This window comes from Thamnophis elegans, chromosome 13, assembly GCF_009769535.1.
Source record: "Thamnophis elegans isolate rThaEle1 chromosome 13, rThaEle1.pri, whole genome shotgun sequence".
Lineage (NCBI taxonomy): Eukaryota > Metazoa > Chordata > Lepidosauria > Squamata > Colubridae > Thamnophis > Thamnophis elegans.
In genome coordinates this window covers 47,401,578-47,472,013 of record NC_045553.1, presented here as the reverse complement: position 1 = coordinate 47,472,013, position 70,436 = coordinate 47,401,578, and the positions used below count along the sequence as shown (strand labels likewise).

Sequence of the window (70,436 nt, the reverse complement as noted above, 5' to 3'; positions counted from 1 at the left end):
TCAGCATTTTATCTTTCTGAAGCCCCTAAAAGCAAGCTCTTTTTTCTCTTACGCTGCTGTTTTTAATCTCTTTGGTGAATTTTAGAACTAGAAAAGGAGAGAAGCAGAAAATAGCTTTTGATTTACCATCCCTCTCTCCCCCTCTCATCTCTCTCTCTCTCTCTTTCATATCTCTCTCTCTCTAAATTTCATTTCTCTCTCTCTCAAAATCTTTCTTTTTTCTTTCTTTCTTTTTCTTTCTTTCTTTTTCTTTCTTTCTTTTCTTTCTTTCTTTTCTTTCTTTTTCTTTTCTTTCTTTCTTTTTTCTTTCTCTTTCTTTCTTTCCTTCCTTCATTTCTTTCTTTCTTTCTTTTTCTTCTTTCCCTCTCTCTCTTTCTCTCTCTTTCTCTCTAAATTTCATCTCTCTCTCTCTCAAAATCTTTCTTTCTTTTTCTTTCTTTCTTTCTTTTCTTTCTTTCCTTCCTTCCTTTGTTTCTCTCTTTCTTTTTCTTTTTCCCTCTCTTTCTCTCTAAATTTCATCTCTCTCAAAATCTTTCTTCTCCTTTCTCTTTCTTTCTTCCCTTCTCTCTCTCTTTCTCTGTCTAAATTTCATCTCTCTTAAAATCTCTTTTTTCTTTCTTTCTCTTTCTTCTTTTTTCTTTCTTTCCTTCTCTCTCTCTCTCTCTCTATTTCATCTCTCTCTTACTCTCTGGGCAATGAAGTAATAAAATGGCAATTAATAAATCCTGATTGCATTGATTGCCCTCAATGGAAAAGGCAGAAGGGGGACAGAAGCTTTATAAGAAATCTCTAAGATATGTATGTATGAAACCTGAAGGCTTCAGGAAATAGGGCAGCATCAGATAGAATCAGAGCCTGAGGAACGGAGTCTGTGCATTTGTAAGCCTGTAGTTTGCTTGCTGGAGGATAGTTATATAAATGAAATAATCCCTTCTGGGACTTTTGCCACCCACGTCATAGACATCAAGTTGAACCTGAGATGTTCCAGCTTCCGTATATAGAGCAGTATTTCTCAACCTCAACAACTTTCAGATGGGGTGGACTTCAACTCCCAGAATTCCCCAGCCAACCAGGTCCAGAATTCCCCAGCCCAACCATCACAATTCTGGTCTGTGTCCACAATAAAAGATGGTAGAACTTCATCCTTCTGCTCGGGATGGTCCAAGTCTTCTCCTGACCCAACAAAGGGAAAGTGATGTTGATGCTTTGGCTCCCTCTAGTGGTGGTACCCTAGAATTGCTTCAAGGGGCCAATTTGACCATTTATTCAGGATGGGATTGATTTATGGAGGGCGCGCCTGCTTGAAATCCTTGAGTGACGACAGACAGAAATCTGGCATTTGCTGTCCAGAATTCCATCAAAGCCAGACATGCATTAGCTTGAAGTGGCCACATTCCCACAATTCTTCACGTGGGAGGAGAACCACTGTGGTGGCTCGTGACAACTTGAGAAGGGACCACGGAGGAATTGGGCATCCACCTGAAAGGCAGAGAAAACACAAGGGCCAAAAAATGTCCCTCTTCCTTTCCATCACTTCTAGTGCAGCAAAAACCCATTAACCAAACCCGGGCAGCAAGAAAAATATGGATTTCCCATTTCTTGAGTTCGTGCAGTTGGGTTTCCGCAAATGCCCCTTTTGGCGTGGAGAAGAGCAATATCGATTGACTAAGCACTCGGGTGCGGTAGGAGAATCCTGTGCTCTTCAGTGAATGTTCTGGATCACGTCTGCCTTATATGCCTCCCCCCCTCCCCCAAGTCACTCGCGGTGATTCTAGGTCGCTTACAGAAACCGATGATGATAACGTTATCTGTTTCAGTCGTGTCTGACTTGGTGGTTCTATGGGCCAGGTCTCTCCAGGGAAATAAACCCCCAATACAAACCCCAATTAACCCCCAACCCAGTGGTGAAATTCAATTTTTTTTTACTACCGGTTCTGTGGGTGTGGCTTGGTGGGTGTGGCAGGGGAAGGATACTGCAAAATCTCCATTCCCTCCCCACTCCAGGGGAAGGATACCGCAAAATCCCCATTCCCACCTCACTCCAGGGGAAGGATACCGCAAAATCTCCATTCCCACCTCACTCCAGGGGAAGGATACTGCAAAATCCCCATTCCCTCCCCACTCCAGGGGAAGGATACTGCAAAATCCCCATTCCCTCCCCACTCCAGGGGAAGGATACCGCAAAATCTCCATTCCCACCTCACTCCAGGGGAAGGATACTGCAAAATCTCCATTCCCACCTCACTCCAGGGGAAGGATACTGCAAAATCCCCATTCCCTCCCCACTCCAGGGGAAGGATACTGCAAAATCCCCATTCCCTCCCCACTCCAGGGGAAGGATACCGCAAAATCTCCATTCCCACCTCACTCCAGGGGAAGGATACTGCAAAATCTCCATTCCCACCTCACTCCAGGGGAAGGATACTGCAAAATCCCCATTCCCACCTCACTCCAGGGGAAGGATACTGCAAAATCTCCATTCCCTCCCCACTCCAGAGGAAGGATACTGCAAAATCCCCATTCCCTCCCCACTCCAGGGGAAGGATACCGCAAAATTTCCATTCCCACCTCACTCCAGGGGAAGGATACTGCAAAATCTCCATTCCCTCCCCACTCCAGGGGAAGGATACCGCAAAATTTCCATTCCCACCTCACTCCAGGGGAAGGATACTGCAAAATCCCCATTCCCACCTCACTCCAGGGGAAAGATACCGCAAAATCTTCATTCCCTCCCCACTCCAGGGGAAGATACTTCAAAATCTCCATTCCCTCCCCACTCCAGGGGAAGGATACTGCAAAATCTCCATTCCCTCCCCACTCCAGGGGAAGGATACTGCAAAATCTCCATTCCCTCCCCACTCCAGGGGAAGGATACTGCAAAATCTCCATTCCCTCCCCACTCCAGGGGAAGATACTATAAAATCTCCATTCCCTCTCCGCTCCAAGGGAAGGATACCGCAAAATCTCCATTCCCTCCCCACTCCAGGGGAAGGATACTGCAAAATCTCCATTCCCACCCCACTCTGGGGCCAGCCAGAGGTGGCATTTGCTGGTTCTCCGAACTACTCAAAATTTCCGCTACCGGTTCTCCAGAACCTGCTCAATTTCACCTCTGCCCCAACCCTTTGGAGGCAATAATGTAAGTCACCACTTGATGGGTTCCGTATCATTCTGATGTCCCCAGTTCCACCAGCAAATCATGTCTTTAGGGCCTTTTGAAAGAGCATCAAAGTGGGGGGCCAATCTTATGCCCACAGGGATGCTGCTGCACAGGGATGGGGCCACTATGGAGAAGGCCCTTCTCCGTCCCACCAGGTGGACTTCCTTAAGAGAGAAGACTTATAGAGAATAAAATAGAATTCTTGGCCAAGCGTGATTGGACACACAAGGAATTTGTCTTTGGTGCAAGTGCTCTCAGTGTAACTAAGGAGAATAAAATAGAATACATTCATCAAGAATCATAAGATACAACACTTAGTGATAGTCTCAAAAGAGAACCAGGTTGGCCTCAGCAGAGGAAAATATGTAAATGCAACAAAGGTTAGAGTGGAGGGAGGGGGGACAGTAGGGAAGTCAGGATGGAGAGGAGAAAGGAGAGGAATAGGAAAGGCAGAGGAAGGGGGGGAGGATAAAAAGGAGGAAGAGTAAGGAGAGAAGGGAAAGGAGAGGTGGGAAGAAAGAAGGAGAGAAGAAAGAGAAGAAACTAGGGGAGGCAGGAGGGAGGGAAGAGGAGAGGATAGTAAGGAGGGGGAAGAGGGAGGGAAAGAAGGAGAGAAGGAGAGTAGAAGGGAAGGAAGGAAGGAGGGAAGAAGGGAGGGAAATTAAGAGAAAAGGAAGGAGGGAGGGAAGGAGGAAAGGAAGGAAGAAAGGTATGTGAGAAGGAGGGTGGGATTGAGAGAGGAAAAGGACGGGGAAGGAAAGGAGAAAAAGAGGAAAGAAAGGAGGGAAGGAAGGAGAGAAGGAGGCAAGGGGGGAGGGATGAAAGGGGTATGGAAAAAAGAAACGAGGGAAGGAAAGAGGGAGGGAGGGAATAAGATACCTAATCTTTGATGTTTATAATGATTTGATATTATGGGAATATCTCGAAATGTAGTCAAATGTAAAGCAAAACAGTAGTGGATGTTGTATTGTCTTTTACAAATTATGGATGTTGTATTTTTTTACTAATAATTTTTTTTTTAAATTAAAAAAAAAAGAATACATTCATCAAGAATCATAAGATACAACACTTTGTGATAGTCATAGGTTACTAATAAGCAATCAAACCATACTAGGAAACAAATAAAACAATATAAATTGTAAAGATACAAGCAACATGGTTATAATCATAACTAGCTAATATATAGTCATAACTAATTAAGATGGTTATAGTCATAACTAACTAATATATAGTCATTAACTAACATAGTTATAGTCATAACTAACTGTAGTCATGACTAATTAAGATAGTTATAGTCATAACTAACAAATATATAGTCATAACCAACTAATTGGAATAATCATAACTGGAATTAACATCTTAGTTCCAATCTTATTCCCATAGGGATGGTGTTGCACAGCGATGGGGCCACCATGGAGAAGGCCCTTCTTCATCCCACCAGATGGACTTCCTTATTTATTTATTTATTTTATTTATTAGACTTATATACCGCTTTATAGGGCTTTCAGTCCTCTCTAAGCGGTTTACAATTTTTTTTTTTAGCAAATTGAGTCAGCAACTTGCCCCCACAGTCTGGGTCCTCATTTCACCCACCTCGGAAGGATGGAAGGCTGGGTCAACCTTGAGCCGGTGAGATTTGAACCACTGAACTGCAGATCACAGTCAGCTAAAGTGGCCTGCAGTACTGCACCCTAACCACTGCACCACCTCGGCTCTTAGGAGACCTATAACATTTTATTTCCAATCTTCCTTCTGCAGGGATGATCTTCCACAGGGAGAGAAGGTCCTTCTTCTTGGTCCCACTAGCTGGCTGGAAGAGATGACCAATGAATGAAAAAAGTCCACCCCCTTTGCTCACCAAGACTACTCGAGAACCTTTATCTTCCCATCTTTCTTCCAGGATACAAGACTCTGCTGAAATGCCTCTCTGGAAAATTTTGCCGTCGGGAACTGATTGGTATTATGGGACCTTCTGGAGCTGGGAAATCTACCTTGATGAACCTCTTGGCTGGATACCGGTGAGAAAAATACTTCCTTTGTATGAAAAAGCTTGGATTTTTTTAAATGGGAAGATTTAGTCCTGTACCCAGACAAATGCCCAGATAACCTTCTTCAACATCTTCGGGTTGATGTGGTACAATCCTTGAATGCCTCATTTCCCACAACAACAGTGAAATAAACTGGAGAATCTCTCGACTCAAGTTTTGAGTTTAAAACTTCCAGATATTAGCGGAGGGGGAGACCCCTCATCTCCCTGCTCAGCAACCTCTCCAGTGGTGGGTTTCAAAAATTGTTCAAACCTACTCTGATTAATACTTGGCATGTATTAATGATACAACCTCATTAATACATGCCAAGTATCTGAATTTTGATCATGTGACTCAGTGGTAGGTTTCAAAAATTGTTTAGAACCTACTCTGTGGGTGTGGCCGCCTTTGTGGGAGTGGCTTGCCACCCATGTGACCGGATGGGAGTGGCTTGCCGCCCATGTGACCGGATATGAAGATGTCAACGACACTTGTCAGAACCACCTTAAATTACCTCCCACACAGCACTGGGATGCATAAGAATATGGTGTAAACTTGTTTTTTTAAAGGCATCTTTGGTTTGCCTTAAAACAACTTCAACACACGCAATGTTCTGATTGCACCACAAACGCAGTAGTCATCCTTACCTTTCACAGAGGCACTGAGTTTTATAAATATGAGCATGAGAGTGTAGAATAATCATATCCAAGGACCAGTGGTGGGTTTCAAAAAAGTTTGGAACCTCTTCCGTAGGTGTGGCCTGCTTTCCGGGTCCACTGGTGGAACCTCTTCTAACCGGTTCGGTAGATTTGACGAACCGGTTCTACCGAATAGCTGCGAACTGGTAGGAACCCACCTCTGATCCTCTCTCTAAAAATAAATTCTCGTCAATGAGTGAAGAATGAGCGAAAAGTTTAGGCTCTCTTAAAAAAAGCAGTGTTCAGTCCCAGAATTCTCAGTAATAAATGTACCGGTTGTGGAAATCTGGGAGTTGAAGTCCATATAGTTGGAAATGGCCAAAGTTAGGAAATCCACATCAAAGGCAGATAAGTTTAAGAACTTTCTAAGACAGAGGTGTCCAACCTTGGCAATCTTAAGACTTGTGGATTTCAACTTCCAGGTTGGCTGGGCTTGGGAATTCTGGGAGTTGAAGTCCACAAGGCTTAAGGTTGCCCAATTCTAAGAAGCATTAGATCTTCAACCTTCACTATGTCTTACTTTCAGGGAAACAGGCATGAAAGGCCAAATTTTTGTGAACGGACATCCGAGGGAGCTGCGCACGTTCCGTAAGATGTCGTGCTACATTATGCAGGACGATATGCTGATGCCCCATCTCACCGTGAGGGAGGCCATGATGGTGAGTTGTGGCCCGCCAGTGGCCAGCAGAGCTGGCAGCAGATTCGGACAGTGAGGAGGTTGGGGAGGAACCTGGGCGAGTCCTGGAGTCTGAGGAAGGCTCTGAGGAGGGCTCTGTGTCAGAGGCAGAGAGGGGGCCAGGGCTGTATGCCAGTTATCAGCTGCCTTCAAAGTCAGACATCAGCGAGGCAGATGAACAGCTGGAGCCTGTTCCCAGTGTGCGCATGAGCAGGGTTGCCAGACGAAGGGAAGAGCTAAAGAATAGAGGTTGACTTGGACGATGAATGGCCCCTCCCAGAGGAAATGAAAGAGGAGCAAAAGGAGAGTGGAGTTTGCAGGAGACAATTAGTTCGCTTAATTAGTTCGTGACTCTCTGAGACTCCTTGCCAAGTTCTGCAGATATTGGCCTGGCAGCTCTCCAAGCCAGATAAGGTCTGTGACCGTAAATCCTCCCTTGAAAGACTTTGCTGGATGTGAATGAGGAGAATTCACGGTGAATTAATAAAAGGGGTTTTTGTCAGGACCAGGAGTTTGCTTCATGCTCTCGGGAAGCCTCGGTCAGAACAGGAGAAAAGCTTGCAACCCTGGAAAGGGAATTAAATAGGGACCTTCAACTGATGGGATGAAGCATCTGGGAGACCCATCAGGACACAGCTCACCTCCGGAAAAAAAGGGTGCTGAACCCAGAGCTTTCCAAACCAATTGCCCCAATAATTCTGGAAGCAAAGCGAAAAAAATGAGATCCTTTCCTTTTTCTCCACTCAGGCTTCAGCCAACCTGAAACTGAACGAGAAGCAAGAAGTGAAGAAGGAGCTGGTAAGTTGGCATTTCTCGGTTGTCTTTGAAAGCTCAAGAAGCAGAGGTGGGGACATTCAGGGAAGCCCTTTCTGGCTGGTTTGGATTCCTAGCAAATGGACGGATGGATGTTCTCCCATCTCTTCCGCTTCCTTATCTGAGGAGGCTGCTCAGTTTGCAGCTGATAAGTTTAAGCTAAGACCATTGTTGACAGCCTGGAATCTTCCCAAAGTGGTAAATGTAGCATCTGCTCAGGGGGGCTTGGCAGAATCAGGAGTCTTCCATGGCTTTCTGTTGTGGCCCGGCAGGAGTCGTTAGAGCTGTCGCCAGACTCCGACAGCAAGGGGGCTGATGAGGTGGCCTTGGAGGAGGTGGAGGACCCTGGACAGGGTGTTGACGCCGAGCAGGGCGAGGAGAGACTGGATGGCCACCAGGTGGCGGGGGAGCATTGGATCAAAGGAATGTTTTTATCAGTCCCGGCTCTTGCTGGCTGCGAGCCCAAAATAAACTCAGATAAATGCTCTGGCAAAAGTAAACTACCGCAAAACAGGATTATATAAATCAAATCACTTATCCAAGTGCTTTTTCTCGATGGTTGCAAACAAACGAAGAACTTGACTAGAACAGAAACAGAACGTTGACTTCTGCAACCAGGGCGTGGCACCATCAATCCTTTATCCGCAGGAGGAGATCCTAACGAGCCACAGCTGCTCGTTATCATCTCCTGTGAGTCCTCAATTGTTCCTTACAGTGGTCAGCCCTTCTCCTGTGTGCATCCTGAAACCACTCACAGGAGGTTTCTGTGTCAGAGTCTGATAGCAGCTCCAAAGGCTCCTACCAAGCCACAACAGCTTTCTGTCTAAGAGAGGGAATAAGGAGAGGCAAGAGGCTGAAATCATAGCCATTCAGTACGTGTCCCAACCGTCTGGGGTTTGATCTGAATTGGTCTGCCTCTGTTGAGATGCATTTCATGACGCTCTGTTTCTTAAATTTAGCATATTCAGGATGAGTGGACATCAACTCTCAGAAGTCCACAAATCCAGTGGACCAGTGTCTTTAAGATGGGTGGGCTTCAGCTCCAGAAATCCACAGATCCAATGAACTGATGACCTTAAGATGGGTGGACTTCCTCACGCTGGCGGAGGAATTCCGGGAGTTGAAGTCTACAGTTCTTAAACTAGACACAAGGACAGTTTTTCCCCCGAGCCCCATCCCTCCGCTAAACAAATAATTCCCTCACCACTGCCAAACCATTCACTCAAGCTGCATTACTATTACTATTAGTCTTCTCATCGTTTCTATCACACATCTCCTCCCGCTTATGACTGCAGCAGGATTCTAACCTTGTTGCTTCTATCCTTACGATTTATATTGATATTGATTGTTTCCTGATGCTTATTTTTACCCTATAACTATCATTAAGTGTTGTCCCTTATGATTCTTGATGAATGTATCTTGTCTTTTATGTACACTTGAGAGCATCTGCACCAAAGACAAATTCCTTGTGTGTCCAATCACACTTGACCAATAAAGAATTCTATTCTATTCTGTTCTGTTCTGTTCTGTTCTGTTCTGTTCTACTCTACTCTACTCTACTCTACTCTACTCTACTCTACTCTACTCTACTCTACTCTACTTCAGTTACTGAGAAACATTGGCCTAAAGGAAGGCTCATGGGCCTTTCTCATGGGAATTCTTTTTCTGCCATCAGGTGAACGAGATCTTGACAGCCTTGGGACTCCTGGAGTGTGCCCACACCCGCACCTCCTCTCTCTCCGGAGGACAACGTAAGCGACTTGCCATTGCCCTTGAGTTGGTCAACAATCCTCCAGTTATGTTTTTTGATGAGCCCACTAGGTAAGTGACAGACCCCCACCTCTGGTCCCTGCCTATATCTAGGGGAGGACTGAGACCAGTGGTGGGATTCAATTTTTTTTACTACCAGTTCTGTGGGCGTGGTTTGGTGGGCGTGGCTTGGTGGGCACGGCAGGGGAAGGATACTGTAAAATCTCCATTCCCTCCCAATCAGCTGGATCTCAGGACGCAGAGAATAGATTGGGGGGGGGGGGCAGAACCAGTCATGAGGTAGTATTTGCTGGTTCTCCAAACTACTCAAAATTTCCGCTGCCGGTTCTCCAGAACTGGTCAGAACCTGCTGAATCCCACCTCTGACTGAGACTCTTTCCTCTCGTCCCTGGGCCTGGTTTGATCTTGCAGAACATTGGCGAGAATCCTCCAAGAAATTGGTGGGATCTTGAGGTACGACCAGAACTTGTAGAAGAAATCAAGGACGCTTTGGGTTTGGAGTCAAAAGCTTAAAAAAAACAACAACTCCGCTTTCCCAAGGGAAAAAGAAACAGGACTGTTATAGAAATGTGTAATGGAAACACAAAGGTTGTGGCCCCAGTCTAGAGTTCCACCTCACCCCCAAAGGAGAAGGCCACCTCTGTCCTTGTGCCCCATTGCCCATAGTGGCTTTATCTGTGAAGTAACCATCCTCTGCTACCAAATGTGATGTTCCCGTGGTTCGTCCATGAGGCCAATGTGGAGAAAAGACACGGACACGAGCTTTCTCGGGATGGAGCGACTCAGATTGGGGGTCTGGAAGCCCCTTTTATTGAGATAGGACAAAGGCAGGAGGAGCGATAGCATGTGCTTAAAAACAGCCTGTAAAAGTACAATTTCTAATCTACTGGTCAAATCCTGGAGTCATTGGTAAGGCACATCTAGAGTAAACCTTATGGAGCACTATCAGGATGTATGTTATAGCAATAGCAATAGCAGTTAGACTTGTATACCGCTTCATAGGGCTTTCATCCCTCTCTAAGCGGTTTACAGAGTCAGCATATTGCCCCACAGTCTGGGTCCTCATTTCACCCACCTCGGAAGGATGGAAGGCTGAGTCAACCGCCGAACTGCAGATAACAGTCAGCTGAAGTGGCCTGCAGTACTGCACCCTAACCACTGCGCCACCTCGGCTTATGTAGGAGTTTGTTTTTTCCTATGTGGTTCAGTGTGGCCGCGCATGCCCCGTTATGCACTGGGCCATGGGTGACCACTACGCCTATGCAAGGAATTATATTACAACATTTATCCTCTCTTTTTCTGCCTCTCCAGCGGACTGGATAGCATGTCCTGCTCCAGGTGGTTTCCCTCCTGAAATCCTGGCCCAGGGCGGCCCGAACCATCATCTGCACCATCCACCAGCCCAGCGCTAAGCTCTTTGAAAAGTTTGACAAGGTGAGGCCTTCTGCGGGGCTCCGGAATGCCCGGGGAGCCAGGACGGTGCCCGAATGGCAGAAGGATGCCTGAAGGGCTTAGAACCTGTGGGGCAGGAGTTCACCATTGTAGAACTCCTTGATTTGAGGCTCCTGTGTGAACACCTCCCTTATTGCACTCAGGATTCGCACTTTCCCTTCTTCTTTCTTTCCAGCTCTACATCCTCAGCCAAGGCCAATGTATCTTCAAGGGAGGTGTGTCCAACCTCATCCCGTATCTAAAGGGGCTTGGCTTGCATTGCCCCACCTACCATAACCCGGCTGATTTCAGTAAGTCATGTTGGCCATAGATGGCTTTTGCGTCTGCCAGAGTTAAGAGATCCATGGCATGGTCCTTTCTTAGCAGGGGTGGGTTGCTGCCGGCGTTACCGTTGGTTTGCTTCGCGCACGTGGTGCTTGTGCATGCGCAGTTGCCTGCAAATTGTTCTGCGCATGCGCGGAACATTGTAAAATGACAAAAAATGCTGGCAATGGCAGGGGCGACCAGGGAACCGGTTAGGGGGCATGGCCAGCCTGTCATCCCTACCAGTTCGGCAACCCAGTCCCAATTGCCACTACCGGTTCTCCTGAACTGGTGTGAACTGGTAGCAACCCACCTGTGTTTCTCAGAATCTTGTAGTAGTAGTAGTAGGTAGTAGTAGTAGTAGTAGTAGGTAGTAGTAGTAGTAGTAGTAGTAGTAGCAGCAGCAGCAGCAGCAGCAGCAGCAGCACTTTGTTCCATCTGAGCTAGACAGTCACCCCCTAACGGGAGAGATCTCTCTTGGGTTTCAGGCCGATGTTCACCAACCTTATCTGGACATGCTGAGTACTTTTTTGAGGATCTCCTGAACATCTGGCCGTTTAGTGATGGCTTGATCTGAAGTTGTCCACCAGATGGGAATTGAGGGCCAGAGCCTTGGATCTAAGAATGACTTTCAGGAACTTCTTTGTGGGTTCCCTATTAGGACTCCTGAGTGGTCCTTGACAGAAGACATGAAACAATATTGGATTAGGAAGCTATTTTGATCCAACCCATCATAGAACAGAATATATAATGGAATGGAGTGGAGTGGAGGAGTGGAGTGGAAGGGAAGGGAAGAGAAGAGAAGATATGGAATGGAATAATGGAATGGAAGGGAAGGGAAGGGAAGGGAAGAAAGGAGAGGAGGAGAAGAGAAGATATGTTATGGAATAATGGAATGGAATGGAAGGGAAGGGAAGGGAAGAGAGGAGAGAAGAGAAAATGGAATAGAATAGAATAGAATAATGGAATGGAAGAGAAGAGAAGATGGAATGGCAGGGAAAAGAGGAGAGGAGAGGAGAGAAGAGAAGAGAAAATGGAATGGAATGGAAGGGAAGAGAGGAGAGGAGAGAAGAGATGGAATGGAATAATGGAATGGAATGGAATGGAAGGGAAGGGAAGGGAAGGGAAGGGAAGAAAGGAGAGGAGAGGAGGAGAAGAGAAGAGAAGATATGGAATGGAATAATGGAAGGGAAGGGAAGGGAAGAGAGGAGAGGAGAGGAGGAGAAGAGAAGAGAAGATATGGAATGGAATAATGGCATGGAATGGGATAGAATAGAGTAGAGTAGAGTAGAATAGAATAGAATAGAATAGAATAGAATAGAATAGAATAGAATAGAATTAGTCCATTTCTGGAAGCCACCAGAGAAGGCTAAAATTTGCATCCCTTTCTTAGGACCTTCCATTCAATGATGTCTTGCAATGGGAAATTAATCCGCCCTGTGGGAAATAGGCCCCAATACCAAAGCAGCAGCTCAGAAGCTCAGGGTTCAAATGTCACCTTGGCCACCCTTATTTTAAGTTGTTTCTAATGATCCAAGAGCCTTGTGTTCTCACATGTCTACATATACAAAAGCCAAGTACCACTCACTCATCACGAAATCTCCAGAACCGTAAAGCTTACAAACTTGAAATTTGGCACGTATGTTCCTCTCGGCTTCTAGGTGCTTGCTAAGTAAGGATTTTTTTAAAATGACCATTAGATCATTAGTTTCTCATACAGTAATTAACATGCTCTGATGCTAAGGAGTTCTACTCCCCCTCCCCACCTGAAAAGAACTCTGTTCCAACTGCCAGTTGCCTCACATTCCATTACCTCAGTTCAAACTGGCAGACGTTCCTCTCCTTCACTCCGGAGCGGTCTGGGGCTCCTTACAGTATTAAATGTCGATACCTCACCAAAATGTCTATGCCTTCCACTTATGGAACTGCTTCCGGACTCAAGGCGGCGGGGAGCGATATTCCCTTATGTGTTTCAATCACCAACCACCACTGAGCCAACAGATTGAACCGGAAGTGAACTAGATTTCTCTTGGTGGGGGTGTGTGGAGTGCTGAACCTTATCGCTGATTCATGAAAAAAAATAATGATTCTTAGCATGGAAAGGGTGAGGAGAGATGAGCGTCTCTTGGCAGAGGCATGAGCCTCCCTCTGTCTTCCCCACTGCAGTCATTGAGGTGGCCTCAGGGGAGTATGGCGATCTCAACCCACTTCTCTTCCAAGCCGTCCAGAATGGGCTGTGCACCATGGAGGAGAAGAAGAGCAGTCCAGAAAAGATGGATTCCTTGGTGCCAGAACCCTGCGTGGCGGTGAGTGATCTACAGAGGGCGGGGGGGGGGAGGTTCTTTGACAGCTGGAGGCCCCCAAGACACCAGCGCCATGTTAGGCTAGGCGAGGGCAGCTGTGCTACTCCAAGATGGTTCTGTTTCCATTCGCCCTCTCTTTTTTTTAACCAGTTGAGATGCACCATCTTGTGTATGGCTTGGAAAGGTGTCATAAATCTGGGGCCCCCAAACCCCAGTCCATAGACTGGAACCGATCTGTGGCATGCCAGAAACTGGGCCACGCCAACAAGCAAAGCCCCATCCATGGGATGCAGGCAGCATGTGAAACACGCAACCCTGCGGTCTGCAGAAAACCTCTCTCCACGGAACCGGTCCCTGGGCCCCCAAAAGTTGGGCCTCTGTCATTAAGTTTCCCTTGGAGATCACTAGAATTGTTGTAGTTTTTATTAACCTCCAATTTCTCTCTGTCTCTCTCTCTCTCCCTCCCTCCCTCTCTCTCTCATCCTTTACTCAGCCCCAGGATTTGGATCATATTGAGAGTCACACCTTTGCTACTAGTACGCTGACTCAATTTTGCATCCTCTTCCACAGGAGCTATATTTCCATCCTAAGAGACACGGTAAGGGGCCAGGGATGAAGAAACTAGATGGATGGATGGATGGATGGATGGATGGATGGATGGATGGATGGATGGATGGAGGAAAGAAGATGGGAATGAGATGGAGGAAGGGGGGGGAGGGAGGGAGGGAGAGGAAGATGAGTATAAAAAGGAAGGAAGGAGGAAGGGAGAGAGAGAGAGGAAGATGGGAATGAGATGGAGGGAAGGAAGGGAAGGAGGGAGGAATATGGGAATGAGAAGGAAGGAAGGAAGGAAATAGTAGAAGGAAGGCAGTCAGGGAAGGAAGGAAGGAAGGAAGGAAGGAAGGAAGGAAGGAAGGAAGGAAGGAAGGGAGACATGTCTCTGTGTTTTGCATCACATACCTTCTGACTTCAGTTGCTGTGACAACATCTGGAATATCTTTGGAGCTTTTAGGATGCAGAGCTAGGAGGGTCTCCTGGAGGGTCAAAAACGGTCAGGCTGGTGGCCATAAAAACCATAGAATCCCACCCATGGTTTATATGTGTTGTGGCCAGCAACTTGACTTTTGTTAACATCCGTGCATTCACACACGCACACATTGCGATGAACACTTCTAAGATAAAGCTGCTATTTGGGTCTCCAACCAGGCAGATTCCCCTTGCAGAGACTCAAGATCCAGGACTGGATCATCGTGTTTTTTTTTTTTTAAAAAAATTCCTTCCCAGCCTATTTATTGTTGTTTTTTTTTAAACAATGGCGCCATTTTCTTGGTCCTGGTCCAGCCCAAGATTCTGGCTGGCTTTCATCTGAGATGAATGTTTGATAGGTTACTTGCATTTTTACCAGTAATAATAAGGAGTATTTTGCGCCGGGTGCGGTGAAGGGAGGCTGGGATCATACGGCACAAATCCTCTTATCCTTCATCTTGTTCAGAGGTTTTTAATGAGCTCCTTGAGCAGCCCTGGGCAGCCTGCCAAATGCGATTCCCTCGCCACCATCAAGAGCAGGAAAATGAAAACGTTGCATCCATCAGCTTCTGAAAACGGGAGGATACCCTAGAGATTGGGGTGCTTCTCACCCATCGCCACACTGGGATAACTGGGTGACTGGCTTTTCAACCCAACCTGTTGTGGGGAGCCAGCCCTTGTAGTTGCCCAATCAGTGCTGTGGCTTTCCTCATGTTGTGGCCCGCCAGTGGAGAGTCGGACAGTGAGGAGGTTGGGGAGGAACATGGGCCAGTCCTGGAGTGTGGAGAAGGTTCAGACGAGGGCTCCGCGTCAGAGGCAGAGAGGGGGCTGAGGCCATCTGGCAGTGATGAGGTGCCTTCAGAGCAGAGGTGATTTTCCTACCGGTTCGGCCCAGTCGGATGAGTAGGTAGTAACTCGGCCTGCCACACCCATGAACGGTTCTCGCTGTGCTGCCACCATTTTGTTTTTTGCTTCTGCACATGCACAGAAGCATTTTTAGTACGGCGCATGTGTGCATAATGCGCATCAAGCGCACACGCGAAGCACGTACCTGAGCAAACTGGCAATAGTAGCAGCGGAATCCACTCCTGCTTCGGAGCTCGGCAGCAGTGAGGCAGAGGAACAGCTGGAGCCTGTTCCCAGTGGGCGCATGCGCAGAGCTGCCAGAAGACAAGGGCAACTAAGAAATCAGGATCGACTTGGGAGTAAAGCCACACCTTGGAGGCGATTGGGTCCCTCCCCATAGGAATAAAAGAGGAGCGAACGGGGGATTTGCAGGAAACAAATCATTTGTTCGGTCGTTTGGTCGTTAGATTCGTTTCAGGAGTGTGAAGACCTGTCCCTGAATCTCAGGGACTCTGTGCCCAGTCTTTCCTTGCAAAGCACCTCCATTGGAAACTATTGACATGGCAGCTTTCCAAGGTTGATAAGGTCTGTGGTCATAAATACTCCTTTGAAAGACTATTTGCCAGGCCTTTGCTGAAGGTGAATGAGAGGAATCCACATTTGTTTAATAAAAGGGGTTTGTCAGGACCAGGATTCTGCCTCCTGCTTTTTGGGGAAGCCTCATTCAGAACAAGATGTTCCGATGCTTTGCCAAAGGAGATAAAAGTATCTTTCGCAGGAAAATCCTTCCCTAGCTGACTTACAGGTCTTCTTGTTCTGCACAGCTGCTCACCCACCTGCGGTTCATGTCACACATCTGCACGGGGGTGTTGATCGGCCTGCTCTACCTACACATCGGCAACGATGCCACCAAGGTCTTCAACAACACCGGCTTCCTGTTCTTCTCCATGCTGTTCCTCATGTTTGCTGCTCTGATGCCCACAATTTTGACATGTGAGTTGGGGGGGGGGGTCTCTTTGTAGAAGAACAGCCTGGCATCTTTAGGGCTCTTCTGGGTGAGACACGTGGGTGACACCAGGAAGAAGGAAAATCTGGAGCTTTCCAGGTGTTGACCTAGAGAGGATGGGAGAGTTTCTGCAGAAGAAGAATTAGATCTTCGCGACTTAGTTTATTTTCAGGAGGACATGACGTCTTCTAGTTGGGGCCCCCACATTTTTTAAACCTATTTTTGGGCCTCCAAGCCTTGCTGGTGAGATAGTGATATACCATGTTTTTTCAGAGTATAAGACTCACTTTTCCCCCCTTAAAAGAGGGTGAACATTTGGGTGCGTCTATACACCAAATGTAGCTCTGCCCACTGCTGTCCCCCACTCTTCGGCTTCTGCCTTCCAGCAATTTGCCTCCTTGCAGCAAACAGCCTGTTTCAGTTTCCGCTTCAGCACAGACTGATTAGTACAAGCAGCTGATTGTCTCTTGGATTGGCCTCCCAACGATCAGCAGTTTCAGGCTGTAGGGATTGTCATTGCCTATTGCCACCTCCGTGCATCCCATTTTCAGCCTCCGCATCCCATTTTTGGTCTCTATGTACCCCATTTTCCGCCCATTCCAATCTCCGCTACCTGGACATGGGTAGAAAATGGGGCACATGGAGGCCAAAAATGGGGCATGCGGAGGCTGAAAACAGGATGCAGAGGGCGAAAATGGGGCACGGAGGCGGCAATCGGCTATGGCAATCCCTGCCGTCTGAAACAGCTGATGGTTGGGAAGCTGATCCAACCGACAATCAGCTGCGTGTGCTAATCAGGCTGTGCTGAAATGAAAAGGGCCGTGGGCTGTTTGCTTGCGAGGAGGCAAATTACTGCGAGGCAGATTTCTTTTTTCTTGTTTTCCTCCCCAAAAGCTAGGTGCATCTTATACTCCAAAAATACGATAACTGGGGAGTGGTGAGGGCTAGCGGTTCTGGAGTTCTTGATCAATGAGAGGAATGGGAGGGCTGAATAAATCCTGTTAATCCAACTTTTCTTTTTCCTCGCAAAGCAATCAAACAGATGCACTAAGCTCCTGAAAAGCTTAACATATAAACAAACATTGAATCGCGGAGTGGGGGAGGGCTGGGAATTGTATCGCTGCGAAACTGGGGAATAGATGGGGGTTATCGAAGGCCGAATATGGCATTTTCAGGATCCTGCCTTGGCGTGCATATTTTCCAGGGAGACAAGCCAAGCCAAGACAGGAGGATCATTTATTACAATTTATCAGAATACTAGCTGGATACCCGTGCTTCACAACGAAACTATACGATTGGGCAATGCAGGAGAAAGCCGGTTCACTCCGGTTCAATCCTTTGGCTCGTTGGTGGTCGGTGATTGAACCACATAAGGGAATATTGCTCCTGCTGCCTTCCTCCCCTGGGTGGATATACACTGTTCTTTTCAACTCCCTCCCCCATCTCCCTCCCTCTCCTTCCCACCCTCCTTCTCTCTCTCTCTCTCTTTCTCTTTCTCTTTCTCTCTCTCTCTCCCTCTTCCTCTCCCTCTTTCTCTCTCTGCAGTCCCCCTCGAGATGTCCGTCTTCCTGCGGGAACATCTCAACTACTGGTACAGCCTAAAAGCCTATTTTCTGGCCAAAACTGTAGCAGATATTCCTTTTCAGGTAAGCACTCCTCCTGACCCCCAGGGGTCCACTGCTTTTTACAGCTTGATAGAAGGCCAAGTTTCAACAGGTGCCGCTGAACGTAGAGGTAATCCTTTATTTACAATTACAATTAGAATAGCAGAGTTGGAAGGGACCTTGGAAGTCTTCTAGTCCAACCCTCTGCTTAGGCAGGAAACCCTACGCCACTTCAGACAAATGGATATCAACATCTGCTTAAAGACTTCCAGTGTTGGGGCATTCACAACTTCTGGAGGCAAGTTGTTCCACTGATTCATTGTTCTCAGTGTCAGGAAATTTCCCCCTTAGTTCTAGGTTGCTTCTGTCTTTAATTAGTTTCAACCCACGGCTTCTTGTCTTACCCTCAGGTGCTTTGGGGAATAGTTGACTCCCTCTTCTTTGTGGCAGCCCCTGAGATACTGGAAACACACCTTCATGTCTCCCCTAGTCCTTCTTTCCATTAAACTAGACCTACCCAGTTCCCTGCAACCGTTCTTCAAACATTTTAGCTGCCACTTAGGCACTTCCATCACTAAGTGATGCGATTGTTAAGTCAACCGTGCCTGATTTTATGACCTTTCTTTGCCATGGTCATTAAGCAAATTTAGTTTTCTCTCCTCACGTTGCTTATTGGGAAAGTCACCAAATGGCCATCACAAGACCCCGGGATGATACAACCTCATCAATACATACCAAGTATCTGAATTTTGATCATGTGACTCAGTGTTGGGTTTCAAAAATTGTTTGAACCTACTCTGTGGGTGTGGCCCGCCTTTGTGGGAGTGGCTTTCCGCCTATGTGACCAGATGGAGTGGCTTGCCGCCCATGTGACCGGATATGAAGATGCCGACGACACCTGTCAGAACCACCTTAAATTACCTCCCACACAGCACTGGCCTGCATAAGAATAGGATGTAAACTTGTTTTTTAAAAGGCATCTTTGGTTTGCGTTGAAACAACACACGCAATGTTCTGATTGCACCACAATCGCAGTAGTCATCCTTACCTTTCACAGAGGCCCTGAGTTTTATAAATATGAGCATGATAGTGTAGAATAATCATATCCAAGGACCAGTGGTGGGTTTCAAAAAATTTTTGGAACCTCTTCTGTAGGTGTGGCCTGCTTTCAGGGTCACTGGTGGAACCTCTTCTAACCGGTTCGGTAGATTTGACGAACCGGTTCTACGAATAGGTGCAAACTGGTAGGAACCCACCTCTGATGTGACTGCAGGACACTGTGATGGTCATGAGAGAGCTGGTGAAAAGTCCTAACTTTGGCTATTAAACAAATGGTCATACGTTGAGGACCATCCGTGGTGGTGGAGCCAAGGGTTGGTTGCTCCCTTGGTGGAGGACGTGGCCTCCCCTTAACTGAGAGACATTTCAACCAATACTTTATTCTGAAGGACAGATCCTTATTCATTGGTCCCCCCCCACTTCTTCTGCAGATCATCTGTCCCTCACCTACTGTAGCATTGTTTACTGGATGACCGGCCAGCCTCCTGAAGCGATCCGCTTCCTACTCTTCTCAGCGTTGTCCACCCTCACCGCCTTGGTGGCCAATCTGTGGGTCTTAATGGAGCAGCGTCCAGCTCCCACAAGTAAGGTCTACAGCACCATGGTCCCGAGTGGTTCGGGAGCTCTCTTGATGGGGAGGAGAACTCAACGTTGTTATCCCGGAGTTCTAATGGGATCACACCCAAAAAGAACTAAGGAATCACAAAGCGAGAGCCAAGTTGTAAGATCTAATCAAAGTCCTTCTTTAAATATATATGGATGGCTAGATGGATAGATGGATAGATGGATAGTGGATAGATGGATAGATGATAGATGGATAGATGGATAGATGGATAGATGGATAGATGGATGATGATAGATGGCTAGAGATAGATATGTTGCATTTGTGCTGACAATAAATAAAGGGAGACTAGTATAGATCTATTTCAAGCTATTTAGCTCTCATCAGCTAGCCATACCCTTACTGGGATTTGAACCTGGGCTGTATTACATATCAGGCAGTTATATTAGCCACCTAAAACCACAGGCTCTCTTCCTTTATCAGCTAGGCCAGGGAAATAGTATGTATTATGTGGCTAGCTTGAAATAGATCTATACTAGTCTCCTTATTTATTTATCAGCACAAATGCGACACAAATGTAACAAAGGCAACAGTAAAAATAATGGCTTTCTGTCGTGATGGTCTCTTGTGACGAGCCGATAGACAGAGAAAGGAAGCAGTCTGCTTCCTCCCATATTTGGGCATACCAGGGTTGTGACACTAAAATACATACCTATTTCCCTGGCTCAGCTGATAAAGGAGGAGAACCTTGTGGCTTAGTGGTTAACACAACTGCTTAATATGTAATACAGCACAGGTTCAAATCCCAGTAAGGGTATGGCTAGTGATGAGAGCTAAATAGCTTGAAATAGATCTATACTAGTCTCCCTTTATTTATTTATCAGCACAAATGCAACACAAATGTAACAAAGGCAACAGTTAAAAATACTGGCTTTCTGTCGTGATGGTCTCTTGTGATGAGCCGATAGACAGAGAAAGGAAGCAGTATGCTTCCTCCATATTGGGCATACCAAGGGGTTGTGAATACATACATACATCACATACATCAATACATAGCTACATACATACATACATACCATTAAACGCAAGGGCTTCGCACACAATCACACAGACACACAACACAAAAACACCCTTTGCAGGGATTGTCATTGCCTAATTGCGCCTCTGCGCATCCATTTCAGCCTGCCACATGCCGCAGTTTTCAGCTCCGTGCGCCGCATTTTCTGCCCGTTCCAGGCGGCGGGGATTGGAACGGCAGAAAATGGGGTGCGCAGGGACCGAAAATGGGATGCACGGAGGCAGCAATAGGCAATGGCAATCCCTGCAGTCTGAAACAGCTGATGGTCAGGAGGCCGATCCAACCAACAATCAGCTGCTTGTGCTAATCAGGCTGTGCAGAAGCTGAAACAGAAAGCGGCTGTTTGCTGTTTGCTGCAAGGAGGCAAATTGCTGGGAGGAAGAGGCCAAAGGATGGGGGCCGGTGGGTGGGAGGGGCTACATTTGGTGTATAAGGCGCACCCAAATTTCCACCCTCTTTCATGGTTCTCTTCCAACCATCTTACCCATCTCTTTTCTCCCACCATGTTCCTCCCAGGTGGCCACTTTCGTAGGTCCGGTTTCAGCCATTCCAGTCCTTCTCCTCTCCGGCTTCTTTGTCAGTTTCAAGACCATCCCTACCTACCTGCGGTGGAGCACCTACGTCTCTTACGTCAGGTAAGGGCTTTGGCAAAGAGAAGCACCTGGAGCTCCCTTCAGCTCAGGCTGAGCTCCCGACAGCTTCAGACTACGGTCACAGACATCCAGTGATAGACAGCATTTTCACTCTCTCTCTCTCTCTCTCTCTCTCTCTCTCTCTCTCTCGTCTGTCTATCTATCTGTCTACCTATCTATCATCTATCCTCTCTCTCTCTCATCCTATCCTATTCTATCCTATCAATCTATTATCTCCCGGTATCTACCAATCCATCCATCCATCCATCCATCCTTCCATCCATCCATCCATCCATCCATCCATCCATCATCCATCCATCTACAGTATCTATCATCTCCCGGTATCTACCAATCCGTCCGTCCGTCCATCCATCCATCCATCCATCCATCTATCTATCTACAGTATCTATCATCTCCCGGTATCTACCAATCCATACGTCCATCCGTCCTTCCATCCATCCATCCATCTAACTACAGTATCTATCATCTCCCGGTATCTACCAATCCATACGTCCATCCGTCCGTCCATCCAACCATCCATCCATCCATCCATCCATCCATCCATCCATCCATCCGTCTTTCCATCCATCCGTCCATCCATCCATCCATCCATCCATCCATCCATCCATCCATCCATCCGTCCATCTATCTATCTATCTACAGTATCTATCATCTCCCGGTATCTACCAATCCATCCATCCATCCATCCATCCATCCATCCTGTCCGTCCATCCTGTCTGTCTGTCTGTCTGTCTGTCTCTATCTATCCATCCATCCATCCATCCATCCAGCCAGCCACCCAGCCACCCATTATTCTATTTATCTGTCTGTCTGTCTGTCTATCTATCTATCGATTTATCCATCCATCCATCCATCCATCCATCCATCCATCCATCCATCCATCTACAGTATCTATCATCTCCCGGTATCTACCAATCCGTACGTCCATGTCCGTCCATCCAACCATCCATCCATCCATCCATCTATCTATCTATCATCTATCTACAGTATCTATCATCTCCCGGTATCTACCAATCCATCCGTCCGTCCATCCATCCTGTCCGTCCATCCTGTCTGTCTGTCTGTCTGTCTGTCTGTCATCTCTCCCTCCCCGCATCTCTGCCATACTGAATTATGCGAGATGCTCCAGTCCCTTTTCGGAAGGACCCGTATTCCACTTCCTCTGTAGCTCCCTTTACACTCTCTGCTCTGCTCTGCCTCAGGTACGGCTTTGAAGGCATCATCCTCACCATCTACTCCATGGACCGTGGAAATCTGGACTGCACAGAAAGCGATTGCCCCTTCCAGGACCCAGCCAAGATCCTGAAGGAGTTGGATGTGGAAGAAGCCAAACTGTACCTCGACTTTGCAATCTTAGGCGTTTTCTTTTTCATCATCCGCCTCCTGGCTTACCTCACCCTCAAGTACAAGGTGAAGGCAGAAAGATAAGAGGGGAGACGGACCCAGTTCCTGATGCTGTGGGACAGACACAGCCAGCCAGGCAACGCCCTTCCTACCACTGCCCTCCTGCCCCGAATGGAACCTCTGCAGGCTTCAGGTCAAAGAGGGAGACGCTGGAGAGCTGGTGACCCCTTCAGCTTGGCCAAAGACGGATGAAATATCTCAGAACTGTTTTAACCTACATTCTTCATGACAAATAAGGCTTCCTCCCTCCTTTCTTCCCCCTTTCCTTCCTTCCCTTCCTCCTTCCCCTCCTCTATTTCCTTCTTTCTCATCATTCCTCCCTTCCTATTACCATCCTTCCTCTCCTCCCTCCCATTTTCCTTCCTCTTCTTTCTATTTCCTTCCTCTCCTTCCCATTTTCCTTCCTTCTCACCTTATTTCTTCCCTTCCTTCGTTCTCTCCTTCCTTCCTATTACCTTCCTTCCTCTCCTCCCTCTCCCCATTCTCCTTCCTCTCCCTATTTCCCTCCCTCCCTTCCCATTTTCCTTCCTTCCTCACCTTCCTTCCTTCCCTTCCTTCATTCTTCTCCTCCTATTACCTTCCTTCCTCTCCTCCCTCTCCCCATTTTCCTTCCTCTTCTTTCTATTTCCTTCCTCTCCTTCCCATTTTCCTTCCTTCTCACCTTATTTCCTTCCCTTCCTTCGTTCTCTCCTTCCTTCCTATTTACCTTCCTCCCTCTCCCCATTCTCTTTCCTTCCCCCTTTCTATTTCCTTCCTCTCCTTCCCATTTTCCTTCCTTCTCACCTTATTTCCTTCCCTTCCTTCGTTCTCTCCTTCCTTCTTATTACCTTCCTTCCTCTCCTCCCACTACCCATTCTCTTTCCTTCCCCCTTTCTATTTTTCCTCTCCTTCCCATTTCCCTTCCTTCTCATCTTCCTTCCTTCCCTTCCCCGTTCTCTCCTTCCTTCCTTTCCTCCCTCCCTCCCTCCCTCCCTTGCATCTCTTCCTCCCTCCCTCTCGCATATACATTTCTGGACCGTATCATCCAAATTCTCTTCCCAAAGCTGAATATCCAACCAAGGAAACTTCTTGGCTCTACGAATGGAGACAAGGCGGAGGGAGCCCCAGACGTGGGGGGGAGGGAGGGGGGCAGTTGGGGGGAGCAGATGCTAGAACCTGTTTGGGCAGGGCCCCAGGGGAAATGCTGGGCTGGAGGGAGGGGGAAAGCTGCGTAGGGAGGGGGAGGGAGGGGGGTTTCCTCTGACAAGCACACTTCTTAGCGCCATCGCTTAATAGCCTTGTTTCTTTTTACTGGCTTTGCTTGCGGGAACTGTAGCATGTGGGTGCGTATTAAGACTTTGGAAGGCTGAAAAAGAGGGGTGGGCTGCATAGGGCTGCACCCACCAACCCTACATGTAGCAATGGGGGGTGGTGGTTTTCATCTCTTCCCTTCCTCCCAGCCTCCCTCTTCTTGGCCTCTTTTCCCATATGCCTTTTTTCCCGAGCCCTTTAGAAGAAGCAGAAGAACAAAGGAAAAAGCCCACATACCTATCCAGCTTCTTTTGCAAGGACCCAGACACCCGAAGGAGATTCGGCCGGTGGGAAATGGGGCTTTCGAACTTTGAGTGGCATCTTGAAAACTGGCTCCTTCTGTGGGGGGCCAGAGCTGGTGGGGAAGGAGGGCTGAGAGATTCTGGGGGAAACGAAGCAGAGAGGTGGGTTGCTACCGGTTCGTATCGGTTGAGGCAAACCTCTAGCACCGGGATGGCAAACTTATGGCAGAGCCCTCTCTGTGGACACGCGCACGATCGCCAGCTGGTGTTTGCGGGCAGCGGAGCTCAGGAAAATGGCCTGAATAACAACCAAAAACAGAACATTTGGGGGGCTGTTTTCCATGCAGTTTTCCAGGTGGTTTTTGGGACCCTTTTCAAGCTGTTTTGGGGACATTTACAGGACCATTTTGGGGCTGTTTTTAGGCCATTATTAGCCCAAAAATGGTCCAAAAACAGTCTGAAAAGTGACTTGAAAATGGCTTAAAAACAGGCATGCGCGGGCTGGCCAGCTGGTCTTTGGGTTCCAGCCCTCTAGTGCAATGTTTCTCAACCTTGGCAACTTGAAGATGTCTGGACTTCAACTCCCAGAATTCCCCAGCCAGCATTCGCTGGCTGGGGAATTCTGGGACTTGAAGTCCGGACATCTTCAAGTTGCCAAGGTTGAGAAACACTGCTCTAGTGCATACACGCATGCACATGTGTTCCAGTTTGGGTATTCGGTGCCGAAAAGGTTCGCCATTGCTGCTCTAGTGAAAATTGCGACTGGGTCTCCGAACCAGTACGGACAGCAGGCTGGCCACGCCCCTGAACCGGTTCCCCGGTGGCTGCAGCATGTTTCTTTTGACATTTTTAATGTTCTGTGCATGCGGAGACCTATTGACAGGCAACTGCGCACGCAAATCGCCCGTGCGAGGAACTGGCAGAAATGCAGACAGAAACACACACCCCTCCTTTGAAACCAAGACAAAGCTGTAGCACAAAACCTTGTGTGTCTCAACTGAAGACAGCAGATACAGCGGTAGCCCTCGACGTACAACTGTTCATAGTTACGGCAACATCGAACAAAGGGACTTTTGACTGTTTTTCACACCTTTCCGGCATCCCAATGATCAAAACCCAGATGTTTGGCCACTGGCTCATAGTTACGATGGTCGCAGCGTCCAAGAAGTCCAGTGATTCAAATTCAGACTGCTGGCAACCGACTCACATTTGTGCCGGTCGCGATCCCCTTCTGATATAAGCAAAGTCGAGGGGGGGAAGCTGGATTCACTTAACAACTGAGTTACTAAGTCACGGCAGTGATTCACTTAACAGCGGTGGCTGGAAAAGTTGTAGAAGGGGGCAAAAGTGACTTAACACAAGTCTCGCTTAACCACGGAACGTGTGGGCTCGATCGGGGGTCGTACGTCGAGGACTAGCTGGGGTTGGAATTCACGTTGGAGTCATAGAGGCGGTGAACAGCCCTGGGGAATCAAGCGTGGCCGGTTTATGAAGCCATAATTCGAAACGGTTCAGCCTGATGAACCAGAAGAAATTACAGGAGATTATAATTAAGTTGAGGTTGTCTGGAATGTGAATTTCTCCAGCTAGACGCTTTCAGTCTGCTGGGAAAATACTTTGCCTACACATCTATCTGCAGCCGTAGAGGAAAAAAATGCCATTTCAGACTTCTGGAGGTCTTCTCAACCTTCTCGGATCTCCATCTCTGGTCCTAGAACATCTGAGGGTCCTTCAGTATTTCTTTCTGGGCGTCGCAATCATATTTCTTTTAATTCTGAGACAATCAAGGATGTGTGTTCATCAAAACCTCTTCCTAGCTTTCTCTCCGTGCTGCTCATTTAACAATGGGTGGAAGCTAATCCAGGAGAGAAGCAACTTAGAACTAAGGAGAAATTTCCTGACAGTGAGGACAATTAACCAGAGGAACGACTTGCCTCCAGAAGTTGTGGGCGCTTCATTACTGGAAGCTTTGAAGAAGAGATTGGACAACCATTTGTCTGATGTGGTGTAGGGTTTCCTGCCTAGGCAGGGCGTTGGACTAGAAGACCTCCAAGGTCCCTTCCAACTCTGTTATTCTATTGTATTCTATTCTATTCTTATTTCTGTTCTGTTCTATTCTTATTTCTATATATTCTATTGTTTTATTCTATTCTTATGTCTATTCTTTATTCTTATTTCTGTTCTATTCTGTTCTATTATTTCTGTTCTATTCTATTCTTATGTCTATTCTTAATTCTATCCTATTTTTCTATTTTTTTTTTTTTTTTCCTTTCTATTCTATTCTTTATTCTATTCTTCATTCTATTCTATTCTATGTTCTATTATATTCTATATTCTTTATTCTATTCTTCATTCTATTCTATTCTATGTTCTATTCTATATATTCTTTATTCTATTCTTCATTCTATTCTATTCTATTCTATTCTATATTTTTTCATTCTTCATTCTATCTATTCTATGTTCTATTCTTTCTATTCTTTATTCTATTCTTCATTCTATTCTATGTTATTCTATTCTATATTCTTTATTCTATTCTTATTCTATCTATTCTATTCTATTCTATATTCTTTATTCTATCTTCATTCTATTCTATTCTATGTTCAATTCTATTCTATATCTTTATTCTATTCTGTTCTGTTCTGTTCTATTCTCTCTCCAGCATTTGAGAGTGTTAAGAAGCACCAGATCTTCTGGAGAGGACAATCTTTTGGAGAAGAAGCAGATTCTCCCCATCTTCCACACCAGAAGAATTAAGGGCCAGAAATGTTTTCCTGCAATTCCACCAAGGCTTGGTGGCAGTGGTCAGGCTGCTGCCCACTGTCCATTGTTGATGGTCCGAGGAAAGCGATGGTCTTTCCCGGAGCAGCTCAATCGTGGGAGAGGTTCACTTGATCAGGAAAGGTTCCAAAATTGCTGCTCCTCCCCAGCACGTCTTTCTATCTTCTGCCCTTGGTGCCCTGGGGATCTGGTGGCTCTTATAGCTCTGTCACTCAGAACAAATGACATGGCAGATTGTAGGAACGGTTGAGGTTGGTTTGCCTGACCACCAACTTCCTGTCCCTCGTCCTGTTTGGTTTGAAAAGCGAAGGGAACGAATGGAACTTCCATAATCAAGAGCAGTCTGCTGCCAGATACATGGTGGGGATCATCGATGCGCTTGTGAGTGCCCTGAAGCCATCGGATGCTGGGGATGATGGAGCTTTAGATCAAGCCTGTGTGATGAACCATGCCTAACATATTTCGCTTGTTCCTGTCTGAAAATATGAGTGACCAAGTTACAATTTCAAAATTTTGTAGGCTTTCTTTTTTTGTATAATTTCTTTTCTTTTTTCTTTCTTTCTTCTTTCTTTCTTTCTTTCTTTCTTATCTCACACACTCTTTTTCTCTTTCTCTTTTCCTCTTTCTAACACTTTCCTTCCTTCCTTCTCTTTGTTTCATAATGCTTTCTTTTCTTTCTTTCTCTTCCTTCTCTTCCTTTGTCTAACACTATTTTCTTTTTCTTTCTTTCTTTCCTTTTCTTTCCTTCTTACTTTCTTCCTTTCTCTAGTCTCACAAGGCTCCTTCTTCCTTCCTTCCTTCTTTCCTTCCTTCCCTTTCTCTTTCCTTTGTCTCACAAACACATTCTCTTTCTTTTTTCTTCCTTCCTTCCTTTCTTTTCTCCTCCTCCCTCTCTCTATTTCTGGCCCATCAAGGGATTTTTTCCCAAGGAGCCCCTTTCCCCTTTCCGGCCCTTCTCCATCACCCAGAAATCCTCTCTCTACTGCAGCAATAACCCTTCCTTTCCTTCCTATGTTGCCTTGGCTTCTGTGAGGCTCCCTGCTAGGATCTTTACACCCCATTGATATCTGTGGGAACCAGGAACAGCAGGTGCGCCTGGAGGCAGCGGGGAGGGGCTGTTTCTCTGCAAATGAATGAATGAAAACTCTAAAGCCAGATTTCACCCCCAGTTGTGGGCATCTTCTCAGGAATGAAAGAGGCCTTTATCCATCCAGATGGCCAGCAGGAATTGCAAAATATCCAAGATGGGAATTTGAAGGCTGGAAAAGGAGGTAGGGAAATCTCTCAAAACATCTGTGGCCTTCAGATGGGATTTTTCCCCCCTAAGGGATTCATACAGAGGTGGTATTCAGCCGGTTCTGACCAGTTCTGGAGAACTGGTAGCAGAAATTTTGAGTAGTTTGGAGAAGCGGAAAATACCACCTCTGGCTGGCCATGCCCGCATCTATTCTCTGCTCCCGAGTCCCAGCTGATCAGGAGGAAATGTGGATTTTGCAATAACCTTCCCCTGCCACGCCCACCAAGCCACACCCATAGAACCGATAGTAAAAAAATTTGGATCCCACCACTGACTCATAACCATCTGAAATTTGCCCAGGATGATTTCCTGGCCTCCTCAATTTACAACCATGTGTTAATGACTGTTCAAATGTTACGACGGTGCTGGAAAAGGTCACTTGCAAACAGTTTTTGCACTTACGACCGTCGCAACATTCCCCACGTCACGCGACCAAAATTTGGGCGCGTGGCAGCCATCGGTTTGAGTGTCCCACGTTCACCATTGCCGAGCGTCCCAGCCCAGCCGTTAAGCAAACTCAACGGGGTGAAGCTGGATTCACTTAAACGACTGCACGATTCACTTAAGAACTGCCGTGATCCGCTTAACCTCCGTGGCCAAAAAAAAGGGTCTAAAATCAGAGGCAACTTGTTTAACGTTGCTTAGTGACGGAAATTCCAGTCCCTGCTTGTGACCCTAACTGGAGGACTACCTTCATTTGAAAATAAAGCCAAGGGGCTTTTCACAGCTAGTGGTCCAAATACATACCCCAAGCCCGAGATGGCGAACCGTTGGCACACGTGCCAGAAGTGTCACACAGAGCCATCTCTCCGGGCATGCGAGCCATCACCCGTTGCTTTTCACGTGCGCAGGGGCGCTGGAAATCAGAATAGCGGCCTCCCTGTGCGCATGCGTGCACTGGGAAGGTGATCTTCCATTTTAAGCCGTGCACATGCGCACTTTGCAGCTGGTCTTCACGCATGCATGCGTGCCGGAAACTGGAAGATCATCTTCCCGGCGTGCACATGTGCAATGGGCGTCTGCTTTCCCAGTTTCTGGTGCACACATGGACACCAGACACCTAGTCCGCGTGTCACATGCGTGCCAGAAACTAGAAGAGCGTGCATACACTCCCGTTTCGGCTCTTGGTGCCGAAAAAGTTCGCCAACACTTCCCTGTGCAATCCCAAAGGTGCTTTTTCCAAGGAGGAAGTCGACTTCCTTGGTTTTTCCTGGAAAACGTTTCGCCTCTCATCCAAGCACTTTCCTCCCTTCTGACCATCAGAACTTCAGTCAAAACGGATGAAGCTTCTTGGATGAGAAGCGAAACGTCTTCCAGGAAAAACTAAGAAAGTCCCAATTGCCTCTTGGAAAAGCACCTTTGGGGACAACCATGTCTTGGATGGCTGAGAACCTCCACAGATTTCCCCCCACCCCCCAAGCAATGCTCCCTGCGCACCTCCAGAGATGTTGAGGTTGTGATTTGCAGCGACCGGCAACTGGGAAATTGAAAAGCTGCAATCTCAACACAACAACAAGTTGCAGAAAACCTGATCTGATCTATTGATGATGGTACTGTTCCCTTCGCAGCTTTATTCGCAAGGAGTTTTAAAACTTCTTTGTTGGTGCTATGATTTCAGTTGGCCATTCATTGCTCCTACCCCAAACTCAGGCAAAATATAAATTTCTCTCTGTCTCTCTCTCTCTCTCTCTCCCTCTTTCTTTCTCTTTCTACCTTTCATTTCCACAATTTTTTTTCAGAAAGGTTGGGTGGAGATATCTTCCCTCAAATCTTAACAGCGCAAATGCCTGACGATGATACACCTTCACTAGTTGCAAATGTTTAGGAATAAACAATAGCCAATTTCTGCTTTTCCTGGTCTTTCTTGGTATTCGTATTTGTGGATATGCTCCTTTGGAAAACATTCTACATTTGCAGCATTCAAAGCAAGTTATCGTTGTTTTAAGCAGCTTGGCACTAACACCCCCCCCCCCAAAAAAAATGCCTTTTGGAAAAACGAAACTTGTTCTGAAAGCAAGAGTTACGATAATAGCAAAATTTCTTACACTTCAGGCCTAAGTAATAAACTTGGAATCTACCCCTTGACACAATTCTAGAATTTCAAAAAAAAAAAGGAGGGGAAATTTCTGCCACTTCAAAAAAAAGGGTAGATTTCCACTTACGTTCGCTTAAAATATTCGTCTTAATATATTTCCTTTCTCCATAGTTCTCTGCTTGGCAGGGCAGAGAATATTCTGGATGGATTGTAAGAGTTGGGTCGATTAGGGCATTGCCAATTTGCTAAATATGCCGCCTCTTGTCTAGTTGATGGATGACTTTGTTATGTTTCAAAAGTTTGCATCCCCCCCCCCTTCTCTGCCATCTTCCAGAGGGGACCTCTTTAATTAGCTGTGGGGTCCTTGATGCTCTCTAAGCTTGGTGGTTTTCTTGCAGACGTTTCATGGCCCAACTAGGTAACCTCATTAGTGCTAGAAGGGAGTGGAATTTGGGGAGTGGAGGAGAAGAAGGAGAAGTGGGGGGAGGGAGGAGGAGGAGGAGGACTGTGGGGTATTTGGTGCTCTCTGATTTTGGTTGTTTTCATGCAGACATTTCACTGCCCAACGTGGAAGAGGGGTTTGTGGAGAGGAGGAGGAGGAAGAAGAAGAGGACGGTGGGCTCCTTGTTTTCTGAGCTTTCTTGCAAATGTTTCAGGACCCAACTAGGGAACATCATCAGTGCTGGAAGGAGGTGGAGTTTGCAGAGAAGAGGCAAAGGGAATTGGGAGCAGGATGTGTTTGTGGGGTGTGTGTGTGTCTGTGTGCTCTTTGAGCTTGGTGGTTTTCTTGCAGACGTTTCCTGACCCAACTCAGTAACCTCAGCAGTGCTAGGAGGGGGAAGGGGATCGCTCTCTCTTTCCACGTGGCGCCTTGCCCTGAATGTGTGTATCTGCTTTCATTTCGTTTGTCGCTAAGACGACAGGAAGAAGAACAAACACGAGTAAGGAGAACGCAGGAAAGGGGTACGAATAAGGGGGACAGGAGCATCTTCACGGCGGTCCCTTGACCAGGCTGATCCGGGAGCCTCGCCTTCAGGCAATCCTCCCGGACGGCCCAAGGGGCCCCTCTGAGATCACCCAGTCGGTCCTGGGCAGGAGGGCTCAAGGTCCACCCAGCCCGACAGCGCAGCGGGCGACCCTCCCTCCTGCTTCCCTCCCTCCTTCCTGGCACCGCTGCCAGCCGCGCATCGCCTCCGGGCCGGCCGGCCCCTACAGCCGCCGGGATGGCTTCCAGCAGCGACCGCCCCTCCCTCCCGGCCGCCTGCTTTTGGGAAGCCGAGCCCAGCCAGCCAGGCAGGGGAAGTGCCGGGGCAGCGCAGAACACCGCCCCGGAGAGAGAAGCGGGGGGAGCCCAGCGCCTTGGCTGCCTCTCTCTCTCTCTCCCGAGCGGACCCCCCAAACCTCCCCTGCTGGCGAGCCCCCTCCCGCATGAAGCCGACCGCGGCGGGGCTGCGACCACCCGCGGGAGACCCTCCTCAACTCAGGTGACACGTGCAAGGGGGGAATCTCGGTTCGGGGTTTTTTGGGGGGGGGCGCGGGATCGGGCCCCTTTGCAGCATCTGGGGGTGCCGGGCGCCCTTTCGGGGAAGGGGCGACCTACTACGCATCTATACAAAGGGTGTAGTGTCTCCTGCTTGAGCAGGAGGGGGCTGGACTAGAAGACTCGAAGGTCCCTTCGGATTGAAATTAAAGTGCCAGCTGCGAAACCCAGCGCGAATTGGAGGAGGGGGGGAGAAAGAGGGCGAGCCGGAAGCTCTTCGCAACCCGAGAGAAAACAGCGCAGCTGGAACCGCATCTGCCAGTGGGGCAGGCTGGCTTGGGGGATGAAAGGAGGGATGCTTGGGGCGGGGGTGGCGGGGATGGAAGCCAAGCCTTGGATTCTTGCGCCCCCACCCAAATCCTCCGAGTACTCAGGCCTAACTAAGGACAAACACCCAAAAACACACACACACACCAAAAATGGCTGAAATTCGTTTGTGGGTTTTTGGGAAGCCTTCTGCCACTTTTTCACTGCAGTAGGTGGCAGCCTTGCCTTGATTTCGGCTGAGCGGCTGGCATGGTGCCCGGATGAGCTCTGCCAGGAAGTTTGCAAGCGAAGTTGTACACTGGAAGGGGAAGTTATTTATTTAGCAATAGCAATAGCAGTTAGACTTATATACCGCTTCATAGGGCTTTCAGCCCTCTCTAAGCGGTTTATAGAGTCAGCATATCGCCCCCAACAACAATCCGGGTCCTCATTTTACCCACCTCGGAAGGATGGAAAGGGCTAGGCGGAGTCAACCTTTGAGCCGGTGAGACTAGAACAGCCAAACTGCAGAACTGCCAGAGAAGTCAGCTGAAGTAGCTGCAGTGCTGTTTAAACCACTGCAACACTCGGCTCTATTTATTGTTTTATGTTTCATTTTATTCCGTTTGCCAAACGTGCGAGATAACAGGTTGTAAGTATATACAAGGACACTGGCGCATGAAGCGAATGCAAATCCGTGATTACAATAAGGTAAACATGGACTGAGCACATGGAATGAGTGCAATCAACGGGGTGAGTAGGACAGGGGACGATAGGTACGCTGGTGTGCTTATGCACGCCCCTTCACGGACCTTTGAGGAATGGGGTGAGGAGGACAGTTTGAGGTTGAAGCTGTGGGGTTTAGAGCAGAAGTCGAACTCCCGGCCAAAGAGGCTGCAGTTACTACCAATTGTTGTCTGTGGTTGTTAGTTGCAAAGTACAGAAGAAAGTTTGCCTGCTGTTCATCTGGCTTGGCCACCAACTCAGCTGCTCTTTTAACAGCTGGACGGAGTCGGAAGGAATTGTGTAGGGGACTTGAGTGGGCAGGAGCCAAGCCGTCATAGCTACGAGAGCATTGAGTGACTCAAAAGTGGAAAGGAGGAACTGTAGGCAAATGCCTGCAATTTATACTCTGGGCCCATAGGACCTCAACCAATCATTATGCTTGAAAAAGCAAATATGAATTTTCAGGGTTTCCCTCCAAAACAGTTGGAGTTAACAGTTAGGATCATCTAAAGCAGTGTTCTCAACCTTGGCGACTTTAAGTCCTGTGGACTTCAACTCCAGAATCCCCAGCCAGCTCTGCTGGCTGGGGAATTCTGGGAGTGAAGACCACAGGACTTAAAGTCCCAAGGTTGAGAAACATGATCTAAAGGTTAGCTTCACTTTAGCAGGGTTTAGCACAACTATATGCATCAATACGCAACAGAAGAGACCTTGTAGGTCATCTAGTCCAACCCCCTGCCCAAGCAGGAGACCCTGCACCATTTCTGACCTGCTGGCAGTCCTGTCTCTTCTTGAAAGCTTCCCGGGATGAGCTCCCACAACTTACGAAGGCAACTTCTATTCCGTTGGTTCTCCCTGTCAGAAAGTTCCTCCTTATTTCTAGGTTGAATCTCTTCTTGTTCAGTTTCCATCCATTGATCCTTCTCTGACCTTCGGGTGCTTTGGAGAATAGCTTGACCCCTTTCTCCTCTCTGTGGCAGCCCCTCAAATATTGGAAGATGCTCTCCTGTCTCCCCCTGGTCCTTCTCTTCCCTAGACTAGCCATGCCCAGTTCCTGCAACCGTTCTTCATATGCTTTAGCCTCCAGTCCCCTCATCATCTTGGTTGCTCTTCTCTGCCCTCTTTTTGGAGTCTCCACATCTTTTTTTATAGTGTGGTGTCCAAAACTGGATGCAATACTCCCAAGTGTGGTCTTGCTAAGGCTTTATAGAGTGGTATTAGCTGTAACCAAAGTGTCCCTCTGGCTTGCTCAGAAAACCTTCTGTGGCTTTAAGAAGAGGAGGAGGAAAACATGGATATTTTGGCCTGTTGGGACTTTCGTGAAAGGCTGGCAGGGAGCCAGACCCCTTACGTCAATCAGTCAGTCTAGCATTTGATAAGACAAAACAGAAAGTGGCCTGTCCTTCAGACTTTGGCAATGAGAATCCGGCGGAGAAAGCGCTAGATCAGCAGGTGTGCATTTGACAGAAGGTTCCTTTTTAAAAACTGCTTTTAAAACTGCTTTCCTGAAGCAACTGGTTCTGCAGATCCTCCGATATATTTCCAATTCTCCTTTCTCTCGTTCCCGGCTTCCTGCTGTTAAACTCTTCTCTTTTCCATGCGCTGCAAGGGTTTGTGCTTTCTGGCCGAGGACAGTGAGTTTTGCGTCTTGTTTTTTGGTGGCTTGGTGCAAGGTGACAACTGATAGCCATCCAGCGTGGCAGAAGGCAAACTCAACGTTGAGGAAAGGCAACGGGTGGTTGATTTGACTCCAAAGTAAGTGTTGGAGTTCTTGATCTTAGTGGTTCATCCTTTAAGCAGGCCAGTTGATTGTCCTTTCTAAGTTGGCAGGTCATTTTCATCCTGTCCGAAATAATACGATAAAGAAGGAGCTTTTAGGAAAGGATTCTTCCTTTTTTCCCCCTTTTTCTCAATCAAATTTTATTTTTTTATATTCTTATAGATATCAATGCATGAATGGTGTGGTAACTGGATAACATGCATTCAGTACACACAAAAATAGTCTTATTATTCCTAAATATTGCATTGCATTTCCATTATTTCATATTATTTATACGTCCTTTATTATCATCCTTCATTTCTGAACCATCTTTCTGTCCTTTATCTAACATATATATATAATTATTATTTTCGCTATTTTCTATCCCTATTTTAACGTTTCCCTCTCTTTCATATCACTAATATTCGAAGATGGTTTTACACTTATTTTATTGTTCATATTTCCTTAGTTAAATCAAAGTTACACCTATTTTTGTTCATATTCCTTAGTTAAATCAAAGTTACACCTATTTTATTGTTCTATTTCCTTAGTTAAATCAAGTTACATCTTTATTGTTCATATATCCTTAGTTAAATCAAAGTTCCATCCTTCATTCTTTCGTTATTCAATATTCTTATACAGTTTTAGTATCAATCACAATCATTTATACTTTTAGGGTATTCTATTCATATTCTTTCCAGTTGTTCAATCCATATTCTAATTAATACACATGTTTAGATTAATATACGTTTATATTTCCCAATTCCCAATTGTTAAGTTCTAACCTTCCACATCTTTTATACATATTTAATAGTACAGTCATTTAAAGTCTATTTTTCCAATCTTCATATCCATTTATATTAAAATATTATCCTGATATCTATCACGTTGCTAAAATAATAATTCAACCTTATAGTTCTGATATTAATAGACATTATTGAAATATATTCATAAAAAATATCTTTTACTCTGTTTTCCTTATCCATCTCTTACCCGCATCCGAACTTAATCTTATTTTTAGTTTTCTTCCATATTGTCTCTTAGGTCTTTTATTCCCTCTGTTTGACTTTGCAATCATTTTTCTCCCAACTCTACTCTGGAAAAGACCCTTCATGGTATTGGATCTGGGTACTTGAGAGACCGCCTGCTGCCAATTACCTCCCACAGACCCATTAGATCTCACAGGGTTGGCCTCCTCCGGGTGCCATCTACCAGCCAATGTCATCTGGCCACTACCCGGGGGAGGGCCTTCTCTGTGGCAGCTCCGGCCCTTGGAACGAACTCCCCGCAGGGATCCGGACCCTCACCTCTCTCCAGCCTTCCGAAAAGCCGTCAAAACCTGGCTTTGCCGGCAGGCCTGGGGTTGATGAGTTCCCCTCCCCTCTCGACATGTATGGTTGTGCGACTGTTGCCTATTTTATTATTTGTATTTCGTTTTTATGTTCCCTTTTTCCCCTTTTGAATTGTTCGCCGCCCTGAGTCCTCCCGGAGAAGAGCGGCGTACAAATAATAAAATTCTATTCTATTCTAATTCTATTCTATTCTACCCTTCCTAAAGAGAAATAACCATTGGAGTTTAAGGAGGAGCTGCTTTGAAAGGACAGGAAGATGCCCAGGGATGGGAATTATCTAGGGGCAGCTACCTTCTATTTCACACAAAGGAAAATGTGTTTGGTGCAAGTGGAAATAGCAACAGGAACAGTTTTTCAGTCTCTAGGACTTGGAGACACCGTGAAGATTTCCTCGGCTGAAACAGGTGCAACAGGTAGAAAGACCAAAGGGGAGAATTACTGGAGTAGCAACAACGGATAGGCTGAGTTGGAAGGGACACTGACATAGGGGTCATATAGTCAATCCCCTGCCCAAGCAGGAGCCTACACCAGGATGGCAAACCTTTTCGGCACTGAGTACCCAAACCGAAATGGCTTTATGTGTGCTGTGAAGCTCCAGAAACCTGAAGGCAGCTGGCTGTTTGGGGGCTGTTTTCAGGCCTTTTTTGGGTCAGTTTAGGCACTCCTTTTTCTGGCAGTTTTTTACCCCCCCAAACACAAAAAAATGCCCTCCAATGACCAAAAAATGGGCTTGGAAACAACCTGGAGAAGCCCCAAAACATGGATGTTTTCAGCATTTTTGTGGCCATTTCAGGTCGTTTCCCAGCACCTGCAAGGACCAGCTGACCAGAGCACACGTGAAGGCCCTAAACCGGAAGAGCAGCTGGTGACAGCATGTGCCCACAGAGAGGGCTCTGTGTGCCACCTCTGGCATGCATGCCATAGGTTTGCCATCACGGCCTACACCATTTCTGACGGATGGCAGTCCTGTCTCTTCTTGAAAGCCTCCAGGGATGAAGCTCCCACAACTTCCGAAGGCAACTTCTGTTCCATGGGTTACAATACAATACAATACAGTAGCAGAGTTGGAAGGGACCTTGGAGGTCTTCTAGTCCAACCCCCTGCCTAGGCAGGAAACCCTATACCGTTTCAGACAAATGGCTATCCACATCTTCTTAAACTTCCAGTGTTGGGGCATTCACAACTTCTGCAGGCAACTTCTGTTCCACTGATTAATTGTTCTCACTGTCAGGAAATTTCTCTCGTAGTTCTAAGTTGCTTCTCTCCTTGATTAGTTTCCACACATTGCTTCTTGTCCCCTCAGGTGCTTTGGAGAACAGCTTGACTCCCCTTCTTTGTGGCAACCCTGAGATATTGGAACACTGCTATCATGTCTCCCCTAGTCCTTCTTTTCATTAAACATACCCAATTCCTGCAACCGTTCTTCGTATGTTTCAGCCTCCGGTCCCCTAATCCTCTTTCTTGCTCTTCTCTGCCCTTTTTCTAGAGTCTCCACATCCATTTTTACATCTTTTGATTGTTCTCACTGTCAGAAAATTTCAACTTGTGAGTGATGGCGCCTTCCTAGATCCTCTTATGACCTGTCCTTCTGATTTTAGAAGGGAAGTTTGGGCCAGCAACCCAGGGCAAATTTTGCAAATAAGTCTTTCGAAGTAGATGCACCAAGACCACAAGACCTCTGACTCTTGATGTCTTTTTCAGTTGAAGGACAGGACTTCGGCGTCATGCATTTCAAGCACTGGCTTCCCCAGGTGGGGGTCCAGTACAGCCGAGTGAAGCCCCAAACCCTAGAGGGAGAAGCAGGGGGGCTGCATCCCTGGCAAGATACCCGGATCTCATGTTGGGTAAGATTTCAGATTTAGTTTATTTGTATGCCGCCCTTCTCCAGGGACTCAGGGTGGCGAACAACTCAAAGGGGGAAAAGGGAACATAAACACAATACACATGATTAAAATAAGCAAGAATCATACAGCCATACAAGTCGAGAGGGGAAGGGAACTCATCGACTCCAGGCCTGCCGACACAGCCAGGTTTTAACGGCTTTTCGGAAGGCCTGGAGAGAGGTGAGGGTCCGAATCTCTGCGGGGAGTCGTTCCAAAGGGCCGAGCTGCCACAGAGAAGGCCCTCCCCCGGGTGGTAGCCAGGTGGCATTGGCTGGTGGACGGAACCCGGAGGAGGCCTACTGTGTGATCTAACGGGTCTTTGGGAGGTAATTGGCAGCAGGTGGTCTCTCAAGTAAGCAAAGATTGGATTTGGGTTGGAATAGCAGGAGAGCTTTGGACTATGTTATTTTTCCTTTCTTTTCTGAGCCCGGAGGGTTATTAACTTGGAAGTTTCTGCTCCCATTGGGCCAGTTAAAGTCCAAAGAAGGCGGAAGAAGACTTCAATGGATGCTTCAGGAGGATCTTTGTAAGCAATACTTGAGCTTCTTGTCCAGAATCCATTGAAGTTGAGAATGAAGGAGAGAAGGAGAAAGAAAGGAGGGAAGGAAGGAAGGAGGGAAGGAAGGAGGGAAGGAGAGAAGGAGGGAAGGGGAAGGAGGGAGGGAAGGAAGGGGAGTAGGAGAGAAGAAACGAGGGAAGGAAAGAGGGAGGGAAAGAAGTAGGACCGTTGTAAGATAAGATGGATCTATGGGATGGTAAGAAAGCAATCTTCAAGTATACTGTTAACAGTAGGGAAAAATTGTTATAAATACATATTATTAATAACAGTTATGAGATCATATAATTGTGAATGTATATATGAAATTGATAAAATAAAAATAAAAAAAACAAAACAAAAACAAAAAAAAGAGAATGAATGAATGAATGCATGAATAAACAAACGAATGAATGAAATACTATCCCTGAGCTACAACTGTCCTACTTTTTCCAAATGAGGTGGGTTTCTTCGTTTTTTGCTCAGTCCTAAAACTTCTGGATGCTCAGAGGTTGGTGGCTCAGTGGCTAAGATGCTGAGCTTATCGATCAGAAAGGTTGTGGCAGTTTGGCGGTTCGAATCCCTAGCGCCACGTAACAGAGTGAGTTCCCGCGACTTGTCCCAGCTTCTGCCAACCTAGCAGTTTGAAAACACATAAAAAACGAGAGTAGAAAATAGGAACCCCCTTTGGTGGGAAGGTAACAGCGTTCCGTGCACCTTTGGCGTGGAGTCATGCCGGCCACATGACCACGGAGATGTCATCAGACAGCGCTGGCTCTTCGGCTTTGAAACGGAGATGAGCACCGCCCCCCAGAGTCGATAATGACTAGCACACATGTGCGGGAGAACCTTTTTAAAGCTTCTGGACCACTGCTTCTCAATGCAGCAAATTTAAGGTGTGTGGACATCAACTCCCAGAATTCCTCAGCCAGCAGCATCCTGGGAGTTGAAGTCCACACATCTTAAATTTGCTGGAGGTTGAGAAACAGTTCTTCCCCTCCCTGTAAATGGGGAAGATTTTGTTTCATTCTTTCCAGCCTTCAAGGCCGCCTCTTGGTTATTTCTTTCCCAACCTTCCCCTATCTACTAATCTACTTCTGTTCTGCTTGTGACTCAGCAACTAGGATTAAGGGAGGTTTAGGATGAGACAGAAACCTTTCCTCACACCACGTGGGAGTATAGCACGCCCTGCAGCTATTTCATCAACCACTTCAAGCATTGATGTGTCACACATCCAAATATTTGTAACGCGAAGAATATTATCAGATATAAAGATATCTTAACAGAAAGGGGGAGAACTAAAACGAAAGCTAGAACTGCAAGAACGAGGGATTGATATCGGTTGTTTTTCACAGTGGCAAATAGAAGCAAGATATGAAAAGCAAGGGAATATGGCTTTAACTTGGGAAGCTCAGAGCTGGATAAGATACTGATGGGAACAGGAGAAAGAACAATTAAGAAATTGTATAGTTATTTATTAAGAGTTAGACTAGAAGAAGAAGTGGTCAGCTGTTTCAGGCTGCAGAGATTGCTTTAGCCCAGTGGTTCCCAAACTTGGCAACTTTAAGACTTGTGGACTTCAACTCTCAGAATTCTGGGAGTTGAAGTCCATAAGTCTTAAAGTTGCCAAGTTTGGGAACCACTGCTTTAGCCTGTTGCAGCCTCCGCGAGCCCCATTTTCCCCGTTAGCTGCAAGGAGGTAAACTGCTGGGAGGCAGCGGCCAAAGGGTGGGGAACAGTGGGTGGGTGGGGCTACATTCAGTGTATAAGACACACCCAAATTTTCGCCCTCTTTTAAGGGGGGGAAAGGTGCGTCTTATACTCCGAAAAATACGGTAAGTATATATTCAAAAGTAAGATACAAAGAGGGGATAAGTATTGATGTGTCACAGGCTCCTTCTGTGTTGTAGCTTAGTCATGCCTCACTGTGGACATCCGTGGAGTCCCATCATGGGATGCTAAATCTTCAACATCTTTCCCCAAGATGGGCTAAAAGGAACACCACCCCCCTTGCTTCATAATTGCTAAAGTATAACATGCAATTTGTCTGGAACAAATGGATAATTTCATGAATGCTTATTTTTGGGTCTTCTTTGATCTGAGATACAGGGAGAAGCCCACTCTTCAAGAGAATATTTCACCTAGACCAGATTCCGGGGTCCTTGGCATCTCCACTCAGGTAAGAGCACACCTGTGAGGTGCTCGGCTCCAGGGGGACAGGATGTTTCCTCTGGGGCCTAGAGGGCGAACCTATGCCACGCGTGCCCGAAGTGACACACAGAGCCATGTCACCTGGCACATGTGGCGTTGCCCGTTCCTCTTCTGGGTTCCAGCTGAACATCATGCACACCAGTAACTGGAATACTAGCTGGTGGGTGTGCATGCGCACTCCGGAAACCAGAAGTTCGTTTCCCGGTGTGCGTAGGTGTAGAAAATCTTCGCCATCACTGGGGAATGGAAGATGTTGGATCCTGGGCAGAAAATAAAGTAGGTGGGGAGTGATTCAGCACTGATGGTAGACTATGCCATGGGTGCCAGAGCCTTCTCTGTGGGCACGTGCGCTGTCAGCAATTGCTCTTCTTGTTTCCGGCGTGCATATGTGTGCCGGCTGCCGGAGCACCAGAAAACGGCCAAATTTTTCCCCAAGATTAAAATAAAAGTGTGGCAGGCCAGAGATCCTAAAAGGAAAAAGACTGGAGGCCTCACACTAGTTTTGTGGCCACTCAGGAAATAGTTATGTTATGTTATGTTGTTATGTTTATTATACTTGCATGCCGCCCTATTCCCGAGGGACTCAGGGCAGCTAACAAACAAGTGGGGAAGGGGGAGATACAAAAAACAAACAAAAACAAGATGCAAAACAAACAATTAAAACAACAACAGTCACAGCAATTCGAGTGGGGCTGGGAACTCATCAGCCCCAGGCCTGCCGGAATAGCCAGGTCTTAACGGCTTTGCGGAAAGCCAGAAGGGTGGTGAGGCTCCGAATCTCCATGGGGGGATCGTTCCAGAGGGCCGGGGCAGCCACAGAGAAGGCCCTCCCCCGAGAGTCAGGCATGGGAAGGGTTTTGAGGCTCCGAGTGTTTTCTTTTTTGTGGGAAACAGTCCAAATGGCTCTTTCTAAAGTTGCCGACTTCTGATCTATACTTTTACCTTGTGTGGATCCCCAAGGACATGTCTGGTTTTCAGAGCTCCTCAAAAATTGGCGCCCTTGTCTAAGTTTGAATAGGATGAGAGAACAGAATAGTAATCTGGCATCAGAGCTACCAAATTCTTCTAATGGTTTTGTTCCTCCACAGGAACTTCACCCGTTACCCGGGAATGTTACAAGAGGCAACATCTCGGCCCGCTTCCCCCAAGCCAAACCAGAGAGTGCTGAAGAACGTAGCGACTTCTGGTAACCTGTCGACCTTCTTCCTTGGAGGGTTGGTGGGGGCGTGAAAGTCACCAGATACAACCCATGGTCTCTAGGGATATTAGAGAAGGAGCGTGCTCTCCTCCTCCTCCTTCACCTTTCCTTCTCTTGTGTCCCTCCCAGAAGCCAGCCAGAGACACAAGAAAGTTTGGCGGATTGGTTTCGCCGGCAGCCCAACGAGGAGAGGCAGTTTGGACCTTCCTTCGCCCTGGACGCCACCCACGTCGACCCAGTGATCCGGGAGAGCTCCCTGGAGGAGATCTTGAAGCCTTCTCCAGACCTGACCATCCAGAACCAACTCCAAGGTTCTTGCTCTCATACCATTGGTCTCCAGAACCTTTTTGACGAGGACCTCTGCGGGCAAGAAGTGAAGAACGTGGTCCTCTACGGGACGGTGGGCACCGGGAAGAGCACCCTCATCAAGAAGATGGTGATGGACTGGTGCCGTGAGCAACTTCCTCAGTTGAGCTGCTCCTCCCCTTCTCCTGCGAAGACCTTTCCCAGGGGCAGCAGCCCCGTGTCTCTGCGCCGCCTGGTGACCAAGAAATACCTCCATTTGCGGGGATGTGGCCCACTGCTTGGCTCCACCAACCTCAAAGTGCTCTTCATCCTTAATGGCCTTGACCGCCTCAACCTGAACTTTCGCCTGGCCCGCACTGACCTCTGCTGTGACCCCAATGAGCCCCTCTTGCCGGCTGCCATTGTCGTCAACCTCCTCAGGAAGTACATGATGCCCGAGGTTGGTAGGGAGGGATGGGCCGAATCTACATTGTCTCCTCCTTCTTCCGCTTTCTTTCTCCCTTCTCTTTTGCCCAAGATAATTACTAGCTAATATCATCTGTGCTAGAAGGGAGGGGGGGCTTCAGAGAGCAAACTCGCTGCCTTCTAGCTGTGAGGATGTTACCTAGCTGGGTAATGAACTGTCTGCAAGAAAAACCACCAAGCTCAGAGAGCACCAGGACCCCCCTCATTTCAACCCTGAGCTACAAATATTATTGGTACTAACCACTATAGAAGGGACGTGGTGGCTCGGTGGCTAAGATGCTGAGCTTGTCCGTCAGAAGGTTGGCAGTTCAGTGGTTCGAATCCCTAGTACCGCATAATGGACGTGAGCTCCCGTGACTTGTCTCAGCTTCTGCCAACCTAGCAGTTTGAAATCACGTAAAAAAAATGCAAGTAGAAAAATAGGAACCACCTTTGATGGGAAGGAAACAGCGTTCCATGCATCTTCGGTGTTTAGCCATGCTGGCCACATGATCAGGCAGACGTCTTCGGACAGCGCTGGCTCTTTGGTTTTGAAACGGAGATGAGCACTGCCCCCTAGAGTCGGGAACGAGTAGCACATATGTGCGAGGGGGGAAACTAAAGATGATGGTGATGATGATGAGAAACTAAATTGCGCCAGTTCTCTGCTCCCATCATTAGGTTCATAATCTCAATCTTCTCTCCTGTTCCACCATGAATGCCTCTTCGAACATCACTGGGCCTTGGGAGGACTTGGGAGTAACTCTAGCTTGTTTCCATTCCTCCAGGCCGCATCATTGTCACCACTCGTCTTCTGCAGCACGCCGGTCCCCAGCAAGTTTGTGGGACGCTACGTTGAAGTCTGTGGCTTCTCGGACCTCAACCTCCAGAAGCTTTACTTCCAGATGCGCCTACGGCAGCCTGAGTGTGCCGGAACGTCTGGTCCCCCAACAGCAGAGCAGGCCAACGAGCAGGACAACACTGTTGGAGATGCTCTCCAGGAATCTGGAGAGCACAACCAGATCATGGCTGCCTGCTTCCTCCGTCTTATTGCTGGTTGGTCTGCACGACTTTGCACTTCCTTTATTTTACCAAGGCGGTGCCTCCGACGCAAACGCTGACGGGCATCTACACCAGCTTCCTACGGCTCAACTTCAGCGGGGAAGTGCTGGACAGCACCGATCCCTCCAACATCTCCATGATGAAGTACGTGGCCAAGACGGTGGGCAAGTTGGCCTACGAAGGGGTGATGTCTCGGCAGACTTGCTTCGCGGAGAAGGATCTCCGCCGCTGCTTGAGGTGGAGATGAAGACGGAGAGCGAGCTGAACCTCTTGAACACCTTCCGGAGTGATGTTCTCCGCTTCTTCTTGACTCCCTGCGTTCAGTCGGGCAAGGAGCACACTTTCGTCTTCACCATCCCAGCCATGCAGGAGTACCTGGCTGCCCTTTACTGTGTCTTGGGGGAGAAGAAGACGCTGGTGCAACGGGTGGGCAAGGAAGTCTCCTGAGATCATCGGGAAGGTCAGCGAAGATGTGGCCCTGGTGCTTAGCTTGGTCACCAAATTCTTGCCGCTGCGGATCCTGCCCCTCCTCTTCAACCTCATCAAGATCTTCCCCCGCTACTTCAGCCGGTTCGGTACCAAGGACCGGGACACCATTGCCCGCACCATGGCAGTGGAGATGTTCAAAGAGGAGGACTACTCAACGAGGATGTCCTGGACCAGATCAACTTCAGCATCCTTGGGGTGGAAGGTCCCATGCGCCACCCGGATGAAGCTTCCGACGATGAGGTCTTGAGCTCTTCCCCATCTTCATGGGCGGGTTGCTGTCCCGGCGTAACCGGGCCATCTTGGACCAGCTGGGCTGTCCTATCAAGAACCTGGCCGCTTTCGAGATCGCCAAGGCCATGAAGAAAACGGTCATCCGGAATAGCCGCAAGGGCTGCCGCCATCTGAGCTGTTGGACTACCTCTTCTTTTCTGCACGAGTTCCAGAACGAGCGTTTCACAGCGGAGGCCATCCAATCCTTGAGGACCATCAACCTCTCTTTCGGTGAAGATGACCCCTCTCAAATGCGCGGTCCTGGCTTCCGTGGTGGGCACCACGAGCCACGACGTCGAGGAGCTCAATCTTGCCTCTTGCCATCTCGATGTGGGCAGCTTGAGGACCCTCTTCCCCATCTTGCTACGATGCAAGAAACTCCAGTGAGTATCTTCTGCTCTAATTTAGTACAATCCACACAATTCACCAAGGTGGCTCGGTGGCTAAGACGCTGAGCTTGTCGATCAGAAAGATCAGCAGTTCGGGGGTTCGAAATCCCTAGCACCACGTAGGGAGTGAGCTCCTGTGACTTGTCTCAGCTTCTGCCAACCTAGCAGTTCGAAAGCACATAAAAATCATAATAGAAAAATAGGAACCACCTTTGGTGGGAAGGGAACAGCGTTCCATGCACCTTCGGCGTTGAGTCATGCCGGCCACATGACCACGGAGACGTCTTCGGACAGCGCTGGCTCTTCGGCTTTGAAACGGAGATGAGCACCGCCCCCTAGAGTCTGGAACAACTAGTACGCATGTGGGAGGGGAACCTTTACCTTTACACAATTCACCTCAAGGTTAAGCTTCAATTATGACACGCAATTAAATCTAAGAGTTCTGCAATGATTATGAAGTTTCACCCTCATTTTTGACATAACGGTGTGTCTTTTAACCCACATCTTTTTTAAAAAAATTCATGCTTTTTTTAAAGGAAGTTAAAAAAAACAACAACATTTAGTTTCTTAGAAACTCTTCCGATGTGCCGTTCTTATGACGTCCTGCTTTCCTGGCAAGTATCTATTTAAAGGGAACTTAATGCTGAATTTAAAAGATCGAGCAGAAAATTGGGGTGTTTTCAGCTAATTGAAGAGAACATCCTGTGCCACCACTATTCCTAACCCTTTGAAATAGATGTTTGCAGAAAATGCCTAGTAAATTGGCAATCACTTGGTGAATCCGTTCCAGTGTGTATTTTTTCAAGGGCTAGAAAATTGCAGTCTTGACTTTGAGCAGAAGGTGGCAAAATAGGATAGAAATTTAGAACATTATTTCAGGGTTGAAACTGAAGATGAATCCCTGCCAGAGGTGGGTTCCTACCAGTTCGCACCTATTCGGTAGAACCGATTCGTCAAATCTACCGAACCGGTTAGAAGAGGTTCCACCAGAAAGCAGGCCACACCTACAGAAGAGGTTCCAAAATTTTTTGAAACCCACCACTGACACACACACACAGACACACACAAACACACAGACAGATTCACACACAGAGAGAAAAAGAAAGAAGGGAAGAAAGAAAGAAATAAAAAAGGAAAAAAGAAAGAAAAAGTGAGAGAGAGAGATGAAAGAAAAAAAGGAAAAAGGGACAGAGAGACAAAAGGAAGGAAAGAGAGAGAAAGAGAGAGAGAGAGAGAGAAAAATACATGGCCGGCAAGCCACTCCCACCAGGTCACATGGCCAGTAAGCCACTCCCACAAAAGAGGCCACACCCACAGTAAGTTCAAAATTTTTTTGAAACCCACCATTGATCCCTGCTGAACGCCAAGAAGCTTCCTGGGGCAGCGTTCCACCAGTTTTGGGGTACTTCATATCCCATCCCGCTTGCCAGCCTGATCAAAAGGAACACAGCCCGATATATGGGAGAAAAGTGAAGATAGGATGCGGGAGTTGCAACTCCAACGTTGTTCTGTTGTCTCCTCCAGCTTGCAGCTCAACAGTTTGGGCCCAGAGGCGTGCAAGGAGATCCGGAATCTGCTTCTGCACGACAAGTGTGTGGTCGACACCTTGCGGTGAGTGTGAAGGAGGCAGCCAAAGAGGTTTCTTTTTTTTATATGTAAAAAGTTTTTTTTTAATTTTTTAATCTCATACATACATTTACAGGTGTACATTCTCACAGTTATTATTCACATTGTGTATTAACAGTTTTGAACATTTATTTTTTGCTCGGTTTGCCCTCCCCAGCCCCCAAGAGGACTTTACAAATATACATATACCTAAAGTATATGGATGCTGTATTTTTGTGTTGTTGTTTTTTTGCAAAAAAACGGACCCGTTTCCCCAAAAAACGAGCTGTTTTTTGCTCATTTTTTGCCTCCTCCCAGCCCCTAGGAACACTTTACAGGCCTCTCAAACGCTCTGCAAACTCTCATTTTTCCACAAAAAATGAGGTGGGCAGAGGGTTTGAGAGGCCTGCAGAGTGCAAAAACTTTTCTTTTTAACTTACCTCTTCAGAATCTTGGTGCGTCTTATACTCTGAAAAATATGGTATCTTCCAACTCTCTTGGTACAATTGTCCAGCTATTTTGCTGCGTTGATGTTCTTGGAACATACCCTGGTTGGAACATCCTATGAGCCTATCCCGCACCCTGTAGACAACACATGCAAAATATTACTTGCCCTTGTGAACAGGACACCACTCTTGATTGGCCAGTACAAAATTTGATCCTATATCGTAGCAATAGCAATAGCAGTTAGACTTATATACCGCTTCATAGGGCTTTCAGTCAGCATATTGCCCCCAACAACAATCCGGGTCCTCATTTTACCCACCTCGGAAGGATGGAAGGCTGAGTCAACCCTGAGCCGGTGAAATTTGAACAGCCGAACTGCAGAACTGCAGTCAGCTGAAGTAGCCTGCAGTGCTGCATTTAACCACTGCGCCACCTCGGCTCAATCAATATACACAACATTCTGGATGGCACCAAGGGCTCCACAAGGAGAGAAGGAGAGCAGAGAAGATTGCAGAAGGAGATGCTTTCTGCTATTACTTCTGATCTTGTCAATAAACCTACCAGGGCATAAGTCTCTTGGGATTGCAGGAAAGATGGAATCTGTGGGTCATCCCATCCAGAAGGCATCTGACTAAGGGAGGTTGGCCAATGGAAACGGTGATGTCTCCTCCAATATTGATGTTCACCATGTCCTCCTCAGGCTTGCAGACAATCCCTTGACCGAGCAGGGGGCCATCTACCTTGCTGAAGGCCTGGCTGGCAACAGTTCTTTGAGGAACCTCTCGCTACTTCACACCTCCCTGGGGAACCAGGGTGTGAAGGTGATCACCCGGCACCTGGCTCAGAACCAGCATCTGCAGGAGCTTGATGTGGCCTACAATTCGTTGACGGATGAAGCAGCGTTGGCCCTGGTTGAGGAGGCCAAGAAACACCCAACGCTGGAAACCGTGCAGTGAGTTTCAGCCATGCCACTTCTCAGTTGGATGTCCAAGAGACGTGTGGGGATGTCTGGGCTTCTGCTATGGTTTTGGGTCACTGAGAAATTTTGCAGACAGTGTCTAGTCCCGCCATAGCTATGAAAACTGGTTGGGTGACTGTGGGCCAGTCACCAGGAGATGATGAGTTCTAGTCCTGCCTTAGATGTGAAAGCCAGCTGGGTGACTTTGGGCCGATCAACAGGAGATGGTGAGTTCTAGTTCCACCGTAGGCATGAAAGCCGGTTGGGTGATTTTGCGCTAATCACTAGGAGACTGTGAGTTCTAGTCCTGCCTTAGCTATGAAAACTGGTTGGGTGACTGTGGGCCAGTTACCAGGAAATGATGAGCTTTAGTCCTATCTTAGGCATGAAAGTCAACAACATGACTTTGGGCCAATCAGCAGGAGAATCTTTACAGGCATGGGGTTGTTCTGCTTCTGGCTCTTAAAGCTTTTCTCCTCTTCTCCTTCCTCTTCCTCCTCCCTAGCTTGTACTTTAACGAGATCAGCAAAGAAGGCAAGGAAGCCCTCTACGAATTGAGGAAGAACCAGGATGGCCTCCGCGTGCTCATTTACCTGACCATGGGAGCAGACGTGTCGGACTACTGGGCCATCATCCTGAACGTGGTCCAGAAGAACCTGCCCATCTGGGACAGGGAGCGGGTGAAGCAACATCTGGGCCTGCTCCTGGAAGACCTTCAGTGCAGCCGCCGAGAGACGGTCAACCCTTGGAAGAAACTCAAGTTCATGAGAGTGGAGAGCGAGGTCAAGAGGATGCTGGGCCACATGCAGAGAGGCGCCCTTTGACCTTTGGTTCTCGGGAGACGTCTGGAAGCAGAGAACGGGCTTCCTACCACGCCATTCAAACACCGGTTGACTCGGCTGCCACAGCAAATCCGGTGGGCCACCATAGGTAACTTGGGGTTGACTAAGTTAGCTGATCCTGCCTCGGGGGGTCTTCTGGCATTGATAGGAAACTAAGTTGGCAGGTCCTGTGAACCAGAGTGTCTTACTTTGCCATCTAGAAGAGAGGTCTCCAGCCATGGCAACTTTAAGACTTGTGGACTTCAACTTGCACCACCGCTTGGGAAGGCGAGAAGAGGGTCTCGACATAAATCGCCGATCCATCATCTATGACACCTTCGGTGGGCTTCTTCTCTTCCTTCATCTTCCCTGAGTCTTCGCGCCGCCCGACTCCACGGGCTCAGGACCCTGGACAGCACTCCGAGATTCGAGGTAGCTGGCGAAGTATTTTAAGGGAGATTCAGGTTAATGTCAGGGTTCCAAAAAAAAACACACCCCCAACGAAATAAAACTCCGAAGGTTGAGTTTCCTCAAAGTTCCAATTTATGAAGAGAGCCATGTTTGCACATCTGGGGAAACCCTAATCTGAAAGCTTCCCGGTTTTCCCCACCCAGTTGAAAGTTCAAGATCTTTCCCCAACACCCACAAGTCCATCCCATGGTCCAATCTCCCACTGCCCCGACGATTCCACCCATCCAGTTCCGCCCAGGGGCAGAGACAAAAGATGACCTTGGCTTTCAGAGAAGAATGTTGTTATGGCTACCTATCACCCAACTCCATATAATTCCTCCCCCTCCAATTTTCCTACAATAGAAAGTAGACAGTAGAAAGTGTGGCTTGCAGGGATGACAATTAAATGACAAAACTCTGGGAGTTGAAGTCCACAAGTCATAAAGTTGCCAAGGTTGGAGATCTCTGATCTAAAAGACAAGGGGACTTCAACTTCCAAAATTCCCCAGCCATCCATGTTATGGGGAATTCTGGGAGATGAAGTCCTACAAGTCTTAAAAGTTCCCAAAGTTGGACATCCCTGCCATAGACGCACCTGCCAATCAAAGACTGAATCGGATATTCATCTCGCGTTTCAGGTGATTTGCCTTAATCTCATCTCTTGCATTTCCTGGTTGAAATCATCCGCTTGCCTCCGGTTGGCCTTCAGTTGGGTTGGACTACACTGCCCATCACTCCCAGTTGGCCTGGGTGCAGACTGATACATCCAGAGGGCAGCCAGTTGGAGAAAGAGTTAAGATTAGGATTAGGGGGAAGGTTCGTCCTGACTTTTGTGCTTTTGCAAGATGTGACGAGCATTTAAAAAAATAATAATTACCAACCACACAGACGTTGTGGGAAAAAGTCCCTTTGGGATGTCATTGGTGCTATGCAACATGGTTGCAAACTCAGTGTACTGATTTTTCCCATGGTTTACTCTGGGGAGGAAAGGATGTAGTTGCAGTTTAATCGAAAAGGTAAATTAAACAGGCGGTCCTCGACTTACGACGACAATTGAACCCAACATTTCTGTTGCTAAGCGAGATGGTTGTTCAACTTACGGCAGTTTCGGCCCCATTTTGCGACCTTTCTTGGCACTAAGAAGTGCCAAGCTTCACATCATTAAGTGAATCCCTGCAGTTGTTAAATGAATCTGGCTTCCCCCGTGGACCCTGCTTGTCAGAAGGTCGCAAAGGGGGATCGCGTGAGCCCTGGGACGGCGCAACGGTCATAAATGTGAGTCAGTTGCCGAGCGTCTGAATTTTGATCATGCAGTGTTGTTGCAATCAGTCATAACTCTGAAGAACGGCCATAAGACACCCTTTTCGGTATTGTTGTAACTTTGAACGGTCACTCAATGAACTGTTATAAGTTGAGGACCACCTGTGAAAGGGAGCCTACCAGTTAGAGGCTATTTGGGTTGCTGAGAAGAGTTGAGACGGATCCAACCTCTTTTCCCAGGTCTGCAATAAATAGCGAGTTCTTTAACAGATTTTAACAGATTAACAGAGTTGGAAGGGACCTTGTAGGTCATGTAGTCCAACCCCCTGCCCAAGCAGGAGACCCTACACCACTCCTTGACAGATGGCAATCCAGTCTCGAAAGCCTCCAGGGATGAAGCTCCCACAACTTCCGAAGGCAACTTCTGTTCCATGGGTTGATTGCTCTCACTGTCAGAAAGTTCCTCCTTATTTCCAGGTTGAATCTCTCCTTGGTCAGTTTCCATCCATTGTTCCTTCTCTGGCCTTCAGATGCTTTGGAAAATAGCTTGATCCCCCTCCTCTCTGTGGCAGCCCCTCAAATATTGGAAGGCTGCTATCCTGTCTCCCCTGGTCCTTCTCTTCCCTAGACTAGCCAGGCCCAGTTCCTTGAAGGTCATCTAGTTCAACCCCGCACTCAAGCAGGAGACCCTAACACCATTTCTGACCAATGTCAATCCAGTCCCTTCTTGAAAGTCTCAAGTGATGAAGCTCCCACAACTTCCAAAGGCAACTTGGTTGATTGTTCTCACTGTCAGAAAATTCCTCCTTATTTCCAGGTTGAATCTGTCCTTGGTCAGTTTCCATTCATTATTCCTTGTCTGGCCTTCAGCTTTGGAAAATAGCTTGATCCCCCTCCTCTCTGTGGTAGCCCCTCAAATATTGGAAGATGCTATCCTGTCTCACTTGGTCCTTCTCTTCTCTAGACTAGCCAGGTCCAGTTCCTGCAACCGTTCGTCATATGTTTTAGCCTGCAGTCCCCTAAAATCATCCTGGTTGCTCTTCTCTGCACTCTTTCTAGAGTCTCAACATCTTTTTTATAGTGTGGTGACCAAAACTGGATGCAGGATTCTAGGTGTGGCCTTACTAAGGCTTTATAGAGTGGTGTTATCCCTCTGTTAATGCAATTTAGGATTGTGTTGGCTTTTTTGGCTGCCACCGCACACTCTCGACTCATATTTAACTGGCTGTCCACTAAGACTCCAAGATCCCTCTCGCAGTCACTGCTATTAAGCCTGGTTTCACCCAGTTTATCTGTGTCCTTTTACGTTTTTCTTCTTGTCTCTGTCTCTCGGTGTTTGACATGGCATCCCTTCCTCTCTCTCATTCCTTCTGTCGGTCCGACATTCAAAATACCTCACATCCGAATTCTGCACCACGCGGTGACTTTTTCTCCCAATGGCTGAAGTTATTGGCAGGAAGAATAAGCACTAAAAAGATGAAAGGTCGTGTCACATGTCGTTGAGGACTAGCAGCATGGGAGGTTTGGTGGCCTATAACCCTGCTATTTTCTTTGGTTTGAGGGTGGGATCCTTTCAGCTTTTCCTACCCAAAGTTTTTTTTCCCATGGGTGAGTCGGCTGCCGGATTCTTTTGCAAGAATGCGGAGAAATAATACAGTAACGTGACAGAAGATATGATATGATCTTGTTATTTCGTCTCAGCCAGATTTTTCTAGACTGGGCTCAAATCCCAGCAGGGCAGGAAAAAGCGGGGATTAAAAAAAAAAAAGGATTGACTCAGGAATTGTTTGCCTACATGCCTAAAAAAAAAATACTAAAAGCACTTTGCTTCAGTAAACACAGTCCTCAACTTACGATCCAATTGAGAATGGGACTTCCGTCACTAAGCGATGCAGCGGCTGAGCGAGTCGCAGCCAATTTTATGACCTTTTTAGTCACGGCCGTTAAGCAAATCACGCCGTTGTTCAGCGAGTCCAGCTTCCCCCACTGACTTTGCTTGTCGGAAATGCGCTACCTGGGAAGGGGGCGAACGCGGGACACCCCCCGTTGCAAATACTTGCTGGTTGCCAAGTGACCGAATTTTGCCCCCGTGACCTCAGGGAAGCTGAGATGGTGATAAATGCGAGTCAGGTTTTCATCACTGTTATGACTTTGAATAGTCGCTAAATGAACAGTCGTTAAGTTGAGGCCTGTCTGTAGATCCAGAACTTGTGCACTCCGTTTCTACAGCCAAGAAAAATAAATAAACAAACAGATATGCATAGGGTATAAGTATGTAATTGGAGACCGGCTACCATAGGGTGAGAATTTGAAGGACCGAAGGATTATTTAGAAAAGAATGAATGAATGGGTTTTCAGTAGAATGAAAGAATGAATGAATTAATTCTCAGTAGAATTAATGAGTGAATTTGAATTCTCAGTAGAATTAATGAGTGAATTATCAGTGGAAGTAATGAATTAATTATCAGTGGAATTAATGAATTCTCAGTAGAATTAATGAGTGAATTATCAGTGGAATTAATGAATTAATTATCAGTGGAATTAATGAATTAATTCTCAGTAGAATTAATGAATTAATTCTCAGTGGAATTAATGAGTGAATTCTCAGTTGAATTAATGAATGAATGAATTCTCAGTAGAATTGATGAATGAATGAATTCTCAGTGGAATTAGTGAGTGAATTCTCAGTAGAATTAATGAGTGAATTATCAGTGGAATTAATGAATTAATTCTCAGTAGAATTAATGAGTGAATTCTTAGTGGAATTAGTGAATTAATTCTCAGTAGAATTAATGAATGAATTAATTCTCAGAATTAATGAATGGATTAATTCTCAGTAGAATTAATGAGTGTATTCTCAGTGGAATTAATGAGTGAATTCTCAGTAGAATTAATGAATGAATTCTTAGTGGAATTAATGAATTAATTCTCAGTACAATTAATGAATGAATTAATTCTCAGTGGAATTAATGAATGGATTAATTCTCAGTGGAATTAATGAATGAATGAATTCTCAGTAGAATTAATGAATGAATGAATTCTGAGTGGAATTAATGAATAAATGAATTCTCAGTAGAATTAATGAATGAATTCTACGGAGGGGAAGCAGGGTTTGCAAATATATTTTGAGAAGGCTCATCCTTTATCTCTCTGAGCTCTGAAGTTTGCACAGAGCCTGCCAGCCGAGGGGGAATCTATCTTGAAATGCCAGCTACCGGGGACAAACGAAGGTGAGAGCCTATTGTGGGTTTGTCGTGAACATTTTTACTTTGCTTTCCATTTCTCATAAATGCAAGCGGCCTACGCAACTGTTGGACTCAGGAGAAACAGCAAGGAATATCTATTTTCTGGTTGTAACGAAAGCCATTAAAACCAACTTCCAGCAATATACAAAAATAAAAAAATTTGATTGAAATAAATAAAGGAATAAACTCCCAGCGAATGTTTTACATTATAATGTCCCGTTGGTTGCATTATTGAAACGCACCACTGATCTGTAATTCCTTCTGACCAATTGTTTAATGAAAATATACCCGGATAGAAGGATGGACCACATTCCACTGCAGAATAAACCTCCTGAACATTTGCCAAAGAACAAAAGAAGTTTGCACTTAGCAGGTCCTAAAATAATTTTTTCCCTGCGTCAAAAAGGCTCAACTTGAGAATATTATTCATCGGCTTTATTTATCACCCTCATTCATCACTTCTTTTCACACACAAAAAATGAAAAAGAATAAAGCATTCGCACACAAACCGGGTGACGTCTAGATGACAGATGTGTAGTGTGCAAAACGACCTGAGCACAACCTTTCTGGGGTGTGCAATTCACACTTCCTTCGCTGCTCGCTTGGCGTGCCAACCCCTCGTCGGTCACCATCACCTCCGGATCCCATCACACACACATACCTCCCCCCAGCTGCCATTCCCCGCTGATCTTCCCTTGCAGGAATGAAAAAGCTATTTTCCGCGCTCGGCTTGGCTTCGTGGAAGAAGGAAGCGACGTTAAGGAAAAGATTGTTGGGCTGTTTAAATATTAAACGTCTCAGGTTAAGTGGCCACCTCGCCCCTGGACCTTGGACTTCAGAGAGGGAGCAGACATGAAGCAGAAAACGGGTAAGTGGGCAGCAGAGCGGGCCCCTAAAATTGAAGGGTTGCATTGCTTACTTAGAGGGTGAAGGACCCAGAGAGTTACCAGGCGGTGCCCACGAATATCTACCACCCTTTCCAGAGGTTCTGGGGAATGCACATTTCTCTCATCCGTTTTCTGCCTCTGAGCTTGTTCCTGGATTGAAAACTGCCCTGCTGTTTGAAGGCATTCGTAACCATCTCTTATTCTTTGCAACGTGAGGTCGAGCAAGTTTTTTTTAAAATTTAAATCCCTTCTTCTAAGAGATCTTTAAATCGGAAGCAGTCGGAACCCAGAAAGAGATTTTTCTGCCAGGATTTTATTTATCTTTTTACTTATTTAGTTTGTCGAAACGTGCACGAGATGACAGGTGCAAGTATAAACATGGGCATGGACAAAGGAAATGGGTACGAATAAATGGGGACAGTAGGACATGGATGGTAGGTACGCTGCAGGGGTGGGTTTCTCGCCCCGTTCCAACCGGTTCGGTTGGAACGGGGCCGGCGGTGTCCTCGTGCACGTGTGCGGCGCGCACGTGCATGCGCGCGGCGCACGCATGCGTACTAGCGTCTGTGCGATGCTCCAGCTGCTCCTGGAGGATCGCGCAGGCGCTGTATGCGTCCTGTGCATGCGTGGAAGTGCAGAATTCGTCAAAACCGGGTAAGGAGCGGGCGCGCGGGCGCGGGTGGGCCCTTCGCCGTTCCCGGAAGTTACTTACTTCCGGGTTTGGCGACCAACCGGTTCGCAGGGACCACCGCAAACCGGCTGAAACCCACCCCTGGTATGCTGGTGCGCTTATGCACACCCCATTTACGGCCCTCTCAGGAATGCGGGGAGGTCAACAGTAGACAGTCTACGGTTAAACCTTTTGGGGTTTGGGGAAGAAACCACAGAGTCAGGTAGAGCATTCCAAGTGTTGACCGCTCTCTTGCTGAAGTCGTATTTTCCGCAATCGAGTTTGGAGCGTTTGACCCTGAACTTTTTTCCTCCTGGTAGCCCCCCCCCCCCCCTGCCAAAAGAAGGTAGATGTTTAATTTCTGGTCCTTAAACCCCAAGCCCAGCTAAAGTGGCCTCTGGGTTTTCCCCCAGCCTCCCCTCCTCCCTGTGTTGTCAATCGCGTAACAACCGTGGCATAAATTAAATCTGGGGATAAATTTCCTGCTGTCATCGGTTCAACCCTTCTCCACCCAGTTTTGTTTTGCTTAATAGGGTGGAGGAGGAGATGGCTATCTGGCCCAGCGTTAATGCTCTTGCCACATCGGTAATCTTTGAACCGTGAAGCACAACAAGTGTGTGCTGGAAAAACCCACCTGGTTTCCGCAGCTTGAATCTATCCGGTTAGAAGAGACCTAGAAGAGAATCCTGTTCAGGTAGTCAATCCTCTTTGCTCCCCACCCTGGGTAACTTCCCTGGGCCTATGGACTTCCCAGTGGCCTCCTGCCCATTTGGTAGCGCTGAAAGCCACTTCTAAAAAGAGATTGAAAGTCGCCAAGGTTGGAGACCCCCTGCTTTAGGATGAATTGGGTCTGTTGTTGTTGTTGTTGTTGTCTGAAACTCAGGAATAATGGCAATGGGATGATCTTGAGGAGGAGATCTTGGTCTTTGGACTTAGTTCTGGGACTTTATTTTACGAGTTTGCTGAACAAAGTTGGAAACGGTGTAAGTCTGCTTTCTATAGCCTTTGATGCTGTTGGTTCCACCAGGCTTCAGAAGTTGTTAGTGCTCCATCCCAGGAGGATTTTATTTATTTTATATATTTATTTATTAAATCGATTTATAGGCCGCCCAATCCCGGAGGACTCCAGGCGGCTTACATCGAAGAAAGAAGAATAATTAAAAAGTGACAATAAAAACATGTTAAAAAGAGCACACATACATTCGTTACGATCGGGGCTGGACCTCAACAATGAGGTCAACAGCCCCAGGCCTGCCGGAATAGCCAGGTTTTCACAGCTTTTCTGAAGGCCATGAGAGTGGGCAAGGTCTAGATTTCTGGGGGTAGCTCGTTCCAAAGGGTCGGAGCAGCCACAGAGAAGGCTCTCCTCCGGGGAGCCGCCAGCCGGCATTGTCTGGCTGACGGCATCTGAAGGAGGCCCACCCTGTGGGATCTCACCGGCCGTTGGGAGGAATGTGGCAGTAGGCGGTCTCGGAGGTATGCTGGCCCTAAGATTTTAAGATTGGACTTGTCTGAAGTAGAATAGAAATAGAATAGCAGAGTTGGAAGGGACCTTGGAGGTCTACTAGTCCAACCCCCTGCTTAGGCAGGAGTTTAGTTTAGTTTAGTTTAGTTTAGTTTATTTCACTTGTATGCCGCCCTTTTCCCCAAAGGGGACTCAGGGCAGCTCACAACTCAAACAAGGGAAGGGGGATACAGACAATTTGACAACAACACAAAACAATACATAATTTAAAAGCGCAACAATCATACCATTTGAGATGGGGGCAACGGTTCTTTAGCCCCAGGCCTGTCGGAACTTACACCACTTCAGACAAAGTGTTATCCAATTTTTTTCTTAAAAACCTCCAGCGTTTACAACTTCCGGAGGCAAGTTGTTCCACTCATTCATTGTTCTCTGGAAGTTTCTCCTTACTTCTAGGTTGAATCTCTCCACTGGATGGTGGGGAATGGAAGGATTTATACTCCTTGCAGGCAGCTACACCCCCATTTGCACCACTCAGGTGACCCCGAGGACACAGACGAACCTCCAGGCGACCTAAACTACTCTCTAAAAGGATGCAAATGTCCAGCCGTCTGCAAGGAGCCCTCATCCTTCCATTCCCCACCATCCAGTCGGAGCTGAAGAAGCTTCTGGGATGAGAAGCGAAACGTCTTCCAAGAAAAAAAACCCACAAAGTTCAGTTGCCGCTTTAAAAAAAAAAAGAAGCACATTTGGGATAACCAGGACTTGGAGGACTGAGAAGCTCCATAAACAATTGCAGCCTTAACCCAAGCTGTAGGGTGTGGTTCACTGTGGGTGCAGCCGGTCAATGATTCTGTGGAGTTACAGCCCAAGGGAGTAAAACTGCAAAATACCCCCGAATCTCCTTCCAAAGCAAAATAGCAATAGCAGTTAGACTTATACACCGCTTCATAGGGCTTTCAGCCCTCTCTAAGCGGTTTACAGAGTCAGCATATTGCCCCCAACAACAATCCGGGTCCTCATTTTACCCACCTCGGAAGGATGGAAGGCTGAGTCAACCCTGAGCCGGGGAGATTTGAACAGCCGAAGTGCAGAACTGCAGTCAGCTGAAGTAGCCTGCAGTGCTGCATTTAACCTCGGCTCTATAATGAATATATCTGAGCCGGAAACCCGGGGGGAGGGATATTGGGGGCTTGGAGTGGGGAGGGAGGGTCTCTGTGTTGATAGGAGACAGACCCCCTTCTCATACTCAGTCCTTGCTTTTACAGGGCTCCAGGACACTCCGGAGTCAACCATGTAAGTGCCAAGCTTGGGGAGGGGCAGGGGAAGGGACAAGGAAAACCAGCAGACCCACCAACATTTCTTTCTCCCTCCCCTCACCACCACCACCCCCGCCATGTGTAGTTTCCCACATTCCAACCGGGCACGCGGGCCAGTTTGCACAAACAAGTTGAGGGGATGGGTTGAGGGCTGGCCAAGCTCAAAGCCACCCGTTGAAGATGGTGCCGCGGATGGCAGCCTCGGTGAAAAGCTCTCTAGTAGATCTGACCCAGGGCCTCTTACTTGCTGTTTGTAGGTACACTGTGAGCACGTGCACCGGAGACAAATTACCTGGGTGTCCAATCACATTTGGCCCAGGGGTGGGTTGCCAATTTTTTTACTACTGGTTCGGGCACGCGCGCTCCTGCGCATCCGCAGAAGCGTCCGGGCAGGTGGGCGGAGCCTCTCACCGCTGCTACTACCAGCTCGTCCGATCCGGCCAAACAGGGAGCAACCCACCTGTGATTTGGCCAATAAAGAATTCCATTCTATTCTATTGTATTTTCCATTCCATTCCATTCCTATTCTATATTTCTATTCTATTCTATTCTTCTATTCTATTCCCTCCCTATTTCTTATACTATACTATTCTAATTCCATTATTCTAATTCTAATTGTATTGTATTCTATTCTTTTCTATTCTATCCCTATTTCTTTTTCTATTCTATTCTAATTCCATTATTCTTATTCTAATTCCATTCTATTCTATCCCTATTTCTTATTCTATTCTAATTCTTATTCTATTCTATTCCCTCCCTTATACTATTCCATTCTAATTCCATTATTCTAATTCTAATTCTATTGTATTCTATTCTTTTCTATTCTATCCCTATTTCTTTTTCTATTCTATTCTAATTCCATTATTCTTATTCTAATTCTATTCTATACTATCCCTATTTCTTATTCTATTCTATTCTTATTCTATTCTATCCCTATTTATTCTATTCTAATTCTATTCTATCCCTATTTCTTATTCTAGTCTAATTCTATTTTATTCTATCCCTATTTCTTATTCTATTCTAATTTCATTATTCTAATTCTATTCTATTCTAATTCTATTCAATTGTATCCCTATTTCTTATCCTATTCCATTCCATTCCATTCTTCTGACAACAAGCTCCAGAATTAAGGGGCCCTGACCATCCAAGAAATAAGAAAATACTCCCATCGCAAACTGGGGGTTGGTTGGCAGCTCTGGGGAAGCCGAGATGTTGGCAGAAACTTATGGTGGCTCTTCAGCAAGGGTGCCTGCAAACTGTGGTGTGAAGATGTTAAGTGGGGGGAGCATGGGAGTGTGATCAAACTCTGCTTTGTTTCTTACGTGTGTGGTGTGGGTTACAGGTAGAGCTTTGATGGCATCGCTAGGGCCACAATCTCAACCTTTTAGACCCTATCCCGTAAACTCCCATTTCTCAACCTTTGAGATGCACCTTCTTCTTCTTCCTCCTCCTCTCTTGCAGGAAATTTGAATTTAACCCGAAAGAAGGAATCGATAATCCCGCCTTGTCATTGGCAGAGGATTCCGGTAACGAGAGGGCTGGTGGTGGCAGCTTGTGGGTAGGAAAGGAAAGGCTGGTGTTTTCCCGAGGCTGTTTGGCAAGTGGGTTGCCCAAACTTTTCCATCAGACAAGCTACTTCCTCTTCTTCCTCCCCACTTCCTTCTCAACCAGGGTTCAGCTGAGCTCCCTTCCAAGTTCTTTGCAAATGCCACAACCAAGTGGCATTTGCACTTCCTGACTAGACAGGAGGTCAGGGTTCTGTTCTGACCCCCACCTTGCCCGTTGAGAAACTACAGCCGAACAGAATGTTCGAAGGAATGTTTTTATCAGTCCCGGCTCTTGCTGGCTGCGAGCCCAAAATAAACACAGATAAATGCTCTGGCAAAAGTAAACTACTGCAAAACAGGGTTATATAAATCAAATCACTTATCCAAGTGCTTTTTCTCGATGGTTGCAAACAAACAAGAGAACTTGACTAGAACAGAAACGGAACGCTGACCTCTGCAACCAGGACGTGGCACCATCCGTCCTTTATCCGCAGGAGGAGATCCTAACGAGCCACAGCTGCTCGTTATCATCTCCTGCGAGTCCTCAATTGTTCCTTACCTGGTCAGCCCTTCTCCTGTATGCATCCTGAAACCACTCACAGGAGGTTTCTGTGTCAGAGTCTGATAGCCGTGGCATGACAAAACCGCGCTCCACTAAAGCGCGCCCGATTAAACCACGTCGCTGACGTCATCAGCAGGGCGACAACAGCGACCGCGGAGAAAAAAGGGCGCTTTAAATAGCGTTTTAAAAGCAAGCCGATTCAAGTTAAGGTAAGGGTTAGGTTTAGGGTTAGGTTTAGGGTTAGGTTAAGGGTTAGGGTTAGGTTTAGGGTTAGGTTAAGGGTTAGGATTAGGTTTAGGTTTAGCATTAGGTTAAGGGTTAGGTTTAGGGTTAGGTTAAGGGTTAGGTTTAGGGTTAGGTTTAGGATTAGGTTTAGGGGGGTTAGGTTTAGGTTTAGGGGTTAATTTTAGCTTCAGCATTCACAGTGTGCTTTTTTCTCCGCGCTGTTGTCGCGCTGTGATGACGTCAGCTACGCGGTTTCATCGAGCGCGCTTTAGTCGAACGCGGTTTTGTGGTGGAACCCTGATAGCAGCTTCAAAGGCTCCTACTGAGCCACGACAGGTTCCAAATAGCATCCGAAAGTAAATCAGAGTCCAAGGCAAAGGATTGATCAAAGTTCCAATTTATTAAGAGAGCCATGTTGGCACACCTGGGCAAACCCGAATCTGAAGTCTTCTCTGTTTTCCCACCCAGTTGAAAGTTCAAGATCTTGCCCCCCACCCACCCACCAGTCCATCCCATGGTCCAATCTTCCACTGCCACGCTGGCAGCTTCCACCCATCCAGTTCCAGTCAGGTACAGAGATGCAGAGACCTTGGCTTTCTAGAAAGGATTTTGTTATGGCTACCTCATGGCTACATCCTTGGAGGGGTCTGGACTAGACATGACGACTCCTAGAGTAAGGAAGTAATAGTAAGGAAGACCCAGTGGAATTCCCTGCTTACACATAGCCTCCCCCGTTACCTCTGGATGATTTAAAGATCTTGGAAGCTGCTCCTCTTTTTTCTCCATATTCAGTCTTCCCAATAGACAGGTACCCCCCTCCCCTCAGCCAACATCTGAAGTGGTGTAGGGTTTCCTGCCTAAGCAGGGGGTTAGCAGTTAGACTTATCTACCGCTTCATAGGGCCTTCAGCCCTCTCTAAGCGGTTTACAGAGTCAGCATATTGCCCCCAACAACAATCCGGGTCCTCATTTTACCCACCTTGGAAGGATGGAAGGCTGAGTCAACCCTGAGCCGGTGAGATTTGAACAGCCGAACTGCAGGACTGCAGTCAGCTGAAGTAGCCTGCAGTGCTGCATTTAACCACTGCACCACCTCGGCTCGGTTGGACTAGAAGACCTCCAAGGTCCCTTCCAACTCTGTTCTTCTTATTGTAAGGAAATATCGGTGGGATTTCATAAGCCAGTTTGAAAAGAGATGTCCTTTTTATCCTCCTCAGAGCCAGAAGGGGCTTCCCGGATACGTTTCTGTTTACTAAAGAAAGAAGTCGGTGACAACCTCGGCTTCTCCTTGTGCCAGGAAGCCGGAGGGATGTGCCCTGTTGTGCGGAAGGTGACACCCGGAGGGCTGGCTTACCGTAAAGGCCTTCGGGATGGAGACCGAATCCTTGAGGTCAACGGAGTTAACGTTGAAGGCATGGGATATCTTCGGGTAAGGTTTTGATGGATTGACTCCTGCATGACCTGGGCATATCGAGTGACCCAGGCGTTGGGGCACACATTTACAAAGTTAAATAAAGTCTCACAAACGAACAGCTTCTCAACCTTGGGGGGTCACTTTGAAGACGTGCGGAGTTCAATGCAGTGTTGGCCAGGGAATTCTGGGAGTTGAAGTCCACGTGTCTTAAAGTGGCTTAAGGTTGAGAAATATTGTCGATCAAGTGAACTTCATCGGTCTAGATCCATGGTCTCCAAACCTGGCTACTTTAAGACTTGTGGACTTCCACTCTCAGAATGTGGGTATTGAAGCCCACAAGTCTTAAAAGCGGCCACGTTTGGAGACCCCGGATCTAGACGGATGAAGTTGACTACGGCAATATTTCTGATTTGATGAGTTAATCAATATTTCTGTTTAGATGAGCCTGACTAGGTGGCTCAGTGGCTAAAACACTGAGCTTGTCGATCAGAAAGGTTGATAGTTCGGCGATTTGAATCCCTAGTGTAGTTCCCCTGCATGGTGTTTGGACTAGATGACCTCCAAGATCCCTTCCAACTCTGTTACTGTTTATTGGAGACCCCAGATCTAGATGGTGACCATACTGGCTCAAGGCTGGCTGGAGAATTTGTGGAGTTGAAATCCACATGTCTTGACAAGTGATTGAGGTTGTCAAACTCTGTTGTACATGGCGAGAATGCTGGGATCAAATATTGGAATAGATTCTCCAGTTGCTGACATTTGCACTCTCTCTCTCTCTCTCTCTCCCTCTCCCCCCCTCTCTTGTCTCATTTCCAGGTGATCTGGAAGATCAAGAGTAGCTCAAAACAGGTCCTACTCACTCTCCTGGATGGGAACGCCTACGAAGTAGCCAAAGCCCTCAACCAGGATCTCAACCAGCTCTTGTCCAGATACGGCAGGCCACGCCTGTGCTGCCTTCCCAAGGGCTCCAGCGGTTTGGGGTTCAGTGTGTCAGCTCCAGAAGGTAGTGGCAGGACTCACTTCTGCTTATTGCTTATATTAGCTGTCTTGAATGTCTGTCTGTCTGTCTGTCTATCATCCATCTCTCTCTCTCTCTACCTACCTACCTACTTCCCTCTCTCCCCATCCATCCATCCATCCATCCATCCATCCATCCATCCATCTATCTACCTTTCTACGTCTATCTTCATCCATCCATCTATCCTTGCATGTCTATCTGTCTATCTCCATCCATCTATTTACATCTCTCTCTCTCTCTCTCTCATCCATCCATCCATCCATCTACCTTTCTACGTCTATCTCCATCCATCCATCTATCCTTGCATGTCTATCTGTCTATCTCCATCCATCTATTTACATCTCTCTCTCTCTCTCTTTCTCTCTCTCTACCTCTCTCCCATCCATCCATCCATCCATCCATCCATCCATCTATTCTACGTTTATCTCCATCCATCCATCTATCCTTGCATGTCTATCTGTCTATCTCCCTCCATCTATCTATTTACATCTCTCTCTCTCTCTCTCTACCTCTCTCTCATCCATCCATCCATCCATCCATCTACCTTTCTACGTCTACATCCATCCATCTATCCTTGCATGTCTATCTGTCTATCTCATCCATCTATTTACATCTCTCTCTCTCTACCTCTCTCTCTCATCCATCCATCCATCCATCCATCCATCCATCCATCCATCTACCTTTCTATGTCTATCTCCATCCATCCATCTATCCTTGCATGTCTATCTGTCTATCTCCCTCCATCTATTTACATCTCTCTCTCACTCTCTACCTCTCTCTCTCATCCATCCATCCATCCATCCATCCATCCATCCATCCATCCATCCATCCATCCATCCATCCAATTTCTAAGGTTCTCCCCTTATCATCTCAGAGAGACACTTGGTGATTTACAGCAAAAAGCAGAAAACCATATAACATCTGGCGTGTGTGTGAGTGTGTGTGTATGTACAGTATATGTATGGCTACATTATATTGAACAATATATATTATACCGTATTGTATTATATGTTCGTATTATGTATGGTTACACCATATAATCTATGGTTAGACTGTATATAATAAACCATGTAATATATTTTTACAATATATTGAACAGCGTGGTGGGGAATCAGCAATAAAGCCCAGTGTTTGTAGCATACAAAACATGATTTATTTGTCTTCCTCTGATGAGCAAATCCATCCAGTTGTGGTTTGCTCAAGGAAGCCCAGGTTGGGTAAATCAAGAGTTCACTAAAAGCCTTTGTTTACATTTCTGCAACTTGTTCTTCTACTCCGCTAAAGAATTGAGTTCCAGAGAAAGAGGAAGAGGAAGAAGGTGGTTGAGAGCAGATTTCCTGGTAGAGGGAAGCTACCTAGGGAAGCTTGGGTTGTTTTCTAGGGTGCAAATTCTCTTCCTTCACAAGGCTTCCTCTCGATGTTGTGGTCCTCCTGTGCAGGTGTGACCGGCGTATTCCAGCTCTCCGTGCTGCAGGATGGGCCGGCTCAAAAAGCAGGGGTGCCTCACGGTTCCTGGCTGGTGGAACTCAATGGCGTCAGTGTTAAGAACTGGACGACTGCACAACTCAACCAAAAGGTTCTAGCAACGCAACATACTTTGAGATTAGCTGCCAGTCTCGTGCGTTCAATTTCACCCTGCCTCTTTGATGGAGGTTAGAATTCCCCACCAAAAGGAGGCTCATAGCTCAGGGTAGAACCAACTCTCCCCTCATAGTTGGAGATATCACCCCGTACGTATTGTGGGCCACATGGTCTCCGTATCTGGTTGTGAAAGGTCTTCCAACTCCATAAAACTTTCCTCTGCTTGGTTTCCTCTGCACCACAGAAAGGAATGAGTAATTCCTCTATCTTGGCTGGACAAAGTCAATTATTCTGGACTAAAGAGAGGTTCACCGACAAAAGCGCGCCCGACTAAACCGCGGTGACAAAACTGCGAGTTCTGAACCGCGCCGACGAATGAGCGCTGAATTGCGCCGACAACAGCGTGCCGACAGAAGGGCGCTGTAAACCTAACCCTAACCCTAACCCTTACCTTAACTTAAATCACCCTTCTGTCGACGCGCTGTTGTAAATCGCCCTTCTGTCGATGCGCTGTTGTCGACGTGCTGTTGTCGGCGCGTTGATGACATCATGGTTTTAGTGACGCGGTTTTGTTGGGGCGCTTTTGTCGGGTCACGCTAAAGAGAGTGCTTTCCCTCCCAAAACTTTACTCTGGCCATCCTTCCTCTGGTTTTTTTTTTTTGCTCAGCCCCTTCTCCCTTTGTCAGGTACTGAGGATTTAATAGCTGCCAACTGATGTAAGGTTGTAAGCTGTAAACTGTAAGCTGATGCAATGGGGGATGAATCAGCATTACAGGTATAGACAGTCTGAGACTCTGGTGGGGTCCACACGTCTTTTGCTCGTTTAAGAGGTGTAATATATAGATGCCATTAGAGGGCACCTCTCTCTCATCATGTATTTCATTTCTCTCCTTGTGTCCGTAGCTGAGTGGTAAGCAATTTATCTACCATGTGTATGTCTGTATATATGGATATATAAACCACTATTAATTGGCTCTGTGTGTTGTGGGCTGTGTTTCGCTCCTGGGTTTATCTCATAATAATAGTCACGCTGCCAAGACACTCTTCATGGCCAAATAATTTTTCAACCCTGTCTAGAAGTAGTCCTTTGAATTGTGCCAACATTTGGTCATCGCCAGTCATCGTTGTCTTTTCTCTCTCTTGCTCCGATTCGGATTTAGCTCAGACAGAGCAGCAGTCCCATGGGGCTCCTGGTGATCGACAGCCGGTCGGAAGAGGCGTACCGACAATGCGGTGTTAAGGTTACAGCGGCCCTGGCCGACGCCTCTTGGGTTCCCTTCCAAGTGACGAAGCTTCAGATGACGCGAGGAGAAGACGGATATGGGTTCTTGATGAAAGAAGAAAAATCTAGCTCGGGGAAGAGGGGTGAGACATCTCCATTTGCAGGATCCATTGAAGGTGGTCCTTGACTTATCACCATTTTGTCCGATCGAAATGACAACTTTGAAAAAAAAAGTGACTTTTGACCAGTCCTTGTATGGATGACATCATAGCGTCTTCCTGTCACATGATCAACATTTGGGGGAATCAGCAATCGGCATGTGTTTATGACAGTTGTAGCATCCCAGGGTCATGTGATCACCAATGGTGGCCACCTTGGCCAGCTTCCAACTAGCAAAATCACGGGGGAAAGCTGGATTTACTTAACGACCACCAACTGTAGTAATCTGCTTAACAACTGTGGCAAAGGGGCGGGCCTTAAAATTGGATGACTGCCTGCTTAGCCAAGGAAATTCTGGCCCCAACTGTGGTCATAAATCAAGGACTCCCTGTAGAACCTCTCCCCAAAATACAAATCAAGAGGCTTTGGCACACGGTGGAGAAGATGCTCAACCTTTCTTCCTTCTGCCCACTCTGGAGCTCTGCTTTCCAGCTTCCCAGGAAGTGAGAATCAACTCACAGTTGAGTTGGAGGATTGCAGGTTATAACCTGAATTATGTCCTGAATTAGTCCTGACAACCCAGCCATGTTGCCAAATGCCCATAAGAGGCTAAGAGTTGGGAGCTGTATCCTGCAGACTGAACCCAGTAGATTGGGAAAGAGCTAGATTTAGAAGGGGCCAATGGGGGAGGGAGCTGGATCTCGTTCCTTTAACAAATCTCCAGATTTCCTTCCAAGAAGGTTAGGCTGTTTTGTGAGAAAGAGCATACTCATAAGATGGGGATGGAGAAAAACTTCTCGACTCACTTCTAGGCCAGGGTTTCTCAACCTTGAGGACTTGGAAATTGGTGGACTTCAACTCCCAGAATTCTCCAGCCAGGCGTGTTGGCTGGGGAAATCTGGCAGTTGAAGTCCACCAATCTCCAAGTCCCCAAGGTTGAGAAACATTGTTCTAGACCAGGGGTGTCAAACTCAATTTCATCGAGGGCCGCATCAGGGCTGTGGCTGATCTTGGGGGGGATGGGATGTGTGGCCGACTATGGCCGTGGCAGTTTGAGGCCACTCCCCAAACTGCTGGCATGTTTGTGGTGATGCGGGCCAGCCAGGGGTGAAATCCAGCAGGTTCTGACAGGTTCTGGAGAACCAGTAGTGGAATTTTTGAGTAGTTCGGAGAACCGGTAGCAGAAACTTTGAGTAGTTTGAAGAACCGGTAGCCAGAAACTTTGAGTAGTTTGGAGTACTGGCAAATGCCACCTCTGGCTGGCCCCAGAGTGGGGTGGGAATGGGGATTTTGCAGTATCCCCCTGCCATGTCCAACAAGCCACGCTCACCAAGCCACACCACACCCATAGAACTGGTAGTAAAAAAAATTGAATTTCACCACTGGGGCCAGCCCCTTACATTTTCCAGGACGGCCCCCCTATGGCCAGATCCGACCACATCGTGGGCCGTATCCGGCCCGCGGGTCTTGTGTTTGACACCCCTGTTCCAGATAGAAGTGCCTGGGGCTAAATCACAAACCAGCGTGGAAAAGCGGGGTCAGAGCTGAATCCGGGAGGAAATTCAGAACGGAGGGCCTGGATGTTCTTAGCTACCTCTGTCCCTCCAGGAGAATTGATTGGAGTAATTTCACGCATAGGCCGTTCTGTTTCTTCTATCTTGGACCTGCAGCCCAATTTTTGAGAGAACTGGATGCGGGGCTACCTGCGGAAAAGGCGGGGATGAGGGAAGGCGACTGTCTGTTGGCGGTGAACGGCGAGATTGTCGAAGACCTTGAACATCAGGAAGTGGTATCGAGGATCCGTTCCGACAACCAGCGGGTGACTCTCTTGGTCATCGACTCGGAAGGAAGCAAGTTCTACAATATGGTACGTACTCTTCTATCGACTCCTGCCAGAAAGATGAGAAAAAGAGCCGAGGTGGCGCAGTGGTTAGAGTGCAGTACTGCAGGCCACTTCAGCTGACTGCTATCTGCAGTTCGGCGGTTCAAATCTCGCCGGCTCAAGGTTGACTCAGCCTTCCATCCTTCCGAGGTGGGTGAAATGAGGACCCAGACTGTGGGGGAGATATGCTGACTCTGTAAACCGCTTAGAGAGGGCTGAAAGCCCTATGAAGCGGTATATAAGTCTAACTGCTATTGCTATTGCTAAGATGAAGGATAATAACAAGCAGAAACCCATTTGGGATTCTGCTTCCAGATAGCCTGTAAGCCATCTACTTCAATACAGGTAGCCCTCAACTCCGAGGGAGGGAGGGAGGGAGGGAGGGAGGGAGAAAGGAAGGAAGGAAGGAAGGAAGGAAGGAAGGAAGGAAGGAAGGAAGGAAGGAAGGAAGTGAAATCTATGGAGATTCTCCGTCCTCCAGGTCCTGGTTGTCCCAAAGGGGCTTTTTCAAGAGGCAACTGGACTTTCTGGTTTTTCTTTGAAGACATTTCCCTTCTCATCCAAGAAGCTTCTTCAGCTCTGACCGGATGGTGGGGAATGGAAGGATATAAAAAAAAATTCAAGTGTCCAGCCAGGAATATAAATCCTTCCATTCCCCTCCATCCAGTCAGAGGTGAAGAAGCTTCTTGGAGGAGACCAAGGTGGGAGAGCAAAGAAACCCTCTCATTCTCCATTAAGCTACAATCCAGTAGGATTCTCCAAGAAGACGTGTCAACTGGTGTCAAAAATGATGCAGGAGGACAGTGTGTTTATGAGCGTGTGGGGTATGTAAGAGGGGTTCGATCTGATTTCGCCCCATGATACAAAACAGAATTTTAAATCTAGCTCGTATGAGGAATTTACTGGTTGAGGTCTTGACGATAGGCCAGTTCTTGATTTGGGTCTCCATTCCAGGTTGGAGTATCTCCTTTAGTCTTCTACGATGATGAAGACTTCCCATCAAGCTTTCTGATCACCCATGGTTCTACTTCTCCAGGCATCTTTCAGGGACAAAGCTGGCCCCCTTTGAGACCGTGTCACTGTCAACTCTCGAGCAATACAGCGCCACCGGGCCAACCTGACCCTACCCCATGGACCTTCACCAGAGAGGTAAGAAGTCCTAGAACAGAATAACAGAATTGGAAGGGGCCTTGGAGGTCTTCTAATCCGGCCCCTGTTCAAGTAGAAAACCCTGTTCCGTTTCAGGTGAACTGTTGTCCAATCTCTTTTTATAAACCTCCAATGTTGGGGCACCCAGAACTCCTGGAGGCAAGTTGTTCCACTGAAGTTCCAGGAAGGTTCTCCTTAGTTCTAAGTTGCTTCTCTCCTTGATGAGTTTCCACCCTGCCTTCCAGGGCTTTGAAGAATAGCTTGATCCTCCTCTTCTTTGTGGCCGCCCCTCAAATATTGGAATGGTGCTATCATTAAGTGCTGTACCTTATGATTCTTCACGAATGTATCTTGTCTTTTTATATACCCTGAGAGCATCTGCACCAAAGACAATTCACACTTGGCCAATAAAGAATTCTATTCTATTCTATTCTATATTATTTTATTCTATATTCCATTTTATATTCTATTCTATATTCTATTCTACATTCTATTCTATTCTATTTTCTATGTTCTATTCTATTCTATATTCCATTCCATTCTGTATATTATATTATATTATATTATATTATATTATATTATATTATATTATATTATATTATATTATATTATATTATATTATATTATATTATATTACATTATAATTCTATTCTATTCCATTCTATTCCATTCTATATTCTATATTCTACATTCCACATTCCATTCCATTCCATATTCTATTCTATTCTATTCTATATTCTATATTCTGTTCTATTCTATTGTGTATTCTGTATGCTGTATGCTGTATTCTATATTCTGTTCTGTTCTATTCTGTATTCTGTATTCTATTCTGTTCTATCACCCCTAGTCGTTCTTTTCATTCAACTAGACAAGGCCAATTCCTGCCACCGTTCTTCATATGTCTCAATTTTCCATGAAGTCAATGACTTGACTTTCTCCAGCCCATCACCACCTCTTGCGTTTTGGGGACAAGGCACCGATGTGGGATTTGTTCAGTGTTACATTTCTTTTCCTGGGATCATCTACGGAAAACGTGAGCTGGCTTCTCCTTGTTTCCCACAGGGCCATGATGGGTTCAGCCAGGCATTCTAGAGACGGCTCCTTGGACTCTTTGGGGATAAAGGGAGCACCTTTGCACACCCTTCCAGCGTGGCAAATTGATCCCATCTCCCCAGACCAGCTTTCTCGATCCCTCGCCTGCCTTCCGTGCCTGCACTCACATGATTCCTGCAGAACCTAGCAAGCGGGATGAAGATTCAAAGCAAAGCATGGGCAGAGATGGAATGCGATGAGTCAGGGTCATCTTGGAGGAGTTCCCTTGGGTAAGATTCAAAAAAAGGATCGCTGGAAATAATTGCACTTCAAGGATGGACCTCATTCATTGCATTTTGTGGCAGAGAAGCTAGTTACGGACGTCCTCTCTGGATGTGACAACATCTCTAGATGATTCCTACCAGTGGAATGTGAATGAAGGCCGTTGACCACCTCCTTCAAACTCCTTTTCCCTCCGTCAAAATATTCCCTCAATTGCAAGATCTCCATCCTTGAAAACTTTTAAGACTTGTGGATTTCAGCTCCTGGAATTCCCCAGCCAGCCAGACAACTCCCAGAATTCCCTGTGCTGGCTGGGGAATTCTGGGAATCGAAGTCCACAAGTCTTCAGGTCACCGAGGCTGGCGTGCCCTGCTCTACTGGAACCCCTAAAACCGAGCACTGGACTTCCTCTCATCTTCTTCTGACAATCATCGATTTTGCACAAAACGGACTGTGAAGGTTGGCAGAGGATGAGCGAGGATGAGCTTCCAACCTCAGAGCTTCCTCTCCAAGATTTTTTTTTTCTGAGTGGAGATGCACAGCATCTTCTGTTCTTGGCCCAAGCTCTGTTGGGTTCAGGATTGGGACCTCAGCTATGTTAAATGGGAATCCGTGTGTTCTGAAACAGACAACTGAAAGAGATGACAGACGGACTGATCGGGAATTTCCTTCCTTCCTTCCTTCCTTCCTTCCTTCGTTGGAGCTGCCTAAGGAACGAGTTCGTTAACGATGGAAAGTACTTTTC

At 47.0% G+C, this 70,436-nt stretch overlaps 3 protein-coding genes across 8 annotated transcripts in view; all 3 read left to right on the top strand.

Moving 5' to 3' along the window:
* The window catches only part of ABCG4 (ATP binding cassette subfamily G member 4), a 32,333-nt gene extending 9,869 nt beyond the window's left edge, over positions 1-22,464 (top strand). The window contains 15 exon segments of the mRNA XM_032229826.1: positions 5,061-5,178; positions 6,412-6,551; positions 7,316-7,359; positions 9,050-9,195; positions 10,456-10,475; positions 10,478-10,578; positions 10,772-10,886; positions 13,066-13,199; positions 13,696-13,800; positions 15,899-16,067; positions 17,626-17,726; positions 19,175-19,184; positions 19,187-19,332; positions 20,900-21,018; positions 22,239-22,464. Of these exon segments, the coding sequence (XP_032085717.1) occupies positions 5,061-5,178; positions 6,412-6,551; positions 7,316-7,359; positions 9,050-9,195; positions 10,456-10,475; positions 10,478-10,578; positions 10,772-10,886; positions 13,066-13,199; positions 13,696-13,800; positions 15,899-16,067; positions 17,626-17,726; positions 19,175-19,184; positions 19,187-19,332; positions 20,900-21,018; positions 22,239-22,464 (1,694 nt within the window).
* Positions 22,465-31,264: 8,800 nt separating this feature from the next.
* Positions 31,265-48,345, top strand: NLRX1 (NLR family member X1). Its single transcript, XM_032228948.1, is given in 18 exon segments — positions 31,265-31,566; positions 37,407-37,549; positions 40,233-40,302; positions 41,423-41,520; positions 41,662-41,679; positions 41,682-41,999; positions 42,002-42,042; positions 42,044-42,277; positions 43,071-43,320; positions 43,323-43,574; positions 43,577-43,788; positions 43,790-43,982; positions 43,985-44,071; positions 44,074-44,330; positions 44,332-44,486; positions 46,017-46,103; positions 47,245-47,496; positions 48,008-48,345. Coding segments are annotated over 17 exon segments (2,850 nt in total). The 5' UTR covers positions 31,265-31,566; positions 37,407-37,542; the 3' UTR covers positions 48,327-48,345.
* A 19-nt stretch (positions 48,346-48,364) lies between these two features.
* PDZD3 (PDZ domain containing 3) lies at positions 48,365-70,069 on the top strand. 6 transcript variants are annotated; one of them, XM_032228945.1, is made up of 11 exons: positions 51,328-54,146; positions 55,369-55,529; positions 57,569-57,596; positions 59,081-59,145; positions 61,170-61,381; positions 62,183-62,369; positions 63,824-63,960; positions 65,126-65,363; positions 67,017-67,213; positions 68,183-68,377; positions 69,440-70,069. In XM_032228945.1, coding segments are annotated over exons 3-11 (1,263 nt in total). In that variant the 5' UTR covers positions 51,328-54,146; positions 55,369-55,529; positions 57,569-57,594; the 3' UTR covers positions 69,470-70,069. The 6 variants fall into 6 exon arrangements, with proteins under 6 accessions (XP_032084837.1, XP_032084836.1, XP_032084834.1 ...); XM_032228946.1 differs by lacking the exons at positions 51,328-54,146; positions 55,369-55,529 and adding an exon at positions 48,365-48,432; XM_032228943.1 differs by lacking the exon at positions 55,369-55,529 and having other exon boundaries at positions 65,126-65,330.
* The last annotated feature ends 367 nt before the right edge of the window (positions 70,070-70,436 follow it).

Bases quoted from the DNA above. Each gene is read 5' to 3' on its own strand.
- PDZD3 (XM_032228942.1), top strand. The intron at 62,370-63,823 runs GTAGTGGCAGGA...CCTCCTGTGCAG, and splicing joins CAGTGTGTCAGCTCCAGAAG to GTGTGACCGGCGTATTCCAG. The intron at 63,961-65,125 runs GTTCTAGCAACG...ATTCGGATTTAG, and splicing joins CTGCACAACTCAACCAAAAG to CTCAGACAGAGCAGCAGTCC.